At 52.5% G+C, this 70,865-nt stretch overlaps 1 protein-coding gene across 1 annotated transcript; it reads right to left on the reverse strand.

The window, feature by feature from the left end:
* Positions 1-5,194: 5,194 nt before the first annotated feature.
* PXYLP1 (2-phosphoxylose phosphatase 1) lies at positions 5,195-51,714 on the reverse strand. The gene is made up of 6 exons (XM_058657097.1): positions 51,363-51,714; positions 26,013-26,144; positions 13,509-13,667; positions 12,598-12,724; positions 10,179-10,318; positions 5,195-7,441 (listed from the first exon to the last, which is right to left on the reverse strand). The coding sequence occupies exons 2-6, from the start codon at positions 26,089-26,091 to the stop codon at positions 6,504-6,506; spliced, it is 1,443 nt and encodes a 480-aa protein (XP_058513080.1). The 5' UTR covers positions 26,092-26,144; positions 51,363-51,714; the 3' UTR covers positions 5,195-6,503.
* Positions 51,715-70,865: the final 19,151 nt, after the last annotated feature.

The following is a 70,865-nucleotide window of genomic DNA, read 5'->3' on the forward strand; positions in this document are numbered from 1 at the left end:
AACCACTGTGCGCTCCCCTATCCCATTCAAAGGACATTCCTAAATGACACTGGTTTCCTTTGTCCCACTCTGACAAGTATGGATATACAGGTTAAGTGTATAATAACTGCAAATAGAGTCTTATACTTGCCGTGATTCATGTCAAGGTGCCAGCAGTTTTACACACTATTGTGTCAATATCAATACAGGGACAATGCAAATGGCTCTTGGGATTACTGTGAGGACAGTTTTGAGACTGTAGACTCCCTAAAAGGCTCAGGGACCTCCAGGGGTACATGAAGGTTGGAATGTGGGAACACAGAACATGGGAGAAGGGCCAGGAAACCCTAGGAAGGCTGCACTCACACAGCTGTCTTCTAAAACACATCAAATGGCCAGTGCTGGGAACTTCAAGCCCAGCCCCTGCTCCTACAGCTGTAGACTTTTCAGGCCTCAGTACCTCCTCTTCAGCGTGCAGTGCCTCTGCGTTAGTTAAAGGCAACTCCTTGCTAAAGATTAACTCATTAAATTAAGGGAGTGGCCAGACATGAAACCCACAAAGCACTTACACCTCAGCTGTCCCATCAGTGAACAGTCAGGGCCAGGACCTAGTCTGGAAGCCTAGCAGTACTCACATGCCTGGATCAAAGATCCGCTTTACTGTAGAGCCTGTTCAGATTTGAGGCAGTGTCTGCCACCACCAACATCCTGGCACCTGTCACTGACCGCCAGGCCACTAGCACTGGGAGCCAACAGAAGGCCACACAAGCTGGTCCTACACTGTTCTTGCTCCCACTCGAACCTGTCCATTTCACTGACTTCCTCCCTGGGAGTCTGTAGGAACGGAGAACAGCTGCCTGGCGTTTTGCTCTGGGCACTACAAATACAGCCCTACCTCCTCTCATCACCCCAGTAGGGCCAGCACACCTAATTCTCAGCATTCCACACAATTCCTCCAACCAGTTTTTGCAGTGTTCTGGAATATTGGGAGCAGCTGAGGAAGTGTGTAGCTCTCTTAAAATGTTTAAACAAAATTCAGTGACTACAGACGACGTTAATAGACACATACACACATACCCCCTTCACTTGCCTTAGTGATCCGTAGGTTTCATCTTTGTGAAACACAGAGATGAGTGGCCTCATTGCTTCCCAGCCGCTCACCTCAACTCTTCCGCCTTATCTCACTGTCCATTCACCCCTTCAGTTTACCCTCTTCCTCCAAACACACCAGACTCCCTATCTCAAGTCCAAGGTCACAGGGCATTCCCTTTTCTTGCAAGCTGCTTTGAATAGCTTCTGAGGAAACAGGAGAATACAGGCTCCTGGAGCCAGCCCTGAGGGTCCCGGCTGACAACTTGCAGCATCCTGGCCTCAGGCGATCAACAGCCAGGGGGACCTCAGGACTTCCCGGCCGCTGGCGTGGTGCAAAATCTGGCCACAGAGCTGCCACCAGGTCGTCACCCTGGGCCAGCAGCCGGGAAGCCGGGGAGCAGACAAGCGGTCCTGAGGTAAACCGTGCAGGAGTCCTGGGAGGCCCGACGCCGCCCGTCTTCACTGAAGGCAGGTCAGCCCAGGACCGCCGGCCCGACTCTCTCGGGACCCCGGAGCTGAGCAGAAGGGCAAGCAGCTTCTAGAAGGACCGGGGCCTGACTCGCTCGGGACCCCGGAGCTGAGCAGAAGCTTCCAGAAGGAGCGCCAGGCTGGGGCAGGCGGGGCCGCGGAGCAGGCACACCACAGCAAGGCCAGGCCTCTCCGACTCATGACCGACCCCTGGAGGCAGCCACCCCGCGAGCCTCGGTATCTGCTGTCCAATACCGAGTCGATTCCGGGTTGGGCGGACCGTCGAGCCTTGTGGGAAATGGAGTCCTGATTGAGAGGATGCTGGGAGTCGTAGTCCTCCTTTTCTCGTTGCGTGTGGGGTCTCCCCAGGAGGCTTCTGACCTCTGTGGCCTCTGAGGCTTCTGGTTTGGGTGGGTGTACCCAGCACGTGGATTACGTCTGTCTGGAGTATCTCTGGTTCAGGAACCTCAAGCGGGAGTTGCTCAAGGGAAAGCATTTATTCTGTGTGATAAGTTGACAGTGAGAAGATATAATGAGAGAAAGATCCTCCACCCACTGGTTCACTCCACAAGTGGTTGCAATGGCTGAAACTGAGACGATCCTAAGCCAGGAGCCAGGGGTTTCTTCTGGGTCTCTCACATGGGCGCACTCTTTAGAAGGAGAAAGTGAAACCCAGTTAGGGACCCCCACCACTCAGAGGTTTACTAGCCGCAGGTCATCCAAGTCAGGGTCTGGTTGCCCACTGAGCTGGTCTGGGCTGCCAATGGAGGGGACCCAGGGGCCTGTGCCCTCAGGGTGTTGCAAGCCTCCAGCAGGAGCTGCTCAGAGGAGAGTGTCATTAGAACACAAGGAGAGGAGGCAGTGGGAAGTAGTGTTACCTCCCACCCTCCCTCCCTAAGCAGCAGCTGGCCAGGGCTTTTATGGAAGGGGCTAGGGAGGGTCCAGAATACAGAAAAGGAGAAGTCGTGGGTTGTGGGGGACCCTTCCTGCTCAAGCAATACATATGTTCACATTCCCTTCAAAATGTTGACTTGGGACTCAGTATTAGGGTGCAGCATGGGTTACGCTGCTATCTGCCGTGTCAGTAGCCAACCCCATCCTGGAATGCTGATCCAAGCCCCAGCTGCTCTGTGTCCGATCCACCTGCCAGTTAATGCAGCTGGAAGAGCAGTGAATGCCTAAAACCCCTGCAGGAGGCTCAGGTAAAGTTCCTGGCTCCTAACCCTGTTCTGGTTGTTAGGGCCATTTGGGGAGTGAACCATTTCATAGAGGATTCTCTCTCTTGCTGTCTCTCCCTCTCTCCTATTCTACTTTTCAAACGAATTTTAGAAATGATAAATCCGACTTGTACCTGTTTGGCATCTCCTTGTCCACGTGGGGTCTGGGCCCTCTGAGGACAATGTCAAGCTAGATCGACCTGGAACGTCCTCTGGAAGCAAGCTCAAGGAGAGGCAGAGTTACTGCCTGAGCTCCTGGCTCCTTTTGCCTAAGCCTACGCTTTCAGTTACATGGTAACAAAAAAAAATACCACATTTTAGGAACAACAGACATTTACTGCTTGCACAGGTCCCGGGGCTGGGACATCCAGGACCAGTTTGCCAGCAGGTTTGGTAGCTAGTGAGGATATGGCACTGTGTCTTGCTGTGTCCTCATTGGGGGGGGCAGGGAGCCTTCTTGCCCCTTCTGGTGCAGACACTGGCACCACGCAGGAGGGCACAGTCTTTCCCAAAGGTCCCGGATCTTCTACTTTTTAAAAAATTACTTTTATTTTTAGATTTTTTTTCCATTTATTTTGAAGGCAGAGAGCCAGACATTGAGAAATCTACCTCCTGATTCACTCCTTAAATGCTGGCAACCGTCAGGCCCCAGGCCAAAGAGATGCCAGGAACTCCACCTGGTGTTCCACATGGGTGGCAAGGACCTGGCAGCTTGAGCCGTTACCTGCTGCCTCCCAGGGCGTGCGTTAGCAGGAAGCTGAAAGCAGGAGCAGAGCTGGAACTCCAAGCCAGGCGCTCGGATGTGGGAGGCTGGTGTCATCTTAACCCCGCCCATCCTGCCTTTTAATGCATCCAACGTAGGAACTTGAGGGGGACACATTCAGATCTTCAGGTTGCTCAGGATGGGGAGAAAAGAGGTTATGGGGGGAGGACAGGGTGGCCTCTCCTGCAGCTCACGCTTCTCTCACAGAGCCAGGCTTCAGTCACTCTAGGGCCATGTTGGTCAGCCATCCAGCCAGCTAGTTAGAGCCAGTGAAGGCTTGTCAGATGTTCTGCTACTCAGGGTTAGTAGGTGAGTTCGAAATCCAGTAGGTTAAGTGAGCGATTTGTGGTTTTGAGACTTAACCAGTTACTCAGGATCCATGTTTTCAAATCGCACGGTCCCTCAGGAGTCCCAGCAGAAGGTCAGTTTCATGGCCTGCCTGTTAATCAGGCTGTTAAAAATGCTGAGCAGCTGGTTCATAGATGGCGCAAAGGACAGCTGGACAAGACCATCTGGCCCTTGGGTGACCCTCTGCTTACTATAGCTGAAGATCAGCCAGGCAGGAGAGAGCTTAAACGCCTCCTGGACCACCAGAGGGAGCCAGCGAAACTCAGAACAAGGGCCAGGAGGAGTTGCCACCAGAGGGCACTGTGGCGCCTCTTTACATCACGCTTTGTAAGGGCGGTGGGTTGCACTTCAGTTTGCAGGGGGTCCTGGACGCTGGGGAGCTTCTGGGGAGCTCCCAGCCTAGGCCTGCTAGGCTCCGACCTGGGAGCAGGCCAGCAGCTGCTTACCAGGGAGAAGGGCTGGCTCTCCAGAGTACAGCAGCCAAGGCAGGTGGCAGGGAAGGTGTGTGTTATCCCCTGGGGTTACGACTGTTGTGAATCTAAGGTTGGCATTTCAACGATGATGGATGGGCTCGTGGTTTAACAGCGCTGCTACTGCGGTTTTCAGCCTTTCTATTGTAGCACCCGCTGCAGCTGAGCTATTTAGCAGGCCGACAGCAAGCTGCTGAGAAGCTGCAAGGTTAGCCATGCAGCAGCAGGCAGTGGGATCCTCAGGTCTGGGACTGCCTGCAAAGTGAAGATCCGTGAGCTCAGCTAGCACATCTTTTGGTACTTTCACGTGAGACACCTGTGTTATGACTCCACTCTGAGAGGACACAGGGCTCTTGGAGGCTGTGGGAGACTTGGCAATTCATGCTGATGGCTTGGGGGCATAATGCCCTGTTAGGAGGAGCTACCTTCCAGGCTGCATTTTCCCTGAGATCTATCCTGGACCCTGTCTGCAAGTCATTTTCCTTTGCCTCTGTTGACTTATCTCATCATCTGTGCCTTTTGCTCATTCTGCATTCATATGCACTGTGATACTTTGACTCATTTGTGAGCAACCTGCCTCACTTGGTCACCTGATAAAAGCTGAGCAACCTGCCTCTCGGGGAAAAGTTAAAATCTTGGAGGTTGAAGTTGTCACCAGGTACCACGGGAAAATGCTCCTTCTATGGCTGTCTCAGGATGCCAAAGGGAAGTGGCTCCCCAAGCAGAGGCCTCAAGAGAAAGGTCTGCTCTCTGGGCTGGTGCATTAGAGTCCAAGAAGCAAACCAGCTAACCAACACTGGTTCTCACTTGAACTGGAGTGACTTGTACATCCAGAACATCAGTCGTGCAGTGCAAAATACTCTTCACAAATTTATTTGTAGACAGACATCTTCAAATGGGACACTGGGCAAAAATGAAAGTGACAAGGGTGGAATGCCAGGGACCCGGGAGAACCTCACTGAACTTTACACTTCTTCCAAGAGAACTAGCACATTAGTTCAGAAATCACAGGGTTAATTTTAATTGTTTCCAATGTATAAAATACCATACAAAGATTATTTTAACTGTCTAGTAACAAAGTTTTTTGTTGTTCTAAAAATGTATTTAAAAAATCAACTAGAATTTGCCATTTTCTTGATGAAAACACTTTAAAAGTGATCCATTTCTATGACTTACCAAAGGGAATGGATCACTGTAAGAAAGGGTTTGAAATCAGCCTCTCTCTCCACTAGGCAGGTAGAGGAAATAGAACATGTACGAATAGGGACACATCTAAAACTGGTCTTAGAAAATATTTTCCTAGACTATAAAAATACTAAGCAGAATACAAAAAGTTCAGCCTTTATGGCAAAAAGACTACAGCAGACAGATATGGAATACGTACCTAACAGTACTTGTACCACAATCATCGTTAACATCAAGTATTACCCTAACGCCTTTCTACGACTCACCCTGATTTGGTGCCTAAGCCCCTTCTAGGTGTGTTAAAAGTGTGTGGGGGGGAGGGAGGGGGACAGATAGACCAAACACTGTATCTTTTTTTTCAATCAAAGATGCTGGAGGAACCATTGAGTTGCTCTTGGCATTCAATTGGCTCTGCAATGCTGTGTGTGCAACCATGACGGACCAGGGGTTGGCAGATGACAGCCTGGGAACCAAATGTGTCCCCCTCCCCCTTGCCCATCTCGTATGACTTCGTGTGTGGCTGGCAGACACATGCCAGAGTAGAGGAACTACAGCAGAGGCTGTGTGCGGTAGCCCCTGTGTCCACGTACACAGAAATGCTTACTGGATGGCCCTCCGCAGTCAAGTCTGCCAACCCTCTTTCTGGAAAAATCACTTGGGGCAATCATGACCAAGGACTGAGGTCAAACTTTACAAGACGGAGACTGCTTTGGCAGAGAGTTTACGGTTCTATCCTTGGTCCTGTGTGCAGGCCAGACTGGTGGCCTTGGGTTCTGCAGTGTGCCTCAGGTCTGCCTGTGAGAAAGTACCAGCATTTTTCTACCAACTGGCCATTTTCTATCAGGCAACTCTGTACCAACACGACAGCAACATACACACTCCCTGTTTAACCCAAACCATCTGCCTGGCTCCCCAGCACAATTTGTAACCTTTAAAAACCAAACACACCCAGGGGCAGAGTGGGAAGTGGTGCCTCCCACCTCAGACCCCTTCCGTGTGACAAGCGTCATAGTAATTAGTGCTACCGCTCTCCAGGGCAGCGAACATGTCCCTCCTGACGAAGCGCACAAGGTTCTCCAGAGGGCACATGGGCTTGGGCGAACGCTTGTGGTGGTCCCGGCAGAAAGAGGTGTGGAATGTGACGTCGCCGCCGTTGTAGAGGACTCGGACGGCATGCTGCGTGGGCTTTCCTCGGTCCTGCCACAGCTCGAAGATGAGTCTGGCTGCAAACCTTGGGAACCTGGCTTCTTCGAGCCCCAAGGCGCTGAGCACGGGGGACAGGGTGACATCGTGGGCCGAGTAGAGGGCAAAGAGCTCCTCCTTCCCGCCCTCAGCGGTGCGCTGCATGCGGGCCACGGTCTGGTTCAGGATGGGGTGGGCGCCCAGCAGTGAGTAGCCGAGGTACAGCTTCTTCTGCCGCCGCTCTCTCTCGTCCTCTATCTGATGCATCTTGATCACCCTGAAGTGCTCCATGCCAATGCAGCCATGGCGGGTGCAGGGGAAGCTCATGTTGTGGCAGAACTGGCAGAGCAGGGAGTCGATGGGATTGGCGGCTCGCAGCTGCTTGGTCGGGACGTCCACGAGCCTGGCCATCTCCCCATAGGTCCTCTCCAACTGGCTGTTCTTCAAGCGCAGGAGGTACTGCCGATGCTGCTCCTTCTCCAGGTACTGGTTCCTCGCTGGGCAGTAGCAGCTTCCGGAACAGAACAAGGCGCTTGGCTGGTGCCTGAAATAAATCTTCTTCCAGTCGAAATCGGGCAGAAACCCATAGAGCAGGGCCAGCCCGCTCTGGAGGGTACGGCTTTTGCCAGTGGTCTCCAGGTACAGCTGGCCTGGGGCCCAGTCGCTGGGCAGCAGTCTGTGTTTCTTGAGATAGATGTCTCTCAGCAGCTGGCCGTTCCGCAGATGCTGCACCACGCCTGAAACACAGGGATGCAACGTGCTGCTTACTCCCAGCTGAGCGCAGGCAGGCCGAGGCAGCCGCCGGCTTGCGAGCTTCCCAGACCGATGCAAGGAGGGTTATCTACAAGCCCGGGGCGGGGGAGGGGGAAGAAGGTCCTGTCCTCTGTGCGTGGCCCCGGCGGGGAGCATAAAGACCAGCCACCTTGCTCCCTGGTCCCTTCCCCAAGGAAATGCACGTGACGACTGCATGACAGGAAGTTCTCTGGGGAGAAATGAAGACGTCTCACCTTCTGTCAGGAGAGGGCTTATCCGCAGCCTGTGGCCTGCAGGGCGTGAAGGGACACAGATGTATCCCTCACGTAGGCTCTGGGCCAGCCATGCCTTTCACACAGAGCATGCACAGTCTGGCTACAGAGAGTGGGCCAGATGGAAGTGCAAGGGCCTAGGAGGGGGGCAGAGCTCGGTCACAGGCATGGGACACTGAGAGCAGGCGGGGGCCCTCTGGGAGCCCAGCCACGGTCTCTGCATCCCCACTAAGATGGGCCTGAGCAGCAGACTGTGTGTCTGGCTGTGTCTTAGACCATGCGAAGAAAGACTGCACGGTTGCTGTGGGGCATCTCCAAAAAGAGCTAGTGAAGAGCGCAAAGGCATGGTCCTCAGCACGCCTCACAGTCATGGCCGAGTGAGGCCAAGGCCAGGACTGTGGGGACTCTGTCCGTGTTACCCATGTGGGGGGCTGCCACCTGCTGCCCCCCAGGGAGTGTAGCCTCCCAAGTAGGCACTCTGGTGTCAGCTGCAGCCATCCCAGGCGCTGTCCCAACCGCCAAATGACTGTAACTCTGGTTCCCACAAGCCCTGATACGATCCCTGTGTTGTCATCTTCATTTGTTAGGTGAAGAATGGCCCTAAGCCATTCTGCCTCCAGTTTCGAGCTCTCCGCCCTTGCCCCCACAGCTGCTCTTTCCAACACAGCCTCCCAGCACAGCCTGCATTTTCCTTGGTTGGGGTGTTCCCAGCTCAGCACCTGCAGAAATCCTCACCCCACATCTGGCTCCACCCCCTTCTTTGGTCCCTGCTCCCGCAGTCCCGCAATGTCCCGGGCTACACTGGCTGCACCGCCCGAGGCCCCTCCCATGCTGGCACTGTGCTGGGCTCCTAACATGCTCTCCGCTCTGCTCCTTGGCCTCAGCTTACAGGTCTGCTGGAGCCCGGGCCTGCTGTGTCAATTCCCCAAGAGCCCGCGGTTTCCAGCTTTGCATTCATTCCTGCTTGCGTGCTGCCCCACTACAGCTGCAGGATCCTTGGGCACAGGCAGGAAAAAGGCCTCCTCATCTGCCACCCTCATATGCTAGCTGCTCTCAAGGCCTCTTAAAAGGGGTGAGCACAAGCAACTGATCTCACACAGTGCTGCAGGGACCCCAAGTGTGCTGGTTACAAATGCGTATGATGACAGGTTTTTAATATTTTAAAACACAAGATGGGAGCCTGGCACAGTAGCCTAGTGACCAAAGTCCTCACCTTGCACGTGCTGAGATCCCATATGGGTGCCAGTTTATATCCCAGTGGCTCCGCTTCCTATCCAGCTTCCTGCTTGTGGCCTGGGAAAACAGCGGAGGATGGCCCAAACCCTTGGGACCCTGCACCTGTGTGGGAGACCCAGACGCTCCAGGCTTCAGATCGGTTCAGCTCCAGCTGGACCTCCACAGCCTTTGGCCAGCCCCCTTCTCATGTGCCCCATTCACCTCGTAAACACTAACTTCCAAACCCGGGGCTCAGCTGTGCTGGCTATAGCACAGACACCCGAAGCAGCAGGACCGGTTTAGTGAGATGCTGCTGTGCACAACCACGTGAGAAGGGGAGAGCTTCCCTGCTGGTATTACAGGTGGTTCAAGCTCTGCTTCCTTCTGGTCGCCTTGCTTAATCTGTCTCCACGAACAAGTCCTGTCTTTGGGGGTGTGGAAACAGAAAGGCTGTCTAAATAAATGCTACATTGACTCTGAGGTCCCTGAGGTGCCAGTGCCCAGAGGATGTACTCCAAGTGTGTGCCAGCCAGGGGAAGTGTTGAGGGTCACAGGCTTGGAATCTCCTCCTCCCCCACCTGTGCAGTCCCCTCTGCCCACCTGTGACACTCACCTAGCATCACCTGGAACCTGAGGGGGGCAGTGTTGCCTCCTAAGCCTGCATACAGGCCCATGATAGGGAAGTGTGCTTCCATGGCTCTTGAACTGACTCTTGGCCTCCCCAGGACCTGTTTGCTCTCTGGCTTTCCGCAGACAGACTCCAAGGACAGGCAGACCCTGAACATGGCCCCTGTAGGTCTGTGTTCCTCACTCTGTGCTCACTGCTTGGGCAAGTCAGTGAAAATGCAAATGATAAGGTGCTTTGTGTTTCTAATTTGTGTACTTTCAAGAATTCCAGGAGAGGTAAGGGCTAGCAGTTGTGGAATGTGACAGAGAGGCCAGAGAAAGGTGAATGTTTGCAGCCGTGTAAGTGTGCTCAGGTTGTCTGCGGCAAGTCTCTTAGGATAAGTGATACTACTGGAGATGCTGGCACAAAGATCTTAACAGATGGACTTCATAATGATGACCATTTGTTCCTCTCAGCATTTTGATTCAGACTGTCATTTGTTAATATCTACTGGGCCCTGCTATCACCAAGCATGGTTAATAGACTCCTTAATACATCCTAAACTTGCCTGGCAGGATCTCTCTCGCACCCCGCAACAGAAGTGTGGGTGGGAGGAGGCATACGTACCTGTCTGTGTGAGCTCCCCCATCTCACACAGTGGGTGGTTTGGGTAGAGAGGCAGGGAGTTGAGGGGGCTTTCGAAAGAGGCTCCAGATCCTTTTGACATGTGGCTCACGAAAGCTTCCAACTTTGGGTGATACGGCTTCCTGGAAAGACAGCATGTGTGATGAGTGGTCCGAGGGTCCCGGAGTAGCCCCCAGCTGTTTCTAGCTCTAGCAGAAGCAGCAGCCCATGTACATGAGCCACAGCCCTGAGCATCTTCAGCAACAGGCACCTGCACAAGTGTCCCCCAAATCTGCGATTCCTTGGGATAGAACCACCATTGCCTCTGCTGGACTCGCGCTGGAGGATTTGGTTCTGCTCTTCCTCCACCTACCTGCTCCCCAACCTGCATCACCTCTGGGGCTCTCCTGCCAGGATGCTGCTGCCAGGCACCCCAGCCATCCCTGCCAGCCTGGGAGCTGCTTTCATTCTCCCGTCATGCCCTGCCTGCGTCCCCTGCCCCTCAGCTTGGCCGAGTCCACATTTTGGGGCTTCTCCATCTTTTTCTCTTTTACCCTCACTGTCACCTGGCCTCAGGTCTCAGGTAACCCCTGTCTGGGTGGCAGTGGGCTCCTCACTCCCACATGGACTTCAGGGGATGTGGCCTTGTCAGTGTGTGCTGGCTCCGTCTCCTGCCAAGTAGGCCATTCCCTGCCCCTCTCCAAAAGCTCTGGTCACACACAGAGCTAATTTTCCTCCTGGAAATTTTTCTTCCTGTACTGGGGCTTGCCCTGGGTTCTGTACCAGGGCTCTGAAGTGAGCAGAGCTTGGAGACCAGCAGAGTGGCTATCATATGACACTATTCTAGACAGCTCTCATAGCTGGGAATGGGAATGAATCCATGCCATGTTTTATTGGTTTTCTTATTCATTCTTTCTTTTGAAAGAAAGTGTTACAGAGAAAGTGGAACAGAAAAGAGAGCTTCCATCTCCTGGCTTACCCTCCCAGATGACCTCAATTGCTTTCCTAGGGGCCTTGGCAGGAAGTTGATTGAAAGTGGAGCAGCTGGACAGGCACCCCACTTGGGATGCTGGTGTAGGTGGTGGCTTAACCCAGTACACCACAGCACCGGTCCCTGGTTAACAAACATTTCGACTCTACTACTGTTTGTTTGTGGCCTTTCTCTCATATCTTGCTTTTCAATGTGTGAGGCACTGCTAAAGCCAGATCCAAACACAGGTACCATCCTCACATGCAGGGAGGTTCCCAGAGAGTGAGCCCAGCAGGCCAGACGACGAGGCAGCCACAGCAGGTGCAGAGGCAAGAAAAGGGTAACCGTAGGCTCAGAGGGCCTCTGTGTACACAGGAACAAAAGGCACAGGAGTGGAGACAGCCTGCAGGTGGCAAGTGGTGGAGCTCCGGGGCCTCTCTGGGGCTGGACTCCACCGGGGATGTGTCCAGGCTCAAGGCTGTACTTTGTTTGCAATCGAGTGAGCTCTGGGCAGCGGCGAAGGCATAGATAAGCCTCACATGGTTTGAAGGGCAATGGTTTGCTGTATCTCCCCCTGACGGTGCCTGGCAGGGTGAAGGTCTGAGAGGCACCCAGGGTGTAACTCCCCACACTCAGGATGTAGCGTCCTTTGACATCCTGGTGCAGGGAGGCCATGTGGGGTTCCACCAGGCTGGTGCTGCCTGAGGCAGGCTGGCACCCCGGGAGCATTCCATCTCAATAACGTCATCCACTGAGCAGCCCCCGCCGGCTCCCCCACCTTCAATGAGCTCCACTCGCGCGTCCCCAGACGTGGCTGCCGAGGCCCAGCCCATCATTTTTTGCTAACTGTGCCTCTAATTTTAGCATCACATCATTTCCATTCACACAAACTCTAGTCTGTCCAATTATTTTTTTTCATCCCCAGGGCTTTCAAGCAAGAACAGGCTGTCACTACTCCTGGGGCAAGCATGAAGAGACTGACGCAGGATCTCACGTCTGCCCAGCATGCAGCTACTAGCTTGCAGGGGTCACGTGGAGTCCCTCGCTGGTTCCTTACTCAGCCCTGCCTGGGGAACAGCAGCTACCCATTTCAGACAGGAGGTCGGGGCTTAGACAGACTTACGCCCTCAATTGAAGAACTGGTCAGCGTGTGGATTCCTAGCCTGGTACTCGCTGCTCCATGTCCCAGAGGTTTCTCCAAAGGCAATGTGGACCTGGGCTCAATCTACCGCATATCAACCATGCTGCCTAGAGCAAGTGTCCCCGCCTCTGTAGGTCTTGGTCTTTTCACATACAAGTCCACCCTGCATCTCAGCTCCTGCTATCAGTGTGTGCTAAAAGAATGTAGGTCTCCACCCTAGCCTGTAATTTTCCATTGTACAAAAGCAGAAAATTATTTAAAAAGATAAAAAATTAAAAATAAAGATGACTGGTAGGAAAAGTGCACTTTACCTGTTGGCCACCAGGGTGCAGTCAATCTCTGGTCGTTTTGTTTTGGGAATGGCATACAGTGGGTACCTGTCTCCGTGACGAATGAGCACATGCACTGAGACCAGCTTAAAATGATGCGGAGCATGGCCTGTGAGACAGAAGTCACTCTGCAGGGGTCCATCTTTTCAGAAGAAGGCTTTGGGGTGGTGGTGGGAAGGGGAGTGGGCAGGGGGTCGTGACCTAAGCACGCCTGTACTGGGAGGTGGCGCTCACCAGGAGCGTGCACAGCCACTGCCAAGGGGCTCTGGCTCAGGTGGGGTCACCCAGGAGCACGAGGAGGCTGGAAGGTTTTGGAGATGATGGGGAGGCAGAGCCCTGGGGAGGGACAGAGACCAGGATGCTGATGAGACGTGGGCGTGATTACCGACGTGCCCTCCCTCACGGCACAGACTTGGGTCAGCCCCCCAGAATGCTGCCAGTACAGCTTCTGCTTTCAATTGCTCAAGACGCCATGCAGGTATAGACAGGTAAGTAGCAAGTGTAGGTAAGCAGGTAAATATAGAGTCCCCTTACCCTTTGGCCCAGTCTCAGGAAAGCAGAACCACGTAGAAGTCCTGCTTTCCAACATCTTTACAGCAAGGTGTTGTTCCTTCCAGCCAAGGCCTCATCAGGGACCCAGACTACATGCAGGTCTCCCTAGGAGCTGGGTGCCGTCCCATCTCCCCCCAGGAGCCCTGTGTGGCCTGTGCCAGTCACCCCCCTTTTATAGCTTGGGAAGTCATTCAAGGCCGAGTCCAGTGGCGAGTCCAGGCCCCACGTCCAGCTCACCCTTTCCTCACCACCATGCCTTGCAGCTTGCAGAATGAGGTCCCTAAAAGGGTGTCCATCTGGGGACTAAGTCCCCTGGGGCTCGTGGCGCTGGCCAGGCCTACCTTCCATGCTGCGCTCAGCCACGCTCGGCAGGTTGCAGTACAAGAGAGCCTCGTACACGGGGTCTGTCACAGGCGGTTCTGTCACAGGGTCCGGCAGGATTCTCTTCCGACTCTTGGTGCTTGCACCATTCTTGGAGACCGAGACAGGTATCAGGTGCACTGCGAGGCAAACCAGGCGAGGTCACAGGGCAAACTTGCAGTAGAGCAGTGGGGGAAAGGTCAGGTCCCTTTCTCATCCTGAGCCGACTGCCCTCCTTCTCCCCAAAGCTGCACCCTGGGCCATCCCCTTGAGTGACACTTGACAGGGAAGGGATGACAACTGCACACTACCTTCTTCCTTACAGCCTAACGACTGCATCCTCCCAGCCCTCTGTGGTGCACTTGCTAGGGGCTCGATGTGGAGTCTCATAAATTCAGTCAACACCATCTGTCTACTCGGTGACTCTGCTTGGCAATCCCCACAACACAGAAATGTGTGGCACAGCCAAGGGCCAATGCAGACACACCCAGATGAAGAAGCCCTGTGTGGCATTTGCTCTTCTGATCTCAAGCAGATACTCCCACACTGTTCTTGGCTGTCCTGTGTGTGTGTGTGTGTGGTGGTGGGGTAGCAGCACAGGCTTCCTAGAACTGCTTCCACAGCCTGTGCTCTCAGCAGCCATTGTGCCTACGAATCTAGTTAATTTCTGAAAGGTTTATTAATCACCATTACACATGCATGCACGCACAAACACACATACCTGAATAATGGGTACAGCAGGGACCAGCCATCTGTCTCAATCAATTAAATGCCCTAATTTCTTCTACATAAATATTTAAAACTTCCTTCTGGCAAAGAGCTGCCATAAACCAAGTTGAAAGACAAGTGATGTGCAGAGAAAAATGTCTACATTGTAGTTAACAGACTGATGATGGAGCTCCAAAGTGCACAAGGCTCCCTTCAACAGAAAAGTCACTGAAGGGTACCAAGAGGCCAATTACAGAAGATACCGGCTCATAGACACAGGGGCAGATGCTCATGCCTATCCGTAATGAAAGAAATGCAAACTAGAACAGGTGTAGGACATGACTTCTCCTGCCTCAGATTGGAAAGTCACATTTTCACGATAATTCTAAAATATTAGCGGGAGTATAAGTAACCCAAGACTTTCACATGCTACAGATGAGAGTGGAAATAGAACTGCCTTTGGAAGGTGTGCTCCGTGCCTTATTCCTGTACCCACAGTTCCACACTGGAATCAGCTTTGCACAGCTGGCAATTCCCATGCACAAAATCCCATGGCCACAGACACCCACTGCAGTGCCGAGGGTGGTGATGGCAGGGAAGGTGGAGGATACAACAGCTCAGGGCTTGGGCCCCTCCACCACGTGGGAGACCAGAGGGAGCTCCTGGCCTCCTCTGCCCAAGCCTGGCTGTTGTGGCCATTTGGGTAATGAATCCATAGATTTAAGAACCATGTTTGTGTGTCCCTACTTATTTCTGCCACTCTGCTTTTTAAATGAACAAATGAATGAATCTTAAAAAAAATCAAAGATAAAATGAGATGACACAACTGTCTCTGTGTAAAGAAAACACAAATGTATGGCTGTCTGGTGTGTTCACCATGGAAACACACACGGGATAACTGGCAGAATGTCCCTCACCTGGCAACAACAGCTTCCTTGGGAGAAGGGATGCGATGGAGGGGGCGTAAAAGTATTTTTGTTGTTTCTTTTATTTTTATAAATATCAATACTGTTTTATACATCCATACATAGGCATATGCACATATATGTTGACAGGAAGTGCATGTCACATGCTTTCTCTAGGGAAAGGAACATGTGTGTCATTCTATAATATACAGATAGACACACATTCTTTGCAGTTAGTCCACCCCTTTCATGGTTCACACTACTAAAACCACCACCATACAACTGCAGGGCTGATCCCAGCTGGCCCTCAGGCCACTCCTAGGTTCATTTTCACGTCCGCAGGTGGAGGGGGTTAAAAGGGTGAACCCGAGGCTGCTGAACCCGAGGGCTTACTGCAAGAGTGAGGGAGTGAAGACTTAGCCCTGACCAAAGGCAGTGTCTAGTGGCCTGGCCCTCCCCCGGCTGGTGGCAGCCACAGTCCTTCACTCTGCTTTTGAGAAAATCCATGGGATCTCAGCCTCTGGGTCACTCCTTGTAGGCAGGCCCTTCGCACAGTGGTGTGTGTGATGAGCAACAGCTGGCTGCAGGACCATAGGCACCCAGTGGCAGGCCTCTGATTGGCCTCTTGGGAATGCTGGCAGCAATGTCCAAACGACCCCTTGGGCATCCAGGCAGCAGCAGGTCACTTGCAAACCACAGTAATGGCCAGCTCAGGACAGGTCCTTTCCCCTTGGTTCCTGGGTCCGTTGGGGGTCCTTGCATGGATACTGCTCTGCCATCTGTGCCTCCCTCAGGCAGCAGGACACGGTGTCCGTCCACAGGGGTGCCCTCCAGAGGAGTTCCCACACCCAGAAGCTAGTGACACAGTCTCCCCAGTTCCTCCTGGATCCCCACCCCACCCCCAGAGGGAATTTCTCACCCTCTCTCACCCCATGCCTGCACCCTTTAACTGACCCCAGGAGTCCCCTCTTCCAGGAAAGCCACCAGGAAATTCCCACACCTCTCTTACTAGTCCACCCAGATCCTGCTGTCATGACTCATGGTACAGTATTTGTGACTGGGTACCCCTGTGGGGTGTCACCCAATCACCCAAAGTATCCAGACACCTGGGGACTATGCTTCATTTACATGTGCAATTCTGCTGACTGGCATGAGACGGTATTCCACAAGTACCTGCTGAGCCAGGCCCTGTGCTCCATGTTTGGATCAAGCATCTTACTGAATCCTCATGTGGAACCTGGGCCTGCAATACCCCTGCTGACCCCATGCCTGCTGTCTGCACACCCGTGCATTCAGCCACCCGGAAGCTATTATTAAAGAGAGGAGTAGGAGGCACACAGCCCACAAGGGGGACAACCTTCTCAGTCACAGTGCCTCCTACACTCCCTGGTCATTGGTTTGGGGCTGCAGGTGCAGGGAGCATTGACCATGAAGGTGATGTGGAAGGTTAGTCCAGGGCCAGGCGAAAGTGTGACCTAGCCAATGAACCTCAGCTCTGTGGCTGACGCCACCGCCTGGCACGGACAGAGATGCCAGTGGTGGCTCACTCCAATTTCCACTGATCCTGCTGATGTTCTCATGCACTAGAAAAAAGCGGTAGAGGTCCCTGGGTCAGGTTCAGAGTCAGGACCAGATCCTAACCTACCAATACAGGTTCCCAAGCCACAGGCTCCTGTCCAGCTACTGGGTCTCAGCTCACCTTGGTCACTCCTACCAGCTTCATGGTCCACATGATCATTGGGTAAGGTCACAGCCATGAATAGGCTGTCAGCTTGCTATTGAGTCACCCTGACTCACATAACGATAAGTGGTGTTCCCTCTAGGGTACCAAGCTGAGTTATATGGTCCCCAGCTCACCTCTCCATAGTCAGGCTCTGGCCAGGTCTGGAGGACAAGTCTACCTATACTCCTGGCCTTCTTCCACCAGCTCTCGCCTTTAAGGACCTGCTGGTTGCAAGCCCCTCAAAGGTGCCTCCAAACCACCTTTAATGGAGCACCATGAAGCTGGGGGCATTCCTGGGTCAGCTCAGGGCTCTCCCTGGCATCTGTGGAGACCGCTCACCCTCTAGGCTGGTGGCACTTGCCATGCTGTTCCTGCAGGACCACACTCTGTGGGTCGTGCTGACCACTCCAGGGATGATAAGCCCACAAGTTCAATCCCAGACAATATCAAGAGAGAGATCCTCTTGTGGTCAAGGCCCAAACCCACCATCAGCTTTTCCTCCAGGGCCTTGCCTTGTCCTTGAGGGAGGCTTCAACCCTTGGAGTCACCTCTTCCCCAGCCTCCTCCAGGGTCTGTCCTTGGTTGAACTAGATGCCAAGGCTTCCCATGGTTCTGACTGCAAGGAGGGAGGCTGGGAGCTGAGGATGAACTATAGCAGCCCAACAACTTGGGCTTGCATCCTCTTGGCTGTGGAGTAGGGTGCGAGTTCCTCTGCCTCCTCTTTTCCACCTGTAGGATGAAGATGATGATGCTACACCAAGTGGTGGCAGGTGACTGATGTGAGGAACACAGGACAGGTCAGGAAATGCTGTCTGTCCCCTGGATGTGTCTCCTTTTTCTTACAGGAGCTTGAAAAGGTGCTCAGCTAACCTCAGATCGGGAGAGATGTTGAGGCCTCTCTGTCTACCCCACCCGGTCCACACTCTTCACAGAAACCCAGCAAGCCAGGCTCCCGTCACCTCTCAGCCACTGTAACTCCAGCAGTCTCCCTCTTTCTCTCAAGATTCAGTTATTTATTTGAAAAGCAGAATTACAAAGAGAGAAGGAGAGAGTTTTCACTGACTGGTTCACTCCCCAAGTGGCCCAACAGGCTAAAGTCAGCAGCTTCTTGTTAGTTTTCCACATGGGTCAGGGGCCCAAGCACTTGGACTACCCTACATTGCCTTTCCCAGACACGCTGGCAGAGAGCTGGATTAGAAGTGGACTTCCTGGGACTTGAACCAGTACTCACACAGCAAGAATTTCTGGCCCTTTAAATACATTTCTCTTCTCCTAAGTTAAAACACCCCAGTCCTGCCATGGAGTCTCTCCAGCCTCCTCCTTTCAACAGCCTGGAAAACCCTGGAATTTTCTCTCCTTCATAGGCCTGCCAAGGAACAGCAGTTTGCTCTAACAGCCGAATCCCACAATTCCCCAAGCACTCCTCAACCCACTAAACTACCTTGAAGACCCACGCTGGCGTCTCTCCCCTGGGCAAGCATGTGAAGACGTCTGCTGTAACTATCAAACAGAATCAAGCCACAAAAAACCCCCTGGTGCCTGCTCTCATCTGCTCGGAGAGGCTGGGCTGGAGACCCTGAGACAGGCACAGGCAGGGAGTCGATGTCAGTGCTCCCTCGCAGACTGGCAGACACATCGTTTTAGACAAGCCTGGGTAGGTGCATCTGCAGTTCCCTCTCTGATCCATCCAACATCAGCCTTTCCTGGGGGCCTCAGGGCACACCCCATTTGTGAAGAACTGCAACACTACTATGGAAATGCCTGGTGACACCCAGAGTGCTGAGCTGGCAAGGGATGAAACAGGGCACCAGAACTCACGGGGCTGGGCTCAGCACACCCCACCAGGAGTGCTCTCACCTCACACTGTTCTCATAGGCTCAGCTTCTCCCTGTCTCAGGAGACCTGAACTTGGACTCACATTCCTTGGTGGGTGGACGGGGTGGAGTGCTGACCTGACAGCTCCCTGGGAGTAGATCGTGCAGGCACCGGAGAGTTCAGATCATGACCCAAAGCACACACTGATGGGGACGCCCAAGACCAGCCCACACAGAAGCACCTGAAGGACTGTCTCCCCAGCCTGCTTGTATGCTCACTTCCATCCTTTGCTGTGAGGACCTGGTGAAGGCCATGGTTCCAGACCCCTGGAATGGGGGCTGTGCCACCCCTTGAATTTGACTTAGGGGACTCACAGGACCTCTGAGACCATGTGGTCCATGCTGAGAATGCACCAAGGCCCCGAGATACAAGTTTCTAATTCCAATTTTTTTTTTCAAAATAAGAAGGGATCTTTACACTTCATATAAGCATGAGCTCAGGGAAAAATAGTCATCTAACATCATGGTATAAAAAGAAAAGAAGTGGCAAGGGAGTGGTATTGTGGCACAGCAGGTGCAGTCCCATACTGGAGTGCAGCTTTGGGTCCCAGCTACTCCGTTTCCGATTCAGCTCCCTGCTTGTGGCCTGGAAGAGCAGTGGAGGATGGCCCACATACTCCAATCCCTGTCAATCATGTGGGAGATGCAGACGGAATGCTGAGCTCCGGGCTTTGGCTGTTCCAGCTCTTTGGGAAATGAGCTAGTAGGTGGAGAATGTCTCTGTGTCACTCTGCTCTTCAAACCAGTCAATCAATCAATATAGGGGAAAAAAAACCAGAGGAACAGGAATTTGGCTCAGTAGTTAAGATGCAGGCGCTCATGAAGATATGTTTGGGGAACACAGCCCTCAGAATGCCAAGATCTAGTGGATTGTATATGGGTTGAGTCTCTCACCTGAAATGCTGGTAGCCAGCCGTGTTTCAGACACGGTAGCTTTCTAACTATGGAATATTTGCATACATGTGGTGAGATATCTTGGGGATGGAACTCAAATGTTAGCACAAAGTTCACTTGTGTTTCGCAGACCCCATCTGCACAAGTTCTGAAGATAACTTTATATACTGTCTGCACAATCTTGTGTACAACAGAGTGTCACGGTATGAAACTGTCCACTTGTGGTGTCCTGTTGGGTATCACACGTCCAGAGTGCATGGGTTCGAGTCCCACCGCTACTTTTAATCCCAGATTCCCTCTAACGCTAACCCTAGAAGGCAGTAAGTCATGGCTTCAAGTAGCTGGGTACATAGTTAAGGGTGAGGCCTAAGCCCTGCAGCAGACCCCTGGGCCTGGAGAACAGGTAGAATCCTGGTGGGTTCTAGGGCCTGTAGGAGGCTGTGCCTTGATGGGGGGGGGGTGCCCAGTCCCTCAGATGGCACAGGAAGAGAGAAGGGCAGCTGGGCTGGGAGATCACTGGTGAGTGCTGCTTGCTGCAGGTTAGCTCCCCACTCTTCCCCTCCTGAAGCCACACAGGGGGCCGGGTGTGGGCTCCCCCAGGGACCCACTGGGTTCTTCCTTTTGTATGGGACTCAGAATCTGCCCAAATGACTTCTTTTACCTCAGTTGTTTTTGCGTGCAGCCCCAGAGAAAAGCTGCTCCTAAGAGCACAGGGTTCCAACACTGACCACCACTTGCTTCCACATAGGGTGGTGGCTCTGTGGTCAAGCCCAGAGAGAGGCTTCAACTGGAGGCAGCTCAGCTGGCACACCCCCGACCTAGTCACACACCACCGCATCCCTGGCTCCTCTCAGGCTGAAGTTATGCCGACTTAAACATCCTGCACTGGCTCACTTCCCAAATGCCTACAAAAGCCAGAGCCAGCACCTGTAACCCCACAGGGTGCCCATCAGCAGGAAGCTGGATGGGAAGAACAGCAGCTAGGATTTGGACTGGGCACTTGGTGTAGCAGTGAGCTGACCACTGTGCCTGCCCCATCCACTCCTCACATCAGAGGAGAGAAGTCACCTTGCTGATTCGGAAGACACACACACTGTGAACATGGGACTTAAAAGCTCATAGAAGATGGGAGTGTGTTTGGGTGCAAAAATTCCACGTATAGTTGTTTTCATATTATTAGGGCTCTTTGGAAGACCTCCTCTTATGTACGGATTTCCAATTTTAGAAAACACTTGCATTTTCCCATGAAGTTTCAGGAATACCTGTGTGCACATTCCTATACAAAGGAAGCAGGTGTACTTTTACGGAGTTTAGGAGGGATGTCTTCTGAAGAACACGGGCAGGTCTCCAGGACCAGTGACCAAGAGGGCGCAAGGGCCATGGGAATCCCGCCCCCCTTTGCTTCCCGTTTAACTCACACTGCAACCAGCATCTTCAAACACACATCTCAACACCTTGGTCAATACCCCGATGAGAAATTCTCTTAAATGCTGGAAAAGATGGAAGGAAAATGGGAGGGATGGAGGGAAGCAGACAGAGTAAGAAAAGAGAGGATGAGAACGAAACAGCATTATTACTCTCACCTTGGAAGAAAAGTTGGAATGACCCATGGTCACGAATGCAAATGTGCCCCTTAGAGCTTGCAGAAGGACCTGCTTCCCAAGCTCCTCTTCTTCCAGGACAACTACCATGTGAGTGACGGAAGCCCATTTGCCAGGGTAAGCTTGTCACTCTTTCACTCTAATGGGTCAGTGGGATACACAGTATTGAGATGGAAACCAAAATTAAAACATCCAGCCATCAAACGGAAAGCAACTCCCCCTGCAGAAATTAAGATTTATACAAAATGCTAACTTGAAAACTTCAGTGACAATGGTGAAGTGGAGCTGACTGAATGCGGGCTAACACTGGAAGTGTCTACTTCTGAGTCCCTTTCTTATTTCTGTGTCTGGCTCATGAAAATAAACGCCCAGGAAGAACCTCAGTGTGGCTTTAAAATCAAGCATCCTTCGTGTGAAAATCTGAGATTCCACAGACCTCACACTCTGAAACTTCGAGAGCTGATAGGACAGCACCAGTGGAAAATCTGTATCATGGGACTGTTTTACACACAAGAGTGTGCAGACACTATACAGAGTTATCTTCAGAACTTGCGCAGAAGGTGTATATGAAACACAAGTGAACTTTGTGCTAACATTTGAGTTCCATCCCCAAGATATCTCACCACATGTATGCAAATATTCCATAGTTAGAAAGCCACCGTGTCTGAAATCGGCTGGCTACCAGCACTTCAGGTGAGAGACTCAACCCATATACAGTCCACTACACCTTGGTCCATCCCCCAATCCTGCGGCAGGAAAACATCGAAGGTCTTCATGAAGCCCAGCACGCATGACACCCTGTGGATCGGGCTCTCCTGCTTCAAACGCACTCAGCACAGGAGCCGAGGGTGACACAGTCCCCTGGCTGGGGGACCGGCTCAGCTGCCAAGCTCACTCTCAGCTAGTTTCAGTTGGATCCACCATCTAGCACATGCTACAATGCTTATAATCACAGAGCTGCCCCGTACCCTTCTCAGAACACATCTCTGCTCTTAAATGTGCTGTGTGACCATCAATGTATGCTCTATTTCAAAAGCTGTCCAGCCCCCTTGCCAAATGGTGGAAGCAACATAAGGGTGAGCAGCCTTTTGGAATTGCCAGGGCCCTGGATTCTGACGACGGTGCCTCATGAGGGGACCCTATGTTGGTCTGTGGGTAGGGTGGGATTCCCTACAAAGTCCCTGCTCTGGCCCCAACCTGGCAGGCAACAATTAGCACACAGGCTTCCATGATCCAAGAATTTTTCTAAAAGTCTCCCTTCTCCCATGAATTTTGCAAAGCACCAGTTGCCATCTCTTTCCCTGCTCAGCGAGGAAGCTGACATTCACACCACCTCCTCGCCACCCTCTCCCCCGACCCTGCCACCACTACCTTTACTAAGCCTGTGTGCTCCTGAAATGCCACAATCCAGGCAAGGATGAATGGGAACAACATGGCGAAACGAGAGCCAAATGCTGGCTCACAGAAGGAATGTGGGTGCCCACAAGCCAGCAGAGAATTAATGACTTCTGTGTGTTCACGGCCAGGCGCTCTTTCCCCATGTCTCTACCAGAACCCTTTAATGTGAGTGCTTTAACTATAGGAACTGAGAACATGCAAGCCATACTTACCCCCTACTCCAGTTCAAACTACCAGGACTGCAGTGCCCCAATTTCTAAATTTGAAAACCTCAATGATTAGAACATACAAAACCAAGTCTTTTTCGCATCTACCAAGTCATTCATTTGAGACCAACATGAACCAAACCCAGCGCTTTCTGTAGCCTTTCTCTACTGCCTCGCCCGCTGCAGCCAACACCCCAAAGCCTGTCATAAATACGTGTGTATTCACCAGGCACTCTCTGTACCCACAGGAAGAAATGCATATGTAAATCATAAGAATCTGGGCTGTCACATTTTCATATTGTACACATCGGAAAATGACCAATGAGACCAAATAAAATGCAAAGCCATTTCAGAAAACAAAACTACACTGTTTCCTTGAAGCACAAACATAAACCTCCAGTTAATATTTGGTAGCCTTGAATACATCCATTACAAACATTACACGACCTAATCTGGCACCCCAAAAATTAGTTAAGAGGAATGGGGGAAAAAAGTCCACATATCTCAGGGTACGAATGAAAACATAACAGTTCCTGAAGCGTAACCTTGTATTGTGAAGCAGTCAAGTTTCTTACACCATAAGAAGAAGCAACCAGCAAAGCAATTAAATCGAGGCAATTACACTTCCCTTCCATGGCAAGGGGGAAATCCCAGGAAAAATTTACCAAGAAGTAGAAGAGCAGCAAGAACATCCATGCCTGCTTCCTTCCCAACTCTAGTCGATCCAAGAATAAAGAGCTCACACCCAGCCAGGCTAATTTATCCTGTAAAATTTTTCCTTAAAAAAAAAAAAAAAGCCATGGCTAAAAATTGGCTCTCTTCAAACAGAAGGTACTTTCAGAAGAGTTACATAAGCAAAACACACAGGCTGATTCAGTGACGCGGAGACCAGCTCACGCAACAGCAGTACGGCTGACGCCAGGGCGACAGGACCACCCCCTGCTCCAGCCCATGTGTGGAAAGTTTCTCATGAGAAGTTTTAATGGTCTGTTGCTGAAAGCCCCACCACGTTCTCTGACTTTACAGCTCATTAACCATCTGGATTTTGAAACTTTCTGCCCATTTGCTTTCACCCCTTTCCCAATGCCGTAGGGTTAGCACGAGACCTCATACCCTCAGGAACGGCCCGTCAGGTGCGCCAGGCATGCACACGAGGAACAGGGCACTATTGGAGCTGAACTTGGGAAACCAGCTCACAGCTTCTGTTCTTCAAGCTGTGGCTTCCCAGGGCTGAGCCAGCCCCAGATCCCCCCAGCTGGTCCACTTGCCCCTTTGGCTGGCATCACCGCCATGCCTTGGGTGGTGCTGGGGTCGGCCAGCCACTGGACTCCTACTCCTCAGGGGCAGGTGGACAAGCAAGGCAGAGGGAAGACACAGCTTCCAGCACCGCAAAGATACTTGCTTAGCCTCCAGGACACAGCAGCAGAGCTTTTCATAGCAGGCAGATTCATATGCTAAACAAACATTTACAAAATAGCAACTAAGTGCTGGGCAGGGCTGGTTCCTGGCTATGGCAGGGTGGGGGTGGGGTGGGGGTGTGTGTTGGGCTGGGCAGGGCTAGTTCCTGGGCTATAGGGTGGTGGTGGTGGTGTGTGTGTGTGTGTGATGTGGTGTGTGTTGGGCTGGGCAGGGCTGGTTCCTGGGCTGTGGTGGGGTGGGGGTGTGTGTGGTGTGTGTTGGGTTGGGCAGGGCTAGTTCCTGGGCTATGGTGGTGTGTGTGTGTGTGTGTGTGTGTGTGATGTGGTGTGTGTTGGGCTGGGCAGGGCTGGTTCCTGGGCTATGATGGTGTGTGGTGCGGGTGGAGGGTGGAGGGTGGATGGGGGTGGACAGGACATATTGCCCACTCTCAAAGAACAGACAGTTCCATACACAGAACTGAACATGATGATGCTCCATGGTGAATGAAGGGAGGCTAACGGCTGTAGGGCGTCCTGGTCACAGCAAAGCAGGCACGGATGAGGGCTCCTGGGGTAAAGAGGCAGGCACTGAGAGGGGACAGATAGAATGGAGAGATATAGGCAGAGGTCTCCCCCAGGCAGCGGAGGGTATGGTTGGGCACAGGCATCAGGGACAAGCAGGCCAGGTGTGTGCTGCAGGATGGCCACTCTCGGGCTCCTGAGGAGGCCATGGTGGGCACGGGTGTGGACAGATCCTGAGAATGGGGAGGCTGGGTGCTGAGACCTGAGGCTGGCTTCCTCGGGAAGTTGGTGCCTCACCATGCCAGAGATTACCCATGCGCAGGCTGCTGCCCACGGGTGACCTCAACATCTGACCAAGGAGTTCCAGCCTGAGGCTTCTGCCTCTCTGGAGGCATGGCCTGGCAGGTGACATCTAGCTGGGCTCCTCCTCGGGGATCCCAACAAAAGATATGTGAATCACCAGCCCACTGAAGAAGTCGTGCAAAAGCCAAACCCTGTCACAAGGCGCAGGCATCTGGTGCAGTGAGAGCTCTGCCATTTAACACACCTACCTCAGAGTGTTTGGATTTGAGTCCCAGCTGTGCTCCCAGCCTCCATGAATGCAGAGCCTGGGAGGCAGCAGTGATGGCTCCAGGAACTGGGTTCCCATGTGAGAGACCTGGATTGAGTTTCTGGTTCCTGGCTATTGTCTGGCCCAGGCAGTGAAACCATGCATGGGAGATCTCTCTCTCTCTCTCTCTCTCTCTCTCTCTCTCAAATAGATACATTAAAACACCACCCAGCCTCCCCGCATGTGCCAGAACACACCAGGACTCCTGCTTGCAAACATCCACCACAAGCACCGACAGTAAGCAGACTCTGTTGTCTTCAAACTTCACTGTTCACAGACTGTGTGGCAGCCCTCATTCCCACCAGCTTGGCCCTCAGCCCTCTCCTCCCACGCCTATCCAGGCCCACCCCAGGGGCAGTCCTCATTCCCACCAGCTCAGCCCCCTCCTCCCATGCCCCACCCACATGGGCAGCCCTCATTCCCACCACCTCGGCCCCCTCCTCCCATGCCCACCCACATGGGCAGCCCCCATTCCCACAAGCTTGGCCCCCTCCTCCCACAACCACCCACAGGGGCTGCCCTCATTCCCACCAGCTCGGCCCCCTCCTCCCACAACCACCCACAGGGGCAGCCCCCATTCCCACCAGCTTGCCTCATGGCTCCCTCCTCCCATGCCCACACACAGGGACCAGCCAGCCCCAACTCACAGAGCTGCAGGCTGAGGCTCAGGAAGGCCAACAGGGCAGCCAAGGCCAGCAGCAGGAAGAAACGGTTACGGAAAAGCATTATGATCCGTTCTGCTTTGTCTTCATGGCTTCACCTCGAATTGGGCATGTGTCCTGTGGACAGAGCACAGAACAAACAAGTGTTCAGAGGTGGAGGACCAAGTTTGTCAACAGAAGATCATCCAGGGAAACGTGACTGCCCTGCCCCTCCCCTACTGGAGAATAGTGGTGCACTGTGTGGTTAGTCTGTGACCCGACACCCCTCAAACCAGCCCCCAGCAAGCATGCTACCTATGAGTTCCCAGGAAAGCAGCTCATGAATGGGTCATTTATCTGACATTAATAGGATGAGATATTTCAGAGATGGTGACCATCCCAAAGGAAACTGTATGGGATGTCTGTCCAGCACCTATGGGTGCCAGATGGTGAGGTCTCCACCTGTACCAGCTCACTCCCATGAACCTTTGAGGATCCCTTGTACGATCTTCTTAGGAGCCCTGATGGACAAGAATCAGGCAAAGGCTCATGTGCTGTTGTGGTGAGGGGGGCACAAGATTGTACACCTGGGTAAGCCGAAAGGGGAATTACGGCTCAACAGCTGCTCTACTGAAAAGCTTGCACATCTGCTAGCCTGAGTGCCCAGTAGCCCTTCAGGCGAGCGTGAGAACTATTCCTTTAAGAACCCAAAAGAAAACACCAGCTAAAAGACTGGCAGCTGCCCTTCACAACGGAGCTGGCGCCTGGAGGTCCAGCACCTGACCTGTCCGATAAAACACAATTTTATGTTGCCAAGTGAGGACTGCTTTTGTCCCTCTGAGTCACTGCATCTAACCCCTGGCCATTGTCTCCCTGTGACAAGATGATCTGCCATTCCCTCCTGGGGACCCACCCTCTCTGACTGGGGCTGGATTGGGGAGGTAGATCACAAAGTCTCATGAGCTCCCTTTCATTTCCAGTTCACTGTGCATTTTACAAGCCCCCCAAAATGTTTTCTGTTTCTCAAATGTAAGCTCCCCTTAACCAGCACCCAACACACACACACACACACACACACGATTTGGCACAACCTGGGCTTGGTGAAGGGCCACAGCCAGGACTTCTGTCCTGAACCCCAAGGAAGAGGAGGACAAGATCACTATACAGACCCAGAATGAAGGCTTGGCTATGGTGGCCCAGGCGCACTCTTTTCTGGCCACAGACAGGGTGACTCCTTCATGTCATAGAATCCCAATTCAAGATGCAAAGCGCCAGGCCCAGTGGGCTCTGTGTCCCCACCTGGCCTGCAGGGTCCCTTGCCTCTGGATTCAATGGTAAAGTAAAGGAACAACTCCCAAGGCAGATCCAGCCGCCCTGCCCTCCTCCCTGTGCAGGCTTTACTGACTGGCTGAGCTTCCTGGCGGACGAACTTGGAAGCAACAATGTTTACCTCCAAAGGCTAGCCATCCTGTTTCCATACTGGTGGGGCAGCAGCATTCTCCCTGCTGCCATCCCATCCTGGATGGGAGCTCATCCTGGCAGCCTCTTGCCAGGGGGGCTCTCGTCTTCACTCTGCTCCTCTGGACTTAATTCTGCTCAAACCCATCCATCTCCTTAGCTTCTCAAATTCACCATGCACAGTGCAGGCCAACTCTCTGGAGCTCCTGACATCATCTTGCTCACATAGTGCAGAGCAGGCCTCTGCGGTTCCCATGAACCAAGGCAGAAAAGCCCAACATCAAGGTTACCAGGTAGAGTTGCCAGGAAACAAAATGAGCCCTCCTTTGGCACAGCAGTTAAGCTACCACTCAGAATGCTGGCACCCCGTAAATCAGAGTGTCTGGGTTTCAGTCCCATCCTGGCTTCTGACTCCAGCTTCCTGCTCATAGACATCCTGAGGCATCAGTGAGTCCCTGAGTCTGACTCACTCTCCAGATGCCCACAGCAGCCATGGCTAGGTGGGGCTGAAGCCAGAGACACAAATTCTGACTTTTCTAAATGGGTGGTAGAGATCCAAGGACTTGAGCCTCTCAGAGTACACAGCAGGAGGAAGCTGGCATTCAGAGCAAGCACTCATCTGGAATGTGGGCAGCCCACATGGCATCTCACCTACTGCACCACGTGCCACCCCAAGGCGATCATTTCATCTTGGTGGGGGTGAGTGGGTGGAGAGTAGGTCATGCAGCAGGGAGAAAAGGCTCAAGAAAACTGGAACCTCTGTGGTGTCCACACTCCAGGGCCTCTCCTCATCCTTATGCCAGCATCTTATTCTTTCCTGCCTGGGAAGACGGCCTGGGTGTGAGGGGTGTCCTTCCACACTCTGCTCTGTGGAGGCTCTTGTGTTCTTGCTGCCCAGAGAGGCTGCTCCGTGAGACCACCTCAGCAGCAAGGAACAGAGCAAGAGCATGGTGCCCTGGGATCAGACACTGGACCAACTTGGTTTCATGAGGCTGGCTTGCTCAGGGGTGCTGGGAGGGTGGAAGCAAAGGCCAAGGGTGGTCCCAGCGCACACAGCAGGCATACCACAGACCACGGCTGCTACCTGCTCTATCACTCGCCTCTTCGCAGTGCATGTGGCCACCTCTTATTCCTCCTGGAAGATGGGGTGTGGGATGGGGTTTTCAAAGCCATTTTTTGTTCTTCTAACACTGACAGGTTCTTCTCCACTGCCTCCCTCTGTAGCTCTGCTTCACAGACCCAGGGTCAGACCTGGGAAGTCACCTGCCCCTGATTTCTGGGTGCCTGTGGAGTTTCTGCCTTCATCATTTCCCAGGTCAGGCCTGCCTCGTTGTGTTCTGTGTTTGCACTGGGGAAGCGAAGCTCTTTGTTCGGCTGCCAGACCGGGGCCCCTGCACCTGTGCTGCCTCCTGCCGGGCTGCGAGGATTTTCCGCCTCACTGACAGGCAGTGGAAGCCACCAAGACTTGAGGTAGCTTTCCCAGGGTTGCCAGTGCACCTTGACACCACCTTTCCTTTTTCTTTCTTATTAAATTTATTTATTTTTATTGGAAAGGCAGATTTACAGAGAAAAGAAGAGACAGAAAAGAAAGATCTCCAAATGGCGATAATGGCTGGAACTGAGCCAGTCCGAAGCCAGGAGCCAGAAGCTTCTTCTGGGTCTCCTACATGAATGCAGAGGTCTCAAGGATTTGGGCCGTCCTCCACTGCTTTCCCAGGTCACAAGCAGGGAACTGGATGGAATGTGGATAAGCTGGATCATGAACTGGCATCCATATGGGATGCTGGCACTTACAGGTGGAGGATTAGCTAACTGAGCCATTGCATGCGCCCAATGTCACCTTTTCCTGGGAGATTAAACTGCAGCACATTCAGTGCTGTCTCCAGGGGGTGTTTAAGTGGACATGACCGCTACTTGCCTGGACAGAATTCTGGCTTCCAGCAGGGCAGATTTGTCAAAGGAACACCTTCCCCCAACCCTTACCCCAATTTATTTAGGCATTTCTGGAGCCAGGCCTTGTGCAGCCTCCTACACTAACTCTCATATTAGATAGGTGGTTTGGCAAACGCGCTGCAAGCAGATTCTACAGCTTGTCCCTCCTTGTGACGTGTGCAGCACCGGGGCCATCTTGGGCAGAGGTACAGGTTCAGCAGCTGGGGAACGAGGTCCACCTGGAGCTGAGCTGAAGTGACCAGTCCCTGACGAGACCAAACACCACCTTGGCCTGTGCAGCCATCCAGAGCATCCAGCGGTAGCCATGCCACCTGTAGGCAGTTCTCAGCAGTAGACGGCATGGCTAATCCACAGGCAAAGACTGCATGGTTTTTAAAAGATTTATGCGTTTGAAAGAGCAACAAGGAGAGCAGAGAGTGAATGACTTCCAACATCCACTGGTTCACTCCCCACCAAACAGCTACAACGGCTTGGGCTGGGCCAGGCTAAAGGTAGGAGCCTGGAACTCCATCTGGGTCTCTCACATGGGTAGTAAAGGGTCCACACACTTGGACTATCTTTTGCTGCCTTCCCAGGAGAAAAAGCATGGAGCTGGAGTAGAAGCACAACAGCTGAGACTCAAACCTGTATTCATTAGGGATGTGTGGGGGATGTTAATTTGCTGTACCCAATGCTGGCCCCTGTAGTGCTGTTTTAAGCCAACAAACATAGGTGCTCAATAAAAGCAAAAGCCAGCTAATACAAGAAAGAGGAAGAGCACTGCATCTTTACCAGGCCATTCTAAGCCAACATTCACGAGTGCCTTATGTTCATCTGCAGGCAGAACATGCCAGTCCCCACCTCGTCTACATTCTTTATGTGGCTGGTGCTGTTTGGGAAAGGGGCTATATTTAGCTCTGCATGTAAGACAGAAAATACACTGGGTTAAGCAGATGGCTGGGACTCTCGCTGCCTTACTGCTTCTAGGCTTGGCTCTACCTACCCGTGACTTTTTATTAGAGAAACATACTCATATCCACCACTTCCCCACGATGCTCTTGGAGTTTCTGCGCCCTCCTCTACCTCATTCCCCAACTCTGACTCCCCTCTGACGGCCCCCAGCTCTGGCAGAGTCCTGAGCAAGGGAGCAGGCTGCTGTGAGCACAGCACAACCCCAGGGTGTACACAGTCTGGCCAGAGGCACCCCAAGCTCCGGGATAAATACATGCTGTCCTGTGAAGCCCATTTTGCTAGGAGAGATTTGGAGATTGAAGATCATGCATGTTCTTAATTTTTAAATGGCTGCATCAGGATGATACAACCCAAAATTCACATAGATTTGAAGTTTATAACTGCAGCCAGTGCCAGGACCCCAGGGGATGGGGGATGCAAGTGTGTCTACGTGTGTGTGTGTGTGTGTGTGTGTGTGTGTGTGTGCTTGTGTGTGTGTTCTCATGTCCAATAAAGGACCCAGAGTGCCTGGCTCCACGGCCATGGGTTGGTCTGCGGTTTTCAGTGGGAGGGACTGGAAGGAACCCTAGGGAAGTGGAGAGGACCAGCTTCCAGGGATGGGTAGATCTGCGCTCAAATCTTGGCTCTACTTCATAGCCTCCTGGCAATGGGCTGACTGCACTACTTCTAGCTGCAGGATCCAGCTTTTCGAGTAAGACTGGAGATAAAAGCATGGAAGAGCAAGTGGCAATGAGGGGTCAATATCCCAAGAGGTAGCACGTGGAGCAGGTGCACGCAGGTGTTGTTGCTAGCAAACAGACCTCTAATACACAGTTATCTGAACACAAAGAGGCACCCTTCCCTTGTGCTGCTTGCTGCCTCGGTTCCAGGCTGGGGCTCCTTTCCAAGTGCTAGTCATGGCCACTTCCCTCTCACTGGATCCATCCCCATCTGTCAGGGCAGGTGGCCACATGTGCAGCCACACTCAGGGCTCCTTCAGCAGCAGTCCTGTCCAGGGGCTCAGCTGCAGTGTCTGGCCTCGCCCTAGTTTTCCAGCCTGGCCGATCTGCCCCTGGAAGGTGATCATTACTAGCCAAGCAGCTCCTGATTACTTCAGCGTGCCCTCCGCAACTTCGGCTCCCTCTCCCCTTCCATGCCCAGCCAGGGGCCTCATGCAGCCCTGCAAGAAGTCACCTAATCCCTGGACTTCCCTTCATTGTCCTTGTTCCACATTTCCCTCCAAAGGATCCACTGCAGTGCCTCTACACACCCATCAGACGAACAAGTCAGCCACGTAACAGCCAGGGCTCTAGGTCCCGGGTAGACACCCCACAGCCTGCTCCTGCCCAGGCCAGAGGAGACTTAACCACCATACTGGCAGGGAGAGGCACACAGCTCCCACAGCTGATTCCTCAGGCCCTTTCTCCTCCCATGGAAAAAATGCTCCCAGCTCCATGAGGTACTGTGACCCCGCCAATGCCCACACACCCTTCTGGGGGAAACAACTCTTACATGTCCAGGCTGCATGTAACACAGTGACCAGTCCCATCGGATGTCTACTGTGATAACCCTACATGGCAAAATTCCTTAAATCCAGAAGCAGAGTTACTACTTGGAATTCCTGATGAGATGGCAAAAGGTAAACAAACATTAGAACAAATCTGAGCAGTATAACAGCAGAGATGATAGAAAATAATTCCCAAAATAGAATTAGTTAATAAGCAGTTCCTATTCCATTCCGGTAAATGTCTGTTCTGAATGAAGAGGAAAATAGACAATTTTTACAAGCTCCCATTCCACCGCCAGAGATCCTAGAACCCAAGTCCCCTAGCCTGCTTTCCTTGGAAGAGGTGGAAACACCACAAGACACAGGCTCTGGTCTCAGGGACCCCTTCAAAGCGTACGGAATGTAGGATTTAGACATGACCATGACTGCAGGAAAGAAAATGTGCAGTTAATTATCTTTCACTTGTGCACTTAAAAGACCATGGCTAGGAATAGAAATGACGGCATTAAATAACAGCCTTTAGATGCATACCAGCCTTGGATTGCTAGGGAGTGTGCTGGGGGATCATAATCATTTTGGCCTAAGTAAACGCAGCATGACAGTGGAAACCAAGCCCCAAGCCTGAATCAAGCAAAAACTACATCTTAATAATCCTCCTTCTCCAAGGTCACTTTAATACAAGAGGTTTCATTGAAGAATCCAAGATGTGTGGCTGAATAAATCGATCTTGAAGTCTGATGAAGATGGACAGATTCCAGAGCCTTCAGGAAAAGTCCCAGCCAGTGGGACAGGGTGGGTTTCACAGCAGTCAGTCAGGGACTGAAGTCTTCCAGCTGATTTGCAGTCTTGCTTCTAAAAGTGAAGCCAATTTATCCATTCATTCATTTGGTTGACTCAAAATAACACACTTTCTGAAGCCAATGGGTGTCAGGCACCATTCAAAGTGGTAAGGACTGGGCAGTTTTTTTTTAAATCACCTTAAAATGCAGGTTTGAAGTATATTATAATATTTATGAGACGAATCATATAAGGCCTGGGATTTGCTTTGGAATATTTCAGGATGGACCAGCAATGGAAACAGGGAAACGTTTTGAGGGAGGCAGATGGACAAGACTGGCAACACAGTAACAACTGTGGGAGCTCCAGGAGGGCTGGCACAATAACACTCGGTGCTTCTAGGCACTTTAGAAGTTAAACATTTTCACACAAAAAAAAGTGATAAAGATTTCTATGAAGGAAGCTTACAGTCTGGTCAGCAAAGCAATGAGCAAATGGGTCAGGAGGAAGTGGAGAAGGGAGCGTGGAGACCACACCTAGACTGGGATATGGCAGGTGCAGTTCTTAATAGAGGTGACGCTGGAACCCAGTGTCAGGGAGCAGACTGGAGTTGGTGCATTTGTGACTGTGCTTGAAGAACAAAAAAAGGAACTGAAGGGACAGGGGGCAGCTAGGTTGTACTAGCAGTTCCTGGTGGTGGAGAGATGTGACACCCCCTAGTTACAGAGCAGACGAATCCCCTAGAAAAAGCCAGGACAAGCCCAGAGCCATGATCTCCTCAGGGTCTTCTGGTCCAAGGGAGGGTCTGCCTGTGACCCAGTGCCCACAGGTGGGCAGGATATAAAGCTATCACTGTTTCTGCTGGGGCTGGTTTACCCACCGACCCCAAGGAGTGGATCAGCAGTGGAACTGGACAACATCCCTGCTGACTTGCACACCCTCCTGGCATCTCCTACAGCACATGGCCAACTCTGCTGCAGGAGGGAGCAGGGAGGCCTGTGCCACCCAGCTTTGCCAGCTGGAAGCCCCAGCCCGCGTCAGGTACTGTCCCTCATTTTATAGGGTCGGGCTGTCTCTTGGGTTTGTTTGTTTGTTTGTTTCTTCCTTTTTTTATTAGAAAGTCAGATTTACTGAAAGGAAAGACAAAGATCTTCTGTCTGCTGGTTCACTTCCCAAGTGGTCTTAACAGCTAGAGCTGAGCCAATCCAAAGCCAGCACCAGCCAATGCCTTTCCCTGATTCAACACCACGTATAACCTGGCTCCACCCACACCTCTCCTCTCATTTGCCATGCTTTCCACAACAGGTAATTAAGTAGTTGGGATCAGGGGTCAGTTGGCTGAGTCTAGAGTCCTTCTCTACATCTTGATGAACCAGTTTCCCCATCTAGGAAATGGGAACCATTCCATGGGATATATAAGGCACACAGGGCATGGGACCGAGTTCCTACTAACCTGGCTGTGAGTGCTAGCACTGGTTTTTCCTAAGGTTCATCCTTGCCGCTTGCTCCCAACCACAGGTGTGTCACAGGCCCTGCTTCCCCACTGTCTGTCTGTCCCCCATCCCTGCTCCAGAAACAGAATGCCCACTTGAGCAGGTCAGAGCATGCCAGAACTTAAAGAGGTTTTAATCAATCCCTGGTGTGAGACCCCTGGTTGTATCTAAGAGAGGTCGGGACAGATGAGAATGCATGCAAAGCTTCAGGCTGCATATCCAGAGCTTGGCTTGCACAGTTCAAGTCTCAGCTTCACTCTTACAGGTTAGCAGCCCAGCACTCTGTCGCAGATACTTCTAGCTGTGCCAAGGGCCTCTTGTGAGTGCAGTCTTCTGGGCTTTAGCGAGATATGTGAAAACCCAATGAAATATGTGGAGCCCATCTTTGTCCAGAGTTACTAGCTGTGAGTGATGCTGGCAGTTCTGGATCTGCCCTTGTCCCACTTGGCTTTGCCTCTCCTCCCTGAGCTCTGAAGCACTGGGGTGACGATGAGCCAGTTTCCATCCACCACAAGGAGACCCCTGCCTAGTGGGTCACGGAGAAGAACCTCTGGGCTGCCTGTCAGCTCACATTGTGTTGGAAGAGAGACATCAATCTCACAGCCTTCTGAAGCCACTGCCATTTCACTTCCAGTGAACAGCCCAACCTGGAGCTTGCCATCAGTGCTAAGAAGTACTGGCCCTCCTGCAGAGGTGCTCCTGAGCAGGGGTGGGATGGGGACAAACACAGACTCCCGTGACCGGCAAGGATGCCTCCTCTCTCACCAGCTCAATGTCACCCTTAGGGAAGAAATGAAACACAGATGCAGTAACCTTTGTTCTTTTTTAATTCTATATTTTGTTTAATCTTAAATTGGTCATGTGTTTATTTCAAGATGACTTGGCTACAGGCAACCAAAATTGCAGGCATTCTGCCTAACAAGTTAGGGTGGCAGCTCCAGGATTGGTTAACTCAGCAGCTCTAAGGCATGCCCAGGAAGCCAGGATCTTTGCTCTCTGCCATTTTCTATGCTTGTCCTGCTCCTGGGCTGCTGCCCTGGCAGGTGCCCTGGCCATCCCTGGCAATGTGCAAGAGACAGGAGGGAAGCCTTTCCCAAAAACCTCTGACAGACTGCCCCTCCCCATCACTGGCAATCACATCACATGACCAGGTCTTAATTAGGCACTGTCCCTGGGGACGGACCTCAAGGACTAGATAAACTTGGTAAGGATTCATTCTGTTGGAGGATTAGGGAACAAGGCAGAGAGTCATGGTCAACCCGTAATCAGGTTGACAGCACACACAAGCATTCTAGAATGATCTTCTCAGCCTCAAGTCATCTGGCGACGGCACCAGCACTTTTCAGACGGAGTGGCCAAAGCCCTGGTGCTCACAACTGCATGTCAAAACACAGGTGCTGGCTGTTCCAGTACAGTGGGCGGTGACCTGTGTGACCCACTAACAAGAGCCTTGTACACGCAGCATGAATGACCCACCTGCCATTCCTTCCGGAGGGGACACTGAGCATGTGTACATCTCTCTCTGAAGTACACCTCAAGCCTCTCCCTCCAGCTTCTTTCCCCCGTCTTCATGGAAGATGAACTGGGCAGCATCTGAAGGCTTCTCTGGGCAGAACAGATGCACACAGCAAAGTCATCGACAAGACTTGCACTCGTATGTACTCTTGTTGTTGCTGCTTTTTCTGACATTTTGGAAGAAGTCTGTTCCATCCGACTTTGCGGTTCTGCTTTCTTATGTTCAGAGGTAGCTATATCTGCAACTGGCATTTTGATTTCAAGAATGCCGAAAGTAACCGTAAGTAACTCCACAACAGGACAGAAGAATGCACAGCTGGCATGATTCACTTACCACAAAGCCACTCCAAAAATACAGCAGTCTGAACGCCTTACTTTGCAAGCAGAATGTACTGATTCAAACTGTCGAGGAAAGCACCAGGGGACTGAATGTGAAATGCAAGGGTGTCTGAGTGCTAGAAGCCACATTTTCAAAGACAGGGAAACACACACACACACACACACACACACCCCCTACCAAGTGCTGTGCACCGCAGCCCGCAGCCCAGTCACAGGAGTCAGGTACACCTGAAATCCAGCTTGCCAAGTCTATGTATGCTGTTTGAAAACATGGCATGGATCCATGCGTGGGAGTGTTCACACGTGTCACTGTGGCCTCTTGCAGCTGGGAGCACACACACACACACACACACACACACCCTACAGAGTCCAGTGGAACCCTGTGCCCATGGAGGGTTTAACTCAAAAACTTGTTACTGCCACTGCCTGCGGGTGCTCAGAGCCTGAGCACACACTTTAGAGCACTGTGGCCTGCCCCAGGGGTGGCTCAGAAGCAGTGCAGGCCAAGCACTCCTGCTCATGGGGGTGACCAAGGGCAGGTACCACCGGCTAGGGAGGCTCAGAGGGCTGGCAAACAGAACCCTTGGGAGCCTACCAGGTGCCAAGATACAGGGACTGCCTGGCTCAGAGCTGAAAGAAGCTCTCACAGTGGTTTTCGGTTCTGTTTTGATTTTAGTTCCTGTGCATTTGTGAAATGTCAGGAAGGGCAAATCAAGCCAACAACACTATGACACAGAGCACAGGGCTCCCAACAGCCATCTAGCCTCGGCTCCCTGACAGTGAAGTAGAGGACTCCAAGGTCTCAATTTTCCTGGTGAATATTCACTGGATCTCTTGGCTCTTTTGCAGTTTCCCATAATGCTCTACAAGGCTGCTCCTGCCAGCCCAGCCTCCTTGGGGACTTGGGACCTACATCCAGGCACATCCAGTGAATGCAGTAAGGGGTGCAGCATCAACCTCACCTCCCACCACTCCCACTCCTCCCGCCAATAAAACAACCAGGGACAGAGAAAGTGGAGATTCTCTGGGGCTGTGGTGGGAAGGGTGGGCAGTGAGACCCCCAGGGTAGTGCTGGAGCCAGCAGAGACTTCTGTGTGGGCAGACTGGTGAGCACGAAGGAGGCAAGGCAGGTGGGTGCTGTTGAGGCCAACGCTACCACAACCAGGGAGCAGTGAAGGAGAGCGTCCACCAGTTTCCTGTGACAACTCCCAGTAAGAGAAGGGACTGGGTGCCCCAGGCAGGCCTTTGGGATGGGCTTGGTGACAATGTTGCCAGACCTCCATGGCAGATGCCACCTAATCCTCGCTCACTCTCTTGGACCAGCTGCTCCGCAGAGCCCGAAAGCCACTATACTGGCAAGAGGCCAAGGCTGCCCGTGAAGCCCTCGCCATCTGAGAAAGCTTCCAAGATGGGAATGATGGATGAGCCTGAGACACAGCTGGGCCCAATCCACCTCCAGACCATTAAGTAGCAGTCAAACGATGGTCACTTTCAGGCTCCTCAAGTTTGAGGGGGTGACTTGTTTATGGAGCAACAGCAAGACCCATGATGGGGAAACAAATTCTGTGAATCTCTGTATCTGCAGCACCAAGAACAGTGCCTGAGCCAAGTTCTATCAACACTGTTAAGTGAATGAAGGAGAGATGGAAGAACAGAGCAGGGGCTTACAGCAGCCACCTCAGGTGCTCCAGGCCATCTCTGCTCCCCCCAGCCAGTGTGCTCCTGACTATCCCTGGGGTCCAGCACCAAGGTCACTTTCTCAGGGAAGCCACTCTCCAAAGTCCCTGGTTACATCAGCATCCTGTCTAACACTCAAGTCACCCTGGATTTACCCCTTATGACATTTCTCAGGACTGCTGTTACATAACCAAAGGGCCTGGCTGGCTAGCTATCTCCTGCCCCTGAGCTGAGCCCCACGTCACGGCAAGGGCAGCGTGCGTCTTTGTGTCCCTAGTGCCGGACAAAGCATGACCCTGAGCTGGCCTGCCACACGTCAGAGCCTTTCTGTAAGCTGACGCCCAGCCAACCTCATCCTTATGAGGTGTTACTTCGGAGTGAGTGGGCAAGCAGGAACTGACTTCTAACCATCAGTCTCCTTTCCACTATGCTTTCCAAACCCACCCACCCCTGCTCAACCTCAGCCATGGACCCCAAGCGACCAATGAGGTTGGGTATCTGCTCCAAGTTAACACAGCTGGTGGGGGAGCGGCTAGAATCTGAAGCCAGGTCTTCTGACTTGCCAGTCACAGGCCATTCCACTGCACACCTGCTTCCCAATGCTCACACTGATGTGAAATGCCCTGAAGGCATCATAATCCTCATGCCCCTCTCCAACCAAGCAACAGCAAATGCGTGGAATACAGACATGGTGCTTCAGAGCACCTTACACAGAGGATGCACACAAACAAGAGGTTGGGGCTGTCCTTCACAGGGTAGGGGAGGAATCCCAGAGCAACCTCTCGCTCTGATTTCAAATTTCAGTCAGGCCCTGTCTCAGTTCCCTGCAAGAGTCTTCCCTCTGCTTTCTTCCTTTCTTTCACAGTCAGCCCTCAGTATCTCAGTCTGCCTCCCACTGGAAGTATCTAAAAACCAGAATTGCACCTGTACTGAACATGTGCAAACTTTCTTTGTCCCCTCGTCATTATTCCTTCAACAATACAGTTTAACAACTGTTTACGCTGCATTAAGTGTTATGAGTAATCTTAGGAGATAACTCATAAAATGGATGGGCACAGCACACATGCAAAAATGATGCCATTGTATACAACGGCCTTGAGCATCCATCTGGTACTCTCGCAGGTGCATGTGGGTGTGTTCCTGCGCCCCTCTCCCCACACCAAGAGGCAACTGCACTTGTCATTTCTGGGATCTTTGGAAGCAGGTTTAAGGACATGAATAAACTAAGAGGACACTCTGTGTGACAACAATACTGGGCAATGTTATGACCAGAACAAACACCCCTGACCTCCTGTGAGAGGGGAACAGGACACAGACACATCTACTGCATGATTTTGATTTTTTTCTCATGTGTATGCCTGTGTTTGGAAAACTGGGATGGAGATAAACACACAGGGAAAAATGAGCTGACAACTCTCAGCCTACACACTGGCACAAAAATAAAGAAAAAGCATTAGTCCCTAGGGGAGGAGTTCATTCACCCACAGTTGCTGAGAAAGTTAACCAGATAGCAATCATGGAGGACATTGTGGTCTCCACTAAACCCTCTCACATACACACAAGTTCACATCACACGGTTTGCATAAATACACACACATGCACACCACCCTTTGCCACAAGCCTTTGCACCCTGCGTACGTCTCTTCCAGAAATGCAGGCTAATATGTACACGCAGCAGGACTCAGCAAAATGTGAAGACAGGAGCAGAAATACTGCCTAACCTGTCTACAGTCCATAGTATAGAGTGCTGGCTCCCAACTGCCGCTTTCTATCAACACAGACCCTGATGGCTCAAGGGGTTGGGTCTCTGCCATCCAACTAGTTTCTGGCTCTGGGCTTCAGCCTGGTGGCATTTGGGGAGTAAATTAGCAGATGGAACACAAACATTCTTTCTCTGTATGCTTGCCTCTTTAAAACACCAGACACACAGGAAATGTTCATTTATAGGGATTTGCTGGAAAATTACACCTTTCCACACAATGGAATGTGATTCACCCTTAGAAGATAAAGTGGGAGGGGTCACTGGCATTGTGGTATTTAGAGTAAAGCTGCCCCTGTAAGACCAGCTAGTTCGAGTCCCGGCTGCTCCACTTCCAATTCAACTCTCTGCTAAGGACCTGGGAAAAGCAACAGAAGATTGTCTTGCCACTCACATGGAAACTTCTGGCTTCAGTCTAGCCCAGTGCTGGCGGTTGCAGCCATCTGGGAAGTAAACCAATGGGTGGAAAATCTCTGTCTCTCTCTGAACCTCTTCCAAAATAAGTAAAATAAAAATCTTTTTTTAAATGCCTAAAGAAGGTGAGTTAGGTGTAGAAGTAAACAAATATTGCAATAAGCAAGAGAAAAAACAAAGTTATGAACATGATAGCAAAAGCGGCAGCATCGTAATTCTATGTAGGGGCAACATATATCTTGACATGCAAATTTTCAGAAGACACTTAAACTTGGAAAAAATACTCTAAGAGCCCCAAAGCAATAGTGGTCATCACTATTGTAAAGTGTATTTAATGTTTTGTGTTGGCACTACACAAAACTCAGATGATCAATAAAAACAGAGGAAAAACCAAAGGCTACAACACAGCAGGAGAGTTTGGTCTCTTCAGATGCTAGAAAGATGAAGATACAGTCTAAAGACTAGACTGAATGGTCTGAGCTAAGCACGGGAGCAGGGCTTTTCCTCATATGTTCTTCAGGATTCTGGACCTAGTGTTGTTTTAAGAAGAGTATTTGGGGGCCCGGCGGCATGGCCTAGCAGCTGGAGTCCTCACCTTGAATGCCCCGGGATCCCATGTGGGCGCCGGTTCTGATCCCGGCAGCTCCACTTCCCGTCCAGCTCCCTGCTTGTGGCCTGGGAGGGCAGTCGAGGACGGCCCAATGCATTGGGACACTGCACCCGCGTGGGAGACCTGGAGGAGGTTCCAGGCTCCCGGCTTTGGATTGGCGCGCATCGGCCCGTTGCAGCTCATTTGGGGGGTGAATCGTCGGACGGAGGATCTTCCTCTCTGTCTCTCCTCTGTGTATGTCTGGCTGTAATGAAATGAATAAATCTTTAAAAAAAAAAAAAAGAAGAGTATTTGGAAGCGAGAGTTTGGTGCAGCAGCTCAAGTTGCTACTTGTGATGCATGCAGCCCGTCTACACCAAAGCACCTGTTCCCAGTCCCGGCTGCTCTGCCTCCAACCCAGCTTCCTGCCAGCACGCACCCACAGGTAGCAGGTGATGATGAGTACGGGAGAACCAAAAAAATGAAATACCTTTCCAAATACCTTTCCAAAAAAATGAAATATTTTAAATAATTGTTAAAGATAAAACCAGTAGAAAAAGAAAATAGACCTCAACTGATAGGAGTGGCTTGGGTTGAGGTTACAAGTCATCTCAATGTTCTTTAAAAGAAAAAAATAAATAAAACTGCAGCATAGAAGATTGGTTTATCAATCTTTAAATAGGGGGTGTGATCCTCTGAAAGACTTATTTCTCACATTTGTCTTCATTTCCCCAATTTTATAGAACAAACATGTGTCACTTTTAAAATAAGGAAAAAGAAATGCTGTGCAATGCATTTAAATTCTTTAACAATACATTCATTAGACACTCACAGGGCAGGCATGTAATAAATTATAAAGTGACCAGACATTTTGAAACAGTGTCTCCTTTCAACACTCCACACGCGGAGCCTGATGTGCAATTCAGATAACAGCACCACTACTGGGTTAGCCCAACACAGCAGGACCCCCAGCCACCGGCACAGCCCCTTATCTCAGGAACACCAGGCGGCAACACACTGGGTAGCTGGACCAAGGCTGCAGGGCCCAGGGGGTGGGCTGGGACTCCTGGTGCCAGACTCATCAGAGGAGTTATCAGGAAACAGACCCTGGGGAAGTGAAGGGTAGTGCCTGATGGCTGCAGGCATTCCCACCAGCGCAGGCTGCACTGTAGGCTGAAGGCAGGGGGGTGACGATGCCAGGGGGCAAGGTGGGAGTCACAGGGGTCAGGCTGGGCTCCTGGGGGAGGGGGAAGCCCTAGAAAGGAAGAAGGTGGCATTCTAGAAATGTCCCCCCGAAGCTGCTGCTGGACACACTCCCACATAGTCATCCTATCCCCAGGTGACCACAGCCTTCTGGGCCTGGCTGTGCAAGTGTGGGTGTGCGCATGCACAGCACCTCCTTGTACAGCCAGTAGCTCTGCCAAGAAGCCTGTACTGCATCCAGCAGGTCAGTGAGCCAGGCTACTACCTGCTCCTTCACCAGCCAAGAGGTAACCCAGGTGCCAGTGCTGGAGGAGAGGTGGGGTGAGGGTCCCAGAGACTGAGATTCAAGCCTCTTTCTAGCACTCACTGCTGACCCCCTCCATCCCTGGCTCTTTCCTCTCAGCAGCAGTTTCCTTCACTATAAATGGTCCAAGTCATTTACTTACTCAACAAACACTGCTGAACGTCTCTGCCTGACACCCCCTCACTCTTCTACCCTCCCATCCCATGCCCGCTCCAACTCCAAGAAGTCACAGAGGCTGGAGAGGGGCAGTGAGTCGGTCAGGCTGCACGTCCTGTTCTGTTTCACTGGAGTGGTCTCCACAGGCGGAGGGGATGTGATGAGACACTTCCTGGAAAACAGGTACACTGGCACGGGCCCTCCTCCTTCTCCTGCGGGAAGTGCCTCCAACTCCCTGAGGGACTTGGATCAAGAAGGTGCCCACATAGCCACCTGGACTTGTCTATTTCTGGCTGTAGATTCAGATGAAGCAAAGTGTTTTCCACTCAGCATGAAGCTCTCTCCCCATTCAGCCCCTCTTCAGGACCAGGCTTGGGAGGGCGGGCCAAGGAAACAGCCCTCCAGGCTTTCATCACAATGAGGTTGGCTGACAGCTTTGCAGAGCCCTGACACAGCCCTCATTTCCTTGGGGACAGGAAGCTTAAAGCTACGCTTGCTGCGGCTGCGGTTGGCCACAGGCTTTCCTCCTTGGTACTGTTCTCTTGGTCCTTGCCAGGGCTACCTGTATGTAAGGGACATGGATTCCTATGGCCTGTGGTCCCATGGAAAGGACCCAGGCACACCCATAAGGCCAGCGTGTGGCGGCAGGTACACTGCACTTGCATTTGGCAGATCTTAGGATTAAGTGTTCACGTGCTCAAGAGTGTGAGGATGCCTGAGGCGGAGGTGGGGAACAGGCACTACTAACACATGTTCTGTGCAAGTGGCCAAAAGTGCTAGCTCCCAGGCCAGTGGGGAAGAAGTACCACGGACAACATCAGAACCTCATCCTCAGGGCTCCAAGAATGCCTTTCGTCACAGGACTCACTGGTGAGTGTCTTGGTATGCACTGAGCAGCTTTCCTCACCAGCTACGTGTGGGTGCTCAGCTACCGGTCTCTATTTTTGCAGCCTGAGTAATGCCTGGGCAGAGGACCAAAAGTAAGACAGAGGGGCCGGGGCACGGGAGGTGATGGTACAGTTGATTGCCCACATTCTGCTCAACCTCACACAGCACACACTTCAGAGCAGAGGCTGGGACAGCAGCCACATCCTCCCCAGACTCTTGCCCAGCCTCCTCTGTGGCCGCACCCTTCCCCCCTTGCATGGCTCACACCTGAGTCCTGGGGAGCTGGGACTGCATCTTCCCTGCTCACTGAGATCACCCCAAGCCTGACCCACCCAGCTCAGACATAGTGACCCACGTGCTGGTCTCAAGGACCTATCTCATTGTTCAGGGTCTGTGTTTCATTCTTGACCTTAGATACCTTCTTGGCCTAGTTAATTCCTGCGCATGTTTAAACTCTGGTCAAATAACCACCTTCCCTGGAACCATGCCTGACCCGACAGCTGGATGATGTCCTCTAACACTGGGCAACCATAGCATCTCAGAGCCCCACCCGTACCAAAATACATCAAGGCCACAGGCTCATGGCAGTTTCCTTGCCTGCCACCTGTCCTCCTCCCCTCCAAGGCAGGGAGACACCGAGCAGAGTCAGCAGCAGGTGTTCAACAGGTGTGCGTGGGAAGGCAGGGTGCTAAGAACACGGATTCCTACATCAAAATGAAAGGCCAAAGCAACTGAAACCCAACACATCAATGGACAGCTCCACACTTGCTGAGAAACATGAGCAGGCAGCAGTAAAGATACTTGTCAGTGAATCAGAGTCAGAATTGGGGTCACATCTCCAAACAGAAGGTGGGGTGGGGCTGCAAAGGAAGGCAGACTTTGGGGAGGCTCATTGGTTGGTAGCCCCTTATATGGTCTGGGATAGCATGCAACTGTGAGGTGAATCTGGCAGGACCCATCCCACAAGACTGTTAGGAACACGACCCAAGGGCTGGTGTTGTGCTTCAATGTGCTAATCTTCTGCCTGCAAGTGCTGGAATCTGATACAGGTGTCAATTCATGTCCAAGCTGCTCTACTTCCATCCAGCTCCCTGCTTGAGGCCTGGGAAAGCAGTCAAAGACAGCCCAAAGCTTTGGGACCCTGCACCCGGGTGGGAGACCTAGAAAAAGCTGCTGGCTTCGGAAGATCTTTCTGTCTCTCCTGCTCTTTGGAAATCTACCTTTCTAATAAAAATAAATCTTCAAAAAAAATGATTTAAAAATAAACACACACACACACACACACACCGAGTGAGGGAACAGAAGCCATGAGAGTGTTCAATGGTGCAGCTGTCATGTCATGCAGCAGCTCCTCGAGGCAAAGACAGCACAGGCTGTCTTCAGGGAGTGCAGATATCTAACACACCATCTCCTAAGGTGTCTGCACGCTCAGTCCTTCCTCTGCTAAGGAATCCTAAATTTCGGGGGGGACAGTAGGAAGAGTTAGGGCTGCAGAGACCACCCTGCAGTCAGGAAACTCATTTTTACTTCCTGCTGGGACACAGGGATGGACCACACCTTCCAGCTTCCCTGGCAGGAGGTGTGGCCACGAAATAGCCCTGACCAGTGGAATGTCAGGGGTGGGCCATTCACTGCCTCCAAGCCTGGCCCAGAAAAAGCCTCCCTCCTTAGCTGTCTGAGCAAGTAGGCCAGGCCATCTGAGGTCAGCCTGGATCTGAAGTCAGCCCCCACTTACCAGGCTCAGTCATTTGGGACTTCGCATCTGAGTCACAGTGTTGGTGAGCCTTTCTCTAGTTACTCACTTGACCCTGTTGATCCTGGTGAGCATCGATCGCTGGCTGCCCAACGTCAGGGAAATGTCTGGTTTCCACTGTGGCTGGCATCCCCATCTCTCCTCATTAAGCTGTCTGCCATCCGGCCAGCCAGGTAGGGCTCAGCCAAAGAGACCAGCACCAGTGACACGCTTTCTATCTTCAGACACCTTGTCACACAAGGGAAAATAAAACCCAGCCTCTGTGCGCTTAGGCCACTGAAGCCTGGTGTTCCGTTACGTGTGAACAAGCACTCTGTCTTTACAGAAGCCTACGTCATGTCAGGCCTGGTGCTCAGGACACAGGTGTCACCCTGTCTCCACAGTGCAGCTGGTATTCTGTGCAGGCGTCTGTGTGCAGACAATGAGGATGCCAGCACGGCAGTGTCCCTCCCAGGGCGAGGTGTGAGGACGGGCAGGAAGCTGCACAGATGCAGAGTTCCCCACTCCTGTTTCCCGGACACCGGGCCCACGGAAGGAAGAAAGCAAAGGAAGTGGGAAGCACGCGCCATCCTCAGGAAAGCCAGCGTCGGCAAACACCCAAACGAACACGGCTGCTTCAAGATGATCAGCAGTCACCACCACAACATGATCTAGAGGGGGAAATCAAAAACCCATGCCCTGCCAACACAGGCTGGCAATTACATGTGCTGGAGATGAGGCACGCATGCGGAGGTCTCCCCACCTGCTGACGCGCGGTCTTCTAAAACATACCTGTTTCTTTCAAAGATGACACAGTAATGTTTCACCTTGAAGTCACAACCAAAAAAGAGAAAATCACCCTCCCGTCCCCAAGCCATGATCTTCGACCACAAATACCCAAGCTTGGGTTTCTGGGTTTGTGCTTCCATAGGGAAACTGTGTTAACAGACACAAAAGAGTATGAAGTAACTTAAAAGGAAAAGAGAAGACAAAACCTCATTCACTTCCAATTCTCATAGCTTCAAAGTGAGTACAAGTAAGCAGGCCACCCACGAAGAGAACGCATTGACTCGAAGGTATGAAGAAGTCTTGATGGTATAGGGGTGCTGGCCATGCTTTGGGGAGACAGGGGCGGGCTCAAGCCCTCCCCAGCAGGCTTCTCTGGTGTCAGCTCCGCAGTGGCAGGTGCTGGTCAGACAGGCTGCCACGCTGGTGCCTCTGCGGGCTACAATGGAGCAAGCCAGGATGAAGCCAGAGCCAGTCAGTAAAGCCCAGCCTGGCATCAGCAGCTCAGGTAAAGGAGGTTCCAGCGTTGGCAGACACAGGAAGCCTGGTGGTCTGGCTTCTCGCCTCTAGCTAGCACCTGATCTGCCCACAGGAGTGGCCACACCACTCTTAGCTCACAGAACTGGGTACTTGATGGTGTTGAGAGCTTGGTGGTGGCAGTGAGCTCAATGCACAGCCACACGAACAAGTCCCCAGTGTGACCTCCAGTGCCCCCAAGCCCTAAGAAATTCTTTCGGGGTGCTGGTGGCACAACACACACACCGTCTACTGGACTTGTGGATCATCAAAAGGTAACAACAGCTGCTCTCACCCCGAGCTAGAATCCACCCATAACCCTCCCATTACTCAGTAACCACAGCTGGTCACCAGGACACCCTAGCGGGAAGGTCTAAGAGTGCCCAGGCTCACACGGGGTTTCCCTGCTCTACAAGTCTGCCCTCTGGCAGAGTCTTCTTTTTTTAAGGACTTATTTATTTTTATTGGATAGGCAGATTTGCAGAGAGCAGGAGAGACAGAAAGATCTTCCATCTGCTGGCTCATTCCCGGGCCACAAGGACCAGAACTGAGTCAATCTGAAGCCAGCAACTTCTTCAAGGTCTCCCATGCGGGTGCAGGATCTCAAAGCTTTGGGCCGGACTTGACTGCTTTCCCAGGCCACAAGCAGGGAGCTGGATGGGAAGTGGAGCAGCTCGGACATGAACTGGTGTCCGCATGAGATTCCAGCGGATGCATGTACAAGGCGAGGATTTAGCCATGAGCCATTGCGCCGAGTACTAGGGGAAGCCTGCTAACACTCAAGTTCTTCTGATCTCTAGTTAGATCCCAGACCAAGACGGATTGCATGAAATCATGAACCTACTTGCCCATTTGCAGGCTGAGGCACTGCTTAAAGATAACATATAACAAGATATTCCAGGAAGAACTCGAGCGGAAACATCTATTACTAATCTAGGCTTATCAAAATCGCTGTGCCTGTCTATACTTTTCTGAAAGCTCATATCTGTATCTCTCTGTGGTTTTGGTAATGACACTTCAACCTATAATTGCTACCCATGTGAGACTGTGTCTCTCCACTACCATTTCTGAGCTTCCCAACAGTTCGGCTCTAACTCTGATAACATTTCCTCTGCTGGGGAGCTTTGTACAGAACTAACCAGATAGTAAACGTTGTATTTTAGCTTCAGACTCTCCTGGCTCACACACATTGGCAAGTCAATAAAAGCTTTGTTTCACTGGATGGTGAGACTGTCCAGAAGGGTGTCTTGTCTCTGAAGGCCTGAAGGTTGGTGTGGAACCCAAGAGTGAGGCGGGCCTAGGAAGGCAAGCTGTGGTTTTGCTGGTTGGGAAGACTCTACAGATACCTGAGGTGGGGCCAACAGCCCTCCAGCTATCTGTAAGTCTGCTGCAAACGCTGGCTCCACGGAAGGAAGGGAGGGGTGGGGTGGGGAGTGTGTGTCAAGGCCAGGTGCTACAGTCTTCATCTGTCTGTTTCTGAAAGCTCCGCTTCCTTTGCCTCTTCCTAAGGGAGGTGGCAGAGTGAGTGACATGACAGGAGTGCGTCAGCTGGGGGTGGCTCTGCAGACACGGAGAACCTGGGCATTTCCAGGGTCGCTACCATGACAGCTCTGAATTCCCCCACCCTCCTCCAGCCCAAGTACTTGGCCGACAGGTGCACGTAGCACCGAGCAAGCAGCCAAGGCCACCTCCTGGCTGCAGGATCCACTCCGGAGGGTTCCTCGGGAGATTTTTTTAAATGAACTTTTTTTCAAGATCTGATTTATTAGTATTGGAAAGGCAGAACTAGAGAGGAGAGTCAGAGAGAAAAATCTTCCATCTATGGACTCCCAAGAGGCTGCAATAGCCACAGCTAAACTGACCCAAAGCCAGGAGTCTCTTCCAGGTCTCCCATGTGGGTGCAGAGTCCCAAGGCTTTGGGCCATCTTCTACTGCTTTCCCAGGCCACAGCGGGGAGTTGGATGGGAAGTGGTGCAGCTGGGACATGAACTGGTGCCCATATGGGATCCTGGTGCCTTCAAGGTGAGGATTTAACTGCTGATCCATCGTATTGAGTCCTAAATAATCTGCAATCATTAATTTCTAGGCTCCTGGGGTTGGTCCTCACTACATGACCTTTTACCAAAAGCCAGTGGCTTCTGCACTCAGGGAGCGGGTAGGTTCAGGATGGTTTGGGGCTCGGAGTTGGGGGAGCAGGCTGCTCCGCAGCTCAGTGGAGGGATCATGGACCCCCTGTCTTTTGAAGTCAGAATAGTCCCTGCAGTTTATTCTGTGTTCTTACATGTCTCCTGGTGGTGAGCTTGTAGTATCTCCAGGCAGAGGGGCTCTCGTGCGCCCCATTCTACCTGAGAGGCTGCCCAGCAGGTTCAGAGGGGTTCAAGAGGGGTCCTGGGAGGCTGTTCCTGTCCACAACTGTAGGCCTGGCTCCTCCCTGAACTGCCATTCCCTCTCACTCTCAGCATCTCAGAACAGAGACGGTGCCCCTGGGGTCAGACTCACCCTTTCTGGAGGGATACACTCCACATTCATGAACATCAAGCAATGGGGGCATTTGGCACAGTGCTGAGCACCCCACCTGCGGTGCCCGCATTCCATCTCAGAGTGCCTGTGTTCAAGTTCAGGCTCTGCTCCTGGCCCGGCTTCCAGGGAACGCACACCTGGGTGGCAGCACATGACAGCTCGGGGTCTTCAGTCCCTGCCAGCCACGGGGAGATGTGGACTTGGATCCCAACTTCAGCCGGCAGGCATGGGAGGAGAGAATCAGTTGACGGAGGGCCTCTGTCCTGCCTTGCAGTACGTAAGAACAAAACCAGAGGATCTTCAATAGCGTGATGCCCTCACTCTGGAGGGCTCTCCAGGTCCCCTGGGAACCAGGGCGGTGGGCCGGCAGGCCTGACTCCAGGTTACAGTGTTCTCTCTCCCAGTGACGGCCCTAACTAGGAGTCCCTACACCAGCTCCTGGCTGCCTCCTTCCATGCCACCCCACTCCAAAGTCAGGACCGCCAGTGGTCTCCTGCCTCTCCTCCTCTCTCTCCTCCCCTTCCAGACAGGCATTCATCTTACTAGAAAACAGACTTTCGCCAGCTGCAGGAATTCTGGGCGAGAGCCAGACCTGCAGAGAGGCTGGGAAAGAAAGATAAGTCTGAGACAGCCTGGGAGCTGTCACCTCCAGGGCTCCACCTCCAGGTGGCATTCTGAATCCTAGCCTGGACAAAAGTGGGCACTGGACACTGGCGCCAGCTCAGCCTCTGGATGCGGGCTGGCTGGGTGCCCGAGGCAGCACAGCCTCCTCCCCCTCCCAGCAGAGCTGCAAATCACATGGCCAGAAATATGCAGGACAGGAGGCTCCCAGCCCTCTGTGCGGGGGAAGCAGCCCTGGGGTGGGCCGCAGCAATGAAGTGAGGCACACAGCAGTCAGTGGAATCGTGCAAACAGCACCGGCTCCCTAACAGCTTCCTCCACCACCCGGCACGGAGGGGTGCACCTGAAGGGGCATGGCCCCAGCTTAGTTAACCTAAGGTGGAGTGGCATCTGTCTTTCCCTCCGCAGACACCCAAGTAGCTTCCTGGGATGCCCATGGCCCCTCACTGTAACTCTGGGATGGGACAGCTGATGGAGTGCCCACTCAACTCAGTTTGTCAGAGACTGGGCTCTCCATCCCACACCTCCCAGCATGCACGTGTGCACTAACCCCACATACACGAGTGTGTCCCCAGTGAGACTATATATCTATATATATATGTGTGTGTGTGTGTGTATATATACATACAACAAATTTTAAAATTCAAAAACACTTTGGAGCAGCTTGGGCTGCGGGCTCAGACTGATCCAGGAGGAGCCACCTGCCACTTTAGAGGGTGCTGAGCATCGGTGTGCAGAAGGTGGGGCCTCCTGCTGGATGTTGGGGCCACAGCCATGGTTCTCTTCCAGCCCCTTCCAGAAGGTGCACCTGCTGGGCAGCAGTGTAGTGAGGGCCAGGTGGGGATGCTGGGAAGGACCTCTGCTGAGCCCTGTGATCTGGCTGCTGCTTGAGCTCTTGCAGGGCTGTCGTAGGGAGACTGCTCTCTACTCAAGTCTGGCAGCAGCAAAAAGGGTGCTGGATCCTGCAGTTTCACAAAAGCTCTGAGCTCGAGCTCCATGGTCTAGGGACCATCCCAGCCTGGAGCCCACACACAGGCCTGAGGCCTCCTGGGGAGGGTGGGCTGGCCAGGCGCTAACTCCTAACAACAAAGAAGCCCTCCTATCCGCGCCCCACCCCCGTCCTTTCTCTGAAATAGGCAATTAATTAAATGCAAGACTTAATGACAGGGAAGGAACAGGGCAGAGTCACATGCAGGCTCTCGGGCTGTCGTCTGCACAGCTCCCCAGGGACCTCGAGGCTGCCCAAGCCATCTGCTCCAAACCCTCTCTTCCCACTGGGCACCAACACCTCTGGACAGGAACTGCCACCCTACCGCAGGCCAGGGGCCTCGCACTGGGCACTGCCTGCAAATAGCAGAAGTTCTCGAGCGGACAGGGCCCCACTTGGCCACCCGTGGGCGCCACACTTCCTCATTCACCCGGGTCTCTTCGGCCTGCACTTGTTGAACGCCCCTTTGCCTGCCCACGAAGACAGGGCTCGCCAGTTGAGAAGACCCCCGGCAACCCTACATTCAAGAAGGGAAATGGGAGTGCCACGTCCTCCCTGAACCACCAATCCCTTACCACGCACGGGCACAACCTGGCAGGCAGCAGCGCTCGCCAAGAAAGCACCTGCTCCAAGCAGATCTGTGTGTGCATGAGACAAAGCCAGAGTCTTTTACATTCCGCCCAATGTATGCAAGTTCTCTAGCAAAATCAACGCCGGGAGTGTCTGCACGGCGGGCGCCCGCACCCAGCACCCAGGACTGCTGACCTGCAAGCAGCGCGGCCCCTGGGTAGGCGCCGGGGGGCTCCACTCCCGCCCAGGGAAAGGCCGCGACGAAGTTGCTGCCACCTTCTCACCTGGACATGGGCCCGGCTCCGTTTTGCCCTGCGAAAGGGATCCCGGCAGATTCGGGAGGCAGGAGCGCGGGGGCGGCGCGGGCACCGGCGTGGGAAGGCTCCCAGGAGAGGCGCGGGGCTGGGGGCGCCAGGAGCCGGGGTCTGCGCGGGCTGGGCTCTGCAGGCGCGCTGGACGGCGCCCGGCGGGAGAGGGACACGCCGGGAATGGCTCTCGGGGAGGGCCCGGGAGTCAGGGGTTCCGAGCCGGCGGCTCGCCGGCGGCTTGGGGAGTCCGCCGCAGCCCCCACGCCCACTGCCACGTCGCGGGGACCCCCTCCGCGTCCCCATACACCATGCGGCCCCAACCGCCCCGGTCCGCGCTCGCACTCACCACGCACCACGCACGGTCCCGGCTCGCCGCGCTCCGCCAGCTCCTCCCGGTGCGCGGGGAGGCGAGGGCGGCGCGGGGTCCCGAGCGCCCTCTGCCGACCCCGCCGCCCGCCAGCTCCTCCCCCGTGGCGGCGTGGCGGGGCTGCCGGGCAGGGCCCGGGGTGCGTGGGCGCGGGAGGAGGCCGAGGGACGGCTCCCCGCGCGACAGCCAGGGGCTCGCCAGGAGCGCGGCCGACTGGCACCGGGGACTTGCGCGCACGCGCGCCCAGGCTCGGGTCCACAGAGCCGGCCCGGCCCCGGGCCCGGTGTGGGGGTGCTTGGGGACCGTGTGCCTGGCGCGAAGACGCCCATCCGCGTGTCTGCGGTGGCCCCCAAGTGTCGCGAGTCTCGTCGCCCCGTCCCCACCATCACCCCTCCTCCTGTCCCCGCCCGTCCCAGAGTGCCCTTCCGGCGCAGCCCACATCCGGCCCTGGGTCATTCCCAAAGCTCGTGGCTGCTCCGTCTCCCGGCGCCCCGGGTAGGTCTCAGGGCCCTCGGTTCCCTACCGGAGAGCGGTGAAGGTCCGCGGAGTCCCAGCACTGGGTCCCGAGGCCCCAATAGGCGGACTGGCGCGCGATTGTCCGACCCAAGCCCCGTGCTGTGTGGGTCCCACTGGAGCGGACCGTGACCCCTTGCCGTCCTAGTGTGGTCAGCCATAGGCGAGACAGGCACCTATAAGCCACGACTGTCCTTTATCTCTGAAGTGCGCTTGACCTCCCTCTTCACTCCCCAATCCACAGACTTTACCTGGATGTTCTCTGTTTACACCTGCTTGGAATATTCTGCCTCAGGTCGCCACGTTCTGCACTAAACCCTGCCTCTTACCAGCTCCTGGCTTGGCCAGGCTGCTCCCGCCCTCCTCCCAGCCACCTGGACTGCCTTATCCTCAAGATTGCCTTGCTGACCCGCTAACACCTGCTTCTGTTGGGCGGCGAACCTACTCCCCTAGCAGAAGGCTTCCACCTGCCTGCTGTCTGCCCTCTTCACTGCGCTGGCTGTTCTCAGTTCAGCAGTCTGGCCTGTGGCCTTTCAGTGCCCCACCAGACTCCGTGGGGCTTTCCAGGGTGTCCACCCCCTGTACCACCCACACCAACTCCAGCACTTTCTCCTCCTTCCCTCAGTCCCAGTGCTGTCTACTGTGAAGGACAGTCTAGGTCACACTCTTGTCCAACACACGGACTGGGCTTCTGCTTGGGGCCTGTGTTTGGCACAGGTGCCAGGGGATTTTCTACCTCTAACTTTTGCTTTCTCCCCTTCTGGGTCCCCAGGGGACTCCCCCAGATCCCAGCTGACAGCCTCCTGGCTCCAAAAGCCAGGGCCTGACACTGCTTGGCAGGATTGTGCCTCTGCCTGCCCCATGACCCTGGGTATTGTCTGATTCCTTTATCTGTTGCTCTGTCACCTCTGCAGAGAACGTGTGTGTGACTGAGGGGCCCCACCTCCACCCAGCTCCTGGTAGAACTGGCCTTTGGCCTTGAGACAGCTGTCCAGTGATGGGCATTCTGAGGGGTGGGTACCCAGAGTGGCAGTGAGGCCATGTGGGGCTCCCGGCTTTGTGTACCATCTGCTTTCTGAGGTGGAGGCAGCCACAGAGCTGCACGAGGCCCCTTGGGGAACCCAGCTCTGCCTTACCCTGGGCCACATCCTCTTCTGGCTCCTGGGGACTTCAGTGGCCCCTGCCTTTTGTGGAAGGAGGCATCCCCTCTCCAATCCCTTGTGGACTTTGGATTCTACACCTTCAAGAAGGAAGGAGGAGACAGGGAAGGACAAAGCCGGGATTCGTGCAGGAATCCTCTGTGACTGTTGAAGAGGTAGGCTGTGGGCTCGCAGCAGCTGGTGGCCATCTGGGCGGCACCTGGGGAGACCATTCCAGCGGTTGTAGTGGAGAGATGAGAGCAGAGTGGAGGGAGACGGCCTTTCGCCATGCCTGAGACTGATAAATCCCTGGAAGGTTTAAGTACCTATTCTAATAACACCCCAAGCAAATGAGAATTGGATTTTCCTGTCCCTGGAGACCCAGAGTCTTGACAAGCACAAGTGCCTGGTACCTCAGTTCCTGCAAAACAGTTGCTGGCACCACCATTGCTTACCTCCTGGAGGAGCAGGCTCTGCCCAGCAAAGGCTGTAGGCCCAAGCAGAAGTCAAGCGTGCAGTGCCATTGGCCCCCGGCCCCCAGTCCCAGCTAGCCCCTGTGTCCTTTCCATGCATCCGTGTCTCGGCCCCCAGGGAAACCCTCGGCATTCGTTGAAAGCTAAACCACCCCTCATTTTATAAAAATACTCTCAGGATCGCCCAAGTCATGAAGAGTCTGCCTTTCTGCACCAGCCATCCCTGTCTCGTCAGTAAGCTGCGAGAAGCAGGTGCCTGTCCGCACTTCAGTTGCAAGCCATTGAGCAAAACGTCTGCAAATATTTGCCCAACCTCCTTTGCCCAGTGCTGTAAACTTAGACAATGGGTTACTGCCTCTGCATCTATGGAACTTCGCCACGGCAGAGGGCAAACAGCCTGGAACACAGACAGGCAAAACAGAGGACAAACCTGGGCAGCTCGGGGCTGGGTGTGCCTTATTTGCAGTTGATTGATTCCAAGTTCTGAGAGCCTTGCTGCCTGGCATCATGCTTTTCAACACAATTTTTCAGCCTTATCCAACCTTTCTGCTGTGCCCATCGCAAGACCCAAATGATCAATATTCTCTTTACACTCCATTCACCACCAATCCTGCTCCTTTGAGGGTAAGAGTACCCATTTGCTGCAGAAGCTTGGCAAAACACAATGTTCCTCAAAAGCAAATATTAAACTGCCAAATACCCATGACTGATCCCTGTTGATGCACATGGGGGAGAGCACTGAGCCATGACAGAATGGGGGAATGCTGTTCCATCTGCATTTCCCCCACTCCTGGCAACCCTAGGGCCAGGAAGATAAATAGATTGCAAGAGCCCACTGATCTCTTTTTACATTCTTGAAGAGATACAACGTTCTCCCTAACACATGTGTTTTCAGCAAATGCAATCCAGGCCTCCCCACTCCAGGGTGGTCTGCTCCATTATTTATGTATGCATGATTCATTTTCCTCACTGCCAGCTGTGGGCCCTTCTCCCCACCCCAACGGGCTCATTATACAAGCCCCATGCCCCTCCCCAGAGCAACCAGAGAGGGCAAACTCATTTTCCCCTGTCTATCTAGGTGAAATTGAATTAGAAAGGCAAATCTAGAGAAACAGGACACAAAATAACCATGTTAAATAAAAATAAGAAGTGGCTCTGAATTTGACCTTGAGCCAAAAAAAAAGTCAAGAACTGCAGCAATTTGCTGAATCATAGGTCTAAATATTATTGTTGTCCTTTAAGCCCTGAGCCTAGCTGAAGGAGGCTTCTTGGGGCGGGAACCACAGCCCTAGATGAACGCTCACAGTCTCATTTAGAACTCACAAAGGCAGAACACGGCCGTGTTTCCATTGCAAATGGCTCCTGGCACATGGTGGTGTCTTATAAAAGTTGCCGGAATGGGTACAAGGACCAAAATGCAGCCCTGTCATTCATTCTCTGTTGAGGAATTGATCAGAAAGGGGACAAGAGGCAACTGAGGGCCTGGCAGAGCGGACGGCAGCCTCTTAGGAGGTCAACAGAGCTTAGAGTCAAGGAAAGATTGGGACTTTGAGTTAGGACTTTGAGCAGAAAAGATGGAAGTTAGGGGTGTTTAGGTACTGAAGGGCACTGCCGATGTCAAATTCTGTGCCTAGAGCCTTTCAGGGGTCAGGAGCACTCAGCCCCCTGACGCGGACCTCCAAGTGGGCTTGCACTGAGGCTGCTAGTTAAACCTGGGCCTCCCAAACATCTCGGGCCCCTTCCTTTCAACTGCTTCATTAGGTGGTTTCCTTATTACTGAGTTATGTTTTTAAAGCTCCCTCTAGACACAGTCTCTTTCAGAGAAACATGGAAAAGATATTTTCTTTGTAGAAGTATTTAAATGTTGATGTAGTTCTATATTGTTTTTTTATAGTTGTGAATTTTTATAATTGCCAAGAAATCTTTGCCAAAGCCTAGTGCCACTGATTTTTTTTCCTGACGATGTTTTTATAGTTTTAGTTCTTTCATTTAGCTTAATGATCCACATGAAGTTAATTTTTAATTTGGGTAGAGGTTTGGGTTTTGCACATATTTTCCAATTGTTCTGTCACCACTGTGTGACATTTCCCCAACAATCTGTCTGGACACTTCTGTAGAAAATTAGTTGGAAGAAATCTGGGGGTCTCATTCTAAACTAACTGTCCTGGTCCTTTTTAATGGCAATCCTACACTGTCTTGGGAACGAGTCTATACACCAGGGAGCAGACTTATTCAATTTATGTATATGTATGTATTTTTTCTCAGAATTGTTTGAATTATCCTTGGTCCTTTGCATTTCCACACAGATTTTAAAATCAGCATTTGAACTTCTACCAAAACTTTGCAAAGAATTTGGTCAGGACTGCATAGAATCCTAGATTTCTTCGTGAAGTTAGATACATCCTTAAAATACAACACTTTTTAAAAAAGATTTATTTATTTTTATTGGAAAGACAGATCTATAGAGAGAAGGAGAGACAGAGAGAAAGCTTTTCCATCTGTTGCTCACTCCCCAAATGTCCATGACGACCAGAGCTGAGCCAATCTGAAACCAGGAGCCAGAAGCCTCCTCCAGGTCTCCCACATGGGTGCAGGGTCCCAAGGCTTTGGGCCGACCTCGACTGTTTTTCCAGGCCACAAGCAGGGAGCTGGATGGGAAGTGGAGCTGGGACATGAACTGGCATCAGTATGGCTTGCAGGCACTTGCAGGTGGGGGATTAGCTAATCAAGCCATTGTGCTGGGCCCAAGTTAGACACATCTTATTACTGCAAATCTTCTGCTATACACATGGCCTATTTTCATACTTTTTGTTTCATCAATTTCTTCCAACAAGTGGTGTGCAACTTTCATTGTACAGTCTTACATATTTTCTTTGTGTTGAATTTACCTCCAAGAACTCCCTATATTTGCCATGGTTATAGATGGTAATGTTTCTAAATTTCTATTTTTAGTTGTTCGTTGCAGTAGATAACAAATGCATCTGATTTCTGTTTAATGAACTTGTGTCCTGAAGCCTTGCTAAACCCATTCATTTGTGCCAGTAGCTTTTGGTAGGTCTGTTAATATTTTTGGCAGAAGTGATTATGTCATTGGTGTATAAAGACAGTTTTACTCGCTCCTTTCCAAGCTGGCGACTTTCATTCCTTTCTCTCGCTCTCAGTGCATTGGCTAAGACCTACTAAGACACCACACAGGAGTAGTGAGTGTGGGTGTCTGTGTGCTCTGTCACCTTACAGGGTCTTGTGTGGTACTAGCTGAGGGCTTCTCATAGATCACTTTGTCAGTTTGGGGAAGTTGCTTCTGCTTCCAATTTGCTGGCAGTCCTTATCAGTGTTGAGTGTTTGAGTCTATCAACTGTGAGCTGAGATCACACACATAGAACTGAGATAATCATACAGGTTTTCTCTTTTATATGCTAATGTGGTAAATACTCTCATTGTAACTGAGATCAACGTCACTCTGTCAGCATGCATTCATTTTTAATACTTTATTGGGGTTGATTTGCTGAAATTTTTTCAAACATTTTGGACTAGGAAAGCAACAGAAGATGATCAGAATATTTGTGCTTTTAACCACTCAAGAAAGACCTGGATGGATTTCCTGGCTCCTGGCTCAGCCTTGGCTGCTGCAATCTGGGGATGGAAGGTTCCTCTCTTTCTCTCCCTTGTGCCATATAACCGTCTTTCCAATAAATATGTGTTAAAGAGAAGACGGCTTACTTCTCTGCTCATGTATGATATCGATCTAATCTTTTTAACAGTTAATGTCTCTGGTCCTGCCTAAGGGCACCTCTGGCTCCACGGGGTGACAGGTGTACACTCCTGGTCCTGCCTAAGGGCACCGCTGGCTCCACGGGGTGACAGGTGTACACTCCTGGTCCTGCCTAAGGGCACCGCTGGCTCCACGGGGTGACAGGTGTACACTCCTGGTCCTGCCTAAGGGCACCGCTGGCTCCACGGGGTGACAGGTGTACACTCCTGGTCCTGCCTAAGGGCACCTCTGGCTCCACGGGGTGACAGGTGTACACTCCTGGTCCTGCCTAAGGGCACCGCTGGCTCCACGGGGTGACAGGTGTACACTCCTAGTCCTGCCTAAGGGCACCGCTGGCTCCACGGGGTGACAGGTGTACACTCCTGGCTTAGTTTCTGCAGCAGTGCATCGTATGATGTTAGATCCTCTTCAATCTGTATTGAATCACCGAAATAATAATAATAAAGAGTTTTCTTTATAAGATGGGTTTAAACTATGAATTTGACTTATTTGATAGAGATAAGACTAAAGCATTTACTGTTTTTTAAATTCTATTTTTCCACAGAATTAAAAAAAAACTGTTAGCTGGAAAGGCAGAGTTACACGGAGCTGCGGGAGAGGAGAGAGACTGAGAGAGAGAACATCTTCTGTCTGCTGGTTCACTCCCCAAATGGCCACAGTGCTGGAGCTGGACCAAAAGCCAGAAGCTTCTTCCATATCTCACATGGGTACAGGAGCCCAGGCACTTGGCTACCCTCTGCTGCTTTCCCAGGTGCCTTAGCAGGGAGCTGGGTCAGGAGTGGAGCAGCTAGGACTTGAATTGGTGTCCACATGGGGTCCTGGCATGGCAGGTAGTGGCTTTTCCCATTTGTCACAGCGTTGGCCCCTCCCTGATTCTTTGTATGCCTGATAAGTTTTGATTGAATGTCAGGCTTTATGAATTGTACCTTCATGGGCTCTGGATATTTTTGTATTTTGAAAACTATTTTTGGACTTTCTCTTGAAAGATCCAAGTTTACAAGTCCATTGGCAGGGCAGTGGACACTGGACTCCCCTTCCAGGCTACACGGGTGTGGTTAAAAAAGCACTCAATTTGTCAAAAAAAAAAAAAAAGAAAGAAAGAAATTTTAAGAAGAAACCTTGCTATTTTCAAATATTTCCTTTTAAGAGGGCAAACCAGGACCTGTGGGCGTCCTGTGTCCCCTGGGATGCTCTCCAGCGCCTGGCAAGGGGTAGAATCACTTATGAGGACGCTGGATGCTCACTGACCACCAGGTGCAGGTGGCGGACATGAGGAGAAACCTCGCCCTACAGGGTTCCCACGTATGACCCTTAACTCCAGCCATCAAGCCAGGCAGACTCAGGGGAGGACCACACACCTGGGCTGCCTTACCACTTGGGCTGGGTGGCTTAGAGGCCAGAGACACAAAAGGAGAGTGCCATCATCATGGCCAGCTCTCACGGCCTTGACCCCAGCGAGGCACCAGGTCCCTCCAGTGCTCTGTGCTCACCTGACAGAAGCAGTGCATGTGTCCATTCCCAAGGAAGGCTTCTCGGAAACCTCGATTCCAATAATGATCATGTGAGGAAGGCCACCTGCCATCACCCACTGGTTCAGAAATCCTAGGACTCCCAACCCTGGCTAGTGCACTGCGGTCACACTGGTGCCTGCCCCTAGGAACCTGGATGCAAATATCCATTCCAAGAGAGCTTTGCTGTCAGCAGCTGGGCTGAGGCTCCCTTGAGGCGAGATAGGGGCAGAGGGTGTGCTCACACCTGCAAGCCCACAAGAGTATAGGCACCTTCTCAGGTGTTACAGCAGAGGCCTGGCCCTGCTCAGGGTATCCAGGGTGGCTCTGAGGAACAAGCATTGCCGGTCACCCACTGAGCTCTCAGCCCCAGGCACAGGCAAAAGGGACTGCCTTCCTCCTTAGCAAGGGCTCAGGTGGGGAGGAGGAAACTGAGGTGAGGGAGGGGCAGAGATGGGAGGAAAGGGAGGGGGAGGGCTAGGATGAGGATGAGGGAGGGGCTAGAGACCAACCTGTGATCTCATGGCGTGGTCCACTTGCTCCAGGGGGTGGATGGAGGGTGAGGGTCCCATGTGCTGAGTCAGGCCAGGGTGTGGGGCTCATGGTCCGCTGTACACCTTTCCACACCTTTCCAGGCTGAGAATCACTCCCGGGGCCTGCTCAGCCAGAGCTCTCTACTGCCCCCTGCTGTCTGTGCGCCCCAGGGGACTTGCCCGGTTCTTGCCGCTGGCAATGGGGCACAGTCCACGTCCAGCCTGCTGCCTGGCTTTCCCTCACCATGGCCCCAGGGTGCAGCTGGAAAAACCTCCGTCGCATTTCCCATCTGGGCTAAGACTGAAGATCAGAGAGGTCAGGTGGCATGCCCTGAGTGATCCTTCAGTTTCATGAGCTTACATGTAAAGAAGACTTGGGGCGTCTTCTCCCACCCGCCCCTGTTTGGGGCTCCCATCTGTCCAGGTCTCCACACAGACCACTGCCCTTCCCAGGCCAGAGTAGGGCCTCAGGATTCCACACCAGGCTTCCTCTGCTCACTATCCCTGGGCGGGTCCCCTGCAATGACAGGGCTCCAGCTGCCTCGCGCAGCTCTGGGCCCCTGCCAGGCTGCAGGTGGTGGTGAGTCTCAATGCCCCAGGGCGCCTTGCACGCGCTGGGGATCGACCGATGGCTCACTCACTGCCTCACTTGCTGTCTGCTGACAGGGTCCCGGCTAATGAACAGTGATGGCCACGTCGGAGAGTATTGATGGCTTGGGACTCCTGCTTGCCCAGGAAGAGGAGCCAGGCCTCCTGCCAAAGCAGGCCACGCAGCAGCCCCAGTGAGCCCGCAACCTTCCAGTGCTCTTTGTAGAGACAACTCTGCAATTGATTTGGCTCCTGAGGGCTGGAGAGGGGGTGGTCCTCATGTTGTCATGGTGACCCTTTCTCAATAGCATCCCAGACATGGTGACTGTGCAGCAGCAGCCCTTTCACAGTTGAATCATATTAACAAGGTGCAGCCAGCTGCACGGCGTCTTTTGATTTCCTCCCTTAGGCACAGTGTTCATGCCGGTGGCAGCTTCCAGAGGAGGTGCCCTTCTCTTGGGTGGAGCAGTTCTGTGCCACCAAGCATCAGGTGGGTTGGGAAAGGGACGAAGGCCTACACTGTGTGAGCTTTTGGGTTTCCAGCTCTCCTGTCCTGGCCTCAGCCTCTGGCGCTGGCCTTAGTATGTGCTATGTATTCTCTGCGCAGGGTGGTGCCTGAACTCCACGGCCCCCACAAGGTCTACCTCCCGTGGGACACCTGGTGTGACCCCCCACTCCTTGGAACTCACATCAAACCACAGGAACCTGACAGCAGGGCGAGTCGGAGTGCCTGTGCTCACACGACCTCACATGGCACTGCCCTCTTGCTGGTGGCCTCTGTTCCTGGCTGACTTTGGCAAAGCAAGACACAGAACTGTGAGCTGAGCTACGGAGAGAGTCATTCCCACCTCCCTGGCACTCAGTCTAGGTGGTCAGAAGTGGACTGGCCAAGACTTGCACCAGCAGTCTGAGAATGAGGGCCTTAAGTGGCCCAAATGGCGTCAGGCCACGATTTTCAGCAGTGGGGCTCTGAGCTTGTTCTTCCAGTCGCACCAGGTCTCCCCGTTGGCGCTGATGTAAGCGGTGCCCATTGTCCCTGGCAGGACACCAAGGGTCCAGGGAAACGATATTCCCAGCGTCGCTAGGAGTGACGGCCGGCATTTGCTAGGAACCGTCGCTAGATGGCGCCAGCAGGCAGCCCTGAGCCGCACGTCGGGGACGCGGCCCTGTGCTTCCCTCGTCGTCCACCAGGCGGCAGGCGGGGGCAGGTGGCGGCCGAGCTGCCGTCACCTTGTAAGGGCTGGGCAAGGCCACGCAGCTCACCCAGTGCTTCCCTCACTGTAAATACTACAGGCTCCGAACGTGCTCTTGAAACTTTCCAAGCAGAATTGTTTAAGTGCGTTAATTAACTTTAAAAGCACCGTCTCAACAACTTCCCAACTTGAGTAACAAAGAACCACCGTTACTGGCTACCTCAAATGCTGCCTCTTTCAGTATTAGAGAACTGGAGTGATTTGCCCAGGTTTACACAGCAGGGTCAGGATTCGGACCCCAACTTTCTGAGCCCCAGTAGACCCATGGGTCACTCGGGCAGTCCTGACACCACTTGAATCAGACATCCTTGAAGGCAGTGCTGTGCACAGCTCATCCAGGGCCCGGAGTGCCATGCAGGGTGGAAGGAATGGTGCTGACTCTAAGGGTGGGTTCCCAGCACAGCTTCCTATTGTAGCACCACACACATGATGTGCCCTAGAGGCAGGCATCTTTCCAGCCGAGGCACACTGTGGCGGGAGGCCCACAAGGCTTGGATGAGTTCACTTAACTGGCGTCTGTTAATCACCGCGGGCTCGTGTCTTGATATTCATTTGCTGAATACCCACTATGTGTCAGGTCTTTTGTTCCAGGCGTGGGGACACACGGAGAACCAGACACTGTTCACACACTTCAGGCATTTTCAGGTGAGAGAAAAGATGACTGTCCCCAGACTGTGCCCTCCCAGTGACGTGGTGTAACAGAGTCAGTGTCTTCTGCCTTGCCAAGGTCCCATATGGGCACTGGTTCGAGTCCTGGTTATTCTACTTCTGATCCAGCTCCCTGCTAATGCCCTGGGAAAGCAGCAGAGGATGGCCCCAGTCCTTGGGCTAATGTACTCATGTGGGAGACCCAGAAAAAGCTCCTGGCTGTGGACTAGTGCTGCTCTGGCCATTGGTACCACTTGGGTAGTGAACCAGCAGATAGAAAACCTCTGTTTCTTCTTCTCTCTATATAACTTTGCCTTTTTAATAATATGTAAATCTTTTTTTAAAAAAGACTGTCATCCATTCATCCATCAATTCATTGATACACCCACCATGTCACCCATCCGTCCACCCACCCATCTGTGCATTCATTTACCTGCTCACCTGTATCATCCACTTGTGCACACACCAATTCATCCATCCACCCCTCACTCTTCTGATTTCTACTCATCCACCTGTGTACCTATCAGTTCTCTAGCCACCCACCCACCCACCTAGCTACCTGCCTATTTCATCTGCCTACCCAGCCAACTAACCATCCATCAGTCTCTTTGTTCCTCCCCTGCCTACGACATGCACCTGCCCAGTCCATGTCTGTGGAATGAAGTAGAGATGCCCCAAATGGGGACGCAGGGCTTGTGGATGCATTTGTATTTGATCTTCAAATTCAATGACAAGAACCCACGTAGCTTGATGGCTGTGCAGCTGACATGTTGTGCAGTCCTGCCTCCTTTCCTGCCAGAAGCCTGGGGCTTCCACCGCACAGAGGACCTCCCTCAGCTCGCTCCCCTGCTGGCTGACTCTGGGCATTGCAAAAGGGAACTCTGACCTGTAGCATGTCACAGATATTTATCTTAGGAAGGGGAGATTTTTCAAATATTATAGTCTCTGTGGAACTTTGTAACTAGATGCCTAAGTAAGCATTTTTAATTACTTGGTAGTTAAATACATTAAATATTACCCCACCCACCACCACCACCAAATGGCAAAACAGACCTAATTAGCTGAAGAAGTCGTAGGACTCAGGACGTCGGGGACCCTTGGCAGCACAGAGGGCAGCAGAGCCAGCTGGGGAGCAGGGTTCAGGAAGCTGCTCTCTACTGCTGCCCAGCTCCTGAGCAATCCTGGGCCCTGGACTTCAGCATGAACCAGCCCCCAAGGAGTCATGGCTGGCACAGCAGGGAGCTTTCCGTGCTCACAGCAGCACTTTAGTCACCAGCGCTCTGTCTCTTCTAATGGCTCTGTCTGTAAACTGCCTTCACATTGCATTGTATTGGGTGCATTGGCAGTTAAGTATTTTTTTTTGTTTAGAATATCTGATATAATGCAAGGTTTTGATATAGACAAATAAAAAAAAAGAAAGGCAAATAGAAACTCCAGGACAAATGAAAAACTTGAAAGGCATCGTGCTCGTATAACATGATAGCAGCTGGCTGGGCCACCACCACATTTGTCTAGCCACAATCATGCAAACATTGCCTCCTGGCTTTCAGTGTTTAGACTTTGCCTGTAAACAAAGAACAGAAACCTTTCTTGTAATTGTGGAACAGAAACTCAGTCTTGGAAATACAAAGCAGAGCAGATGAGTGCCCAGAGGTAGGAGTAGTCAGAGCAATTTATATCTTCCTCTCGCCAAGGGAGAATCAGGAGACATGGGAGGGGTGTAGGCCTGGGAGGGGAAGCATAAATGTGGCATTTATACTTACGAAGGCATCCAGCAAGGAACTGAAAAGAGTGCATATGATTATCCCAAATCGGGTTAAGCTGGAGCTAACGATGACGCCCGAAACTGATGTCGAGGAAGTGTGTTAAAATTATACTGTCTTGAGAGTGAGCCTCTTGAAGAAGCAACTGGGCAAGCAGCCCCACTGGAAGTCTGTAAGTTCTTCCATGTTCCTTGACTCGAGATCTTTCGTTCACTGATTCACTTCCTCCCAGAATGACTGCAACAGCCACGGCTGGGCCAGTACAAAGCCAGGAGCTTCTGCTGGGATACCCTGTGGGTGGCAGGGGCCAAAACACTTGGGCCATCCTCCATGGTTTTTACCAAGTATGTTAGTAGGGAACTGCGCTGGAAGGTTATGCCAAGTGCATAGTGGGCAAGTGCAGCGGTCGGGACTGGAACAGGCACTGATTTGGGATGCCAGCATTACAACCAGCAGCTTTATGCACTGCATCCCAGTGCTGGCCCACCTCTTGATCTCGTGCATGATGCCGAGCTTAGCTGATTTGTGGATGAAGTAGATGAAGTCCATGAATGCTTTTGCAGACAGTTCCTAGAACTCAAGTCACACTGCCCCTCAAAGACTTGACCTCTCCTTGTCTGGCCTCATGGATAGAGGTGATCAGGTGACTGGGGGGCCGCAGGGCTGTAGGTAGCGGCTAAAGGTCAGACCGGGCCAGCGGCTCCTTCTCTGGGTGGTTCAGGGGGAAGGGCGTGGACCAGACCGCAGATCATCCATTTACGCCCTCCTACACCTCTTGGACACCCCTGGTTGGGATGGACACCTGGGAGATGGGTCACTCTGCCCAGAGCCACAGGCCTGCTGGGCTGGCTTGCCCCAGTCCCAGGGCCATTCCCCTTGGAGCACCAATGGAGGAAGCAGGTGGCAGCGAGACATGCATATGCAGGAGGCCAGCCTCTTCTTCCACCTCTGCCTCAGTCTGGAAAGCTAGGGGTGCTGGTCTGCAAGCCCCCTCCTGCCCGTTATTAGTGACCCCCTTGTGGCCCACCCCAGACCCTTCCAACCCCTCACTCCCAGTGTCCTTTCCTGACTCTCAAAGAGCTGCTCCTCAGAGGGCTGCACTTGAATCCACATACAAATGCTGAGTGCCAGGCCTCATGCCAGACCTCCCCTAGCAACATCCATGTGTTAAGGAAACCCTGGATTTTGCACTGGCACAGTGTTTCAGGAGAAGGGATTCTAAACACATGAGCTGATGAAACAACTCACTGTGGCTAACGCTGTCGGCTGACATTCCGAATTGTCTTCCTGGCTGTGTACAGTGACTACGTGTGCCTTGTCTTATTCAACGCATGTGCACACGGCTTTATGTGGGTGATGCTCCTTCAAACCCGCTCGACAGAGGGAGTGGCTAAAACCTGGCAAGGTCAGGCGTCCCCGTGAGGTCACACAGCGGGGAGTGAAGCTGGGACTGAAGGCCAGCTACCTCCCTACTCCAGAAAATGCCCGGGGCCCCAGTCAGTGGTGATGTTGCCCACCCAGAGAGGGCTTGCATTTGTTTTTTAAAAGGGGATTTATTTTATTTCTTTTTAGGCATAAAGCGAGAGAGAGAAAGAGAAAGAGAAATTTGAACCACTTTCTCTTGCTTTCCCAGGTGTACTAACAGGGAGCTGGATAAGAAGTGGAGCAGTCAGGATTTGAACCTGTACTCTGATATGGAATGTTGGAGTGGCAAGTGGCAGCTTAACCCATCACATTTAAAGGAGTCGTACGGAACTAGTTAAGTAGGAGAAACTGTTGGGGAGCTGGGAAGAGCTGAGGTCCAGAGAGGAGGGAACGTGGACTCAAGAACCATCTGCCCAGGGGTGGCTTTGGGCAAGTCCCTCTGCCTCAACTGTGCACCAGGAGTGACCACAGCCGCTTCTACCATCCCTGGCCACTTTGTGATTTAGTGGGAACATCCTTGCAAAGTCCTGGCAAATGGCTTGCAACCAACCACTCTTTCTTGGGACTGTCCCTTCATGCTAGGCACAGAGGCTGTGGGGTTGGTGAGGTGATGCGTTGCCGCTAGCTGCTCCAGCCCCAAGCAGTAGTACACTGGGGCTGTGACAACAGGGGCAGGCAGGAGACTGCAGGCTGTGGGGACAGGTGTGTGACCAGGTCTGCATGATTAGAACAGCTTCTGCAGAAGCAGCGGCACCTAGGTGGCATTCTGAAGGGGTTGGGCTGGTGGAGAAGTAGTCTCGACCATGGTAACAGCAACGCGGCAGTGTCCACAGGGCCCACCCTGAGCAGAGCTGGAGAAGGGCCGGGGATGTGGCAGAGAGCCAACACAGACCTAACTCTGTTCTCTGGAGTGTGGTGACCTCAGGGCTGCCACTTGGCCCTCTTGGTGTGTTTTATACTTCTCTCTCCTGACAGCCCTGTACCAGAGCCCACAGATAAGCTCTGCTTTGCTGACCATCACCGCAGTTGCCTACCTTTGTGCTGGACCTGCCCAACCACGCAGAGGTGCCGACACGTCACTCCTTGCTTCTCTCTCTGCTCAGGACATCTTTTGGGCAAAGATGATGCCAGCCCATCTCTAACACCCAGTGACTGGGATGGATGGTGGCCTCATGGCCAGAGGCCAACAGAACAGGATCTAGTTCAGCTAGCTTGGCCTTGCAGGCAGACACAAACTCGCCCTTGCTTGGGCTCAGGGCCCACTCACCGCCCTCATTTCTGTCCTCCAGGGGCCACAGGCGAGGCTCTCCAGCTGAGGCTGGAGGTACCGTGGGACCTTCAGGTCCAGGAAGATCAGAGAAGGACAAGAGGACAAGCTGTGTCATGGGGTTCCAAGAGGATTGGGAGACATTGGATTCAGCAGAACAAGCAATGAATAATTCAAACCCATGGATCGTTCAAGGGCCAGGCCTTGTGCTTCAGGCTTCATAGGTCCGCCACAGAGAGCATCCCCCGACATGGACCTGGGGAGTCGGAACCACTTGCTGTCAGCTCAAGGGCTCTTGGAAAAATTATCTGTTTTGGCTTAAAAATGCATGAGAAGGGCCCGGCGGCATGTCCTAGCGGCTAAAGTCCTCGCCTTGAAAGCCCCGGGATGCCATATGGGCGCCGGTTCTAATCCCAGCAGCTCCACTTCCCATCCAGCTCCCTGCTTGTGGCCTGGGAAAGCAGTTGAGGATGGCCCAAAGCTTTGGGACCCTGCACCCGTGTGGGAGACCTGGAAGAGGTTCCTGGTTCCCGGCATCGGATTGGCGCGCACCGGCCCGTTGCAGCTCACTTGGGGAGTGAAACATCGGATGGAAGATCTTCCTCTCTGTCTCTCCTCTCTGTATATCCGGCTTTCCAATAATAATAAATCTTTAAAAAAATGCATGAGAAGTTTCCACTTGAAGTCTGTGCTTACTTTATGAGCAAAATGTGAGCCACAGAGAGACACCCAGGAGGGCTGCGGACACAGAGCAGGAGGGGAGGTGGGCAGGACTATGGCATCTCCTCCCCAACTCTGCTCCCTGACTGGTGCCAGGGGCTCCATTTCCCTTTGAGGGTCCCCTCCTCCCCTACTCTCTGGACCACAGCTCAGGTTGCCTGCCTCTGGGCACAGTGATGGCTTCAGGAATGAGTATGGGACCCAAGAGGAACCAATGAGCATTGGCTGTGGGACATCTGCTTCCACTCTGGGGACAGAAGAGGCTTACTTTAGGGATTGCCATGATAACTCAATTAGCTAGTCTTCTCCTTGCCAGTACCAGGATCCCATATGGGCACTGGTTCATGTCCTGGCTACTCTACTTCCCATCCAGCTCCCTGCTTGTGGCCTGGGAAAGCAGCGGAGGACAGCCCAAAGCCTTGAGACCCTGCATCTGTGTGTGAGACCTGGAAGATACTCCTGGCTTCTGATCAGCTCAGCTTTGGCTGTTGTGGCCACTTGGGGTGTGAACCAATGGATGGAAGATCTTTCTCTCTGTAAATTTGCCTTTCCAAGTTAAAAAAAAAAATCCATTTTTTAAAGAGGTCTACTTTAGCTTAGATTGCTGACCTGCTGGAATGCAATCCAGAAGCTTGCAGTGAGTGAACCAGCCCCCAAAACACAGCAGAGGGACAGGGTGGCACATCAGTAGAAACACAAGGGTGGCACATCAGTAGAGATGTAAGGGTGGCACAGTAGCAGAGACATAAGGGGGGCACATTCCAAGGTTGCTTCAGCCCTGCATCCTTCTCTACCTGAAGTCATGCTTGGCTAGACTAGAAGCACTAAGGTGCTCTCATGTGTAACTGAGCTGGTCAGTCAGTGGACATGTGCTCATGTGAGAGGCCCAGCACGCAGGATCTGGGGGCTTTGAAGATGGTGATTTGGTCGTAGCTTCTTCACAAGCTTGCTATATGATCTTTGGGTTTGGCCTGAGCGATCTCCAGGACTTCTTCCAATTCCAATTCTCTGCTTGAAAATTCTGTGTAGTAGGTTAAGCTACTTAATGTGATGCTGATATCCCACAGGAGCTCCAAGAAGAGTCCTATTCACTTCACTTCCAGTCCAGCTCCTGGCTAATGCTCCTGGGAAAGCAGTGGAAGATGACTCAAGCGCTTGGGCCCCTGCTATCCATGTGGGAAACCCAGAGGAAGTTTCTGGATCCTGGCTTTGACCTAGAGAGTGAACCAGCAAATGAAAGATTCCCTCTCTCTCCTCCACCATGCCCCTTTCCCGTGCTCTCTCTCCCTCTGGAGCTTGAAAATCTGTAGAATTGTATCTATTTCCCTCCAAGTTGTTTATTTTTAGCTTTTTTTTTTCAAGACATTTCTTCTGTACAAGGTGTCTGGGTGATTTTGATGCACAGCCGGGCTTGGGAGCTGCTCGGATTCCCCACTTGTTCTGAATACAGTCAAGTACAAGCTCACCCAACAGGAACTCATGGAGGGGGCACCTAGTACACATCGGGGCAGCTCCTCAGACAACGGTCTCCTTGTCGGGAGGGGAGGGTCACCTCCCTCTTCCTGCTGGACTTTCTGTAAAAGCCCAGCACCAGCAGTGAGAGAAAACATGCGTTATTGGTGACACACTTCCTCCAGTCATTCAACTGTTTCATAAATGGAAGTTAAAACTTTTATTGATGAATAAGTCATTCACTGTCCAGTTGGCTTGTTTATAAAGAGCAAGTAGATGAACGTATGCATTTATGTTGCTGTTGCTGCTGATGTCTCATTGAAAACCTTAACAAGCCCAGGCCAGGGCAAGCATAACTCACACTCACTAAAGTCAATGGCTGATTATCAAGATAAACACTTATTATATTAAGGTATGCTATATTAGTGTCATATTTATACATGGTTACTTGTAGCATAGTTCAGCTTGGGGCCAACACCATATTGAATTATTTAAAGCCCTTTCTCCCTGGGTTATTAAAAAGTTCAGTAAAGCATATATTAGAATATAAAATTTTAATGTAAAGTTCACATTGCAGTGTTTGCAGGCTCTTGGCCTCAGAAGAATGCCTGGGAAAGCAGTGCCCCAAACAGGCTGTGTCAGAACATAAGCAGATGCCACTTCACTCTCGTCTCAGCCATGACCGCACACTCCGCAACGCTCCCTGTGTTCAAGTGACAGGAGAGGGGGTCCCGGGAAAGCGAAGCCACCTTTGGGTCCCTGACCTCAGTGGTTTAGGACTCCTGTGGACTTGAATACAGGCTGAGGGTGCTTCCAAGGCACTGCCTGCCTTCTAGACTTTCCTATTTTGCACCATGATCTGAGGACATTCAAGGAGAGACTTAGGACTAGGCCTCTCCAGACAGGGAAGCTCTGCCGATGGGGTGCCCACCTCGATGGTGGCCTCACCGGCCCCGCAGAAGGCAGCCTCTGCCCACTAGAGGGTGCCGAGGTTTGAATGGGTATCCCAGAATTCTTCCTCCCCAGTGCCACAGTGCTGGGAGGTGGGTCTGGTAAGACAGTCCCTAAGAGTTCTTGTGGCCTTTGTCACAAGAGGGGCTGTCATGAAAGTGAACTGCATTCCCTCTTGCTCTCTTGTCCTTCTGTCCTTCCCTGTGCAATAAGGTGATACCAGGGTGCTCACCAGTAGCCAGAGCTTTGCTCTTCAGCTTGGAGCCTCCAGATCTGGGAGCAACCATGTGTTCATAGCAGCAGCAGAAGCGACTAAGCCAGGGGAATGAGTTCGGGTCTCCCTGAGGGCAGGGAGTGGAGGTGGGTGTCTCGGGTGACCCTTGGCAGTGGGCAGGAAGAGGGTGGTGAGAAGGGCACTACCCCCATGCCAGGGTCTCTGGGGGAGGGCACACAGAGGTTGGTGACTGGGCCCCAAGGGGTGTGGCCTGGGGACCACAGAGAAGCAATGCTGTGCAACTAGACAGGAGGAGATGCCCCCACTGTCGATGGGCAATGTGCGTGATGAGGCTCCATGTGGCTGAAGATCAGAGCTGCTTCCCCAAGCTTCCTGGACTGTGCAAGCCCCTGGCTTTCTTGGGTGACTATAGGGAAGAAAGGGTGTCCCCAGTAATGAGTGATGGTTGGGCATCTCTTTGCCCTGGTAAATGAGGTTGAACTTGAACTGATTGGAGGGAGAAGGAAAGCAGTGTATTTTGTTCTGGGGTGTTGTGGAGCAAATGAAACTGCCTCAGGAGTTGGGGTTGGAGTGAACTCAGGTTTGAAATTAGACACAAGAGAAGTCTCCACATGAACACAGGCCCCAGAATGGTACTTAAATTCTAAACAACAGGGTTGGCACAGTGGCTCAACTGGTAAATTCTCTGAATCCTAGCACTAATATCCCTTGTGGGCTCTGGTTCATGTCCAGTGTATCCACTTCCCATTCAGCTCCCTGACTGGTCTGGGAAAGCAGCAGAGGACAGGTGGGCTCGTCTTTCCATCTAGTTGTAAAACTGAGCTCAAGTAGCCCTCTGCACTTGTCTTCAGGCTTCTGGGTGCCTCTACCCCTGAGTACACCGCAGGCACAGTCTTCAGGAGTGTCCCTGCGTATGCCATGGGCATGGTCTGTCTTCAGGAGCGTCCCTGTGTACTCCATGGGCATGGTCTGTCTTCAGGAGGGTCCCTGCGTACGCCATGGGCACAGTCTGTCTTCAGGAGGGTCCCTGTGTACACCATGGGCACGGCCTGTCCTCAGGAGGGAGAAGATGCTGGGGCGTCCACCATCCTTTGTGATTTCCCATCCCACGCCAATAAACTTGCAACAAACTGTGAAGCGCCCGCCATTTATTCCCATTGCCACCAAGCTCTTGGCACATTCTCCTTCCTGCAGAGGGAAAGAGGGGCTAGCTTTCTGTGAACATTCTAGAAGGTGTCTGAAATAGAAT

The sequence above is a fragment of the Ochotona princeps genome, chromosome 30 (genome assembly GCF_030435755.1).
Source record: "Ochotona princeps isolate mOchPri1 chromosome 30, mOchPri1.hap1, whole genome shotgun sequence".
In the NCBI taxonomy this organism is placed as follows: Eukaryota; Metazoa; Chordata; class Mammalia; order Lagomorpha; family Ochotonidae; genus Ochotona; species Ochotona princeps.

What these genes read in the sequence shown, in the direction of transcription:
- PXYLP1 (XM_058657097.1), bottom strand. Translation starts at nt 26,091, where the DNA reads ATGCTTTTCCGTAACCGTTTCTTCCTGCTGCTGGCCTTGGCTGCCCTG. An exon ending in GAGCCTCAGCCTGCAGCTCT is followed by an intron (nt 13,668 to 26,012) that starts GTGAGTTGGGGC and finishes TTTGCCTCGCAG; the next exon opens with TGCACCTGATACCTGTCTCG. An exon ending in GGGGGAGCTCACACAGACAG is followed by an intron (nt 7,442 to 10,178) that starts GTACGTATGCCT and finishes CCTGTGTTTCAG; the next exon opens with GCGTGGTGCAGCATCTGCGG.